The 72,089-nt window shown below is 45.5% G+C and overlaps 3 protein-coding genes across 4 annotated transcripts; 2 read left to right on the top strand and 1 right to left on the bottom strand.

Annotated features, from left to right (window-relative positions):
* Positions 1-14,637: 14,637 nt before the first annotated feature.
* Positions 14,638-26,426, top strand: LOC123408720. Its single transcript, XM_045101771.1, has 8 exons — positions 14,638-14,991; positions 15,604-15,680; positions 16,237-16,394; positions 17,181-17,364; positions 17,726-18,028; positions 18,119-18,196; positions 18,932-19,375; positions 25,837-26,426. Exons 1-8 carry the CDS (start codon positions 14,772-14,774, stop codon positions 26,290-26,292), a joined length of 1,920 nt encoding a protein of 639 aa, XP_044957706.1. The 5' UTR covers positions 14,638-14,771; the 3' UTR covers positions 26,293-26,426.
* Positions 26,427-31,078: 4,652 nt separating this feature from the next.
* Positions 31,079-34,507, top strand: LOC123408721 (glucan endo-1,3-beta-glucosidase 14). 2 transcript variants are annotated; one of them, XM_045101772.1, is made up of 3 exons: positions 31,079-31,901; positions 32,065-33,113; positions 34,311-34,507. In XM_045101772.1, exons 1-3 carry the CDS (start codon positions 31,817-31,819, stop codon positions 34,377-34,379), a joined length of 1,203 nt encoding a protein of 400 aa, XP_044957707.1. In that variant the 5' UTR covers positions 31,079-31,816; the 3' UTR covers positions 34,380-34,507. The 2 variants fall into 2 exon arrangements, with proteins under 2 accessions (XP_044957707.1, XP_044957708.1); XM_045101773.1 differs by having other exon boundaries at positions 32,068-33,113.
* Positions 34,508-37,326: 2,819 nt separating this feature from the next.
* Positions 37,327-41,950, bottom strand: LOC123407169. The gene is made up of 2 exons (XM_045100246.1): positions 41,604-41,950; positions 37,327-39,952 (listed from the first exon to the last, which is right to left on the bottom strand). The coding sequence occupies exon 2, from the start codon at positions 39,700-39,702 to the stop codon at positions 37,792-37,794; it is 1,911 nt and encodes a 636-aa protein (XP_044956181.1). The 5' UTR covers positions 39,703-39,952; positions 41,604-41,950; the 3' UTR covers positions 37,327-37,791.
* Positions 41,951-72,089: the final 30,139 nt, after the last annotated feature.

A 72,089-nucleotide genomic window follows, 5' to 3' on the forward strand; every position in this document is an offset into this window, starting at 1 on the left:
TCATTTGGGGGAGGTGGTCTAAGATGTGGCGGCACATCGAACACGACATACCAACCTTCTAGGTTCTCAACACTTTGACGACAGTATGGCAGATAGAAAACTTGGGTGGCCTGTTGAGCCACAATATAGACATCGGCACTGCTTAACTGCCTGTCTTGTCGAATTTCGACAATCCCAAGATGTTCATGAGTCCGTCTTGTCTTAGTAGGATCGAACCAATGACATTTGAACACAACAACATTCGGAGGATTTTCACCATAATAATGAAGTTCATAGACTTCTTCAAGTCTTCCATAATACTCGAGACCTCCCTCGCCTATAGCAGAGACACCGGAATTGTTTGTTTTTCGACCGGGCCTTGAAAGCTCTTTGCTAGCAGTACGAAAGCGATACCCGTTGATGTCGTACTTCCGAAATGTACGGACCTTAAAGTCAAAACCATTAGCTATTTGTCTCAATTCATCGTCGACTTGCTCATCTGAATTAGCCTGGAAGTTAAGAAAAGATAGAGTTTGGTGTGTTACTCATGAGTAATAGCAACAAAGGAAATCACTTATTATATATAAGGGAGGTACCTTTTTTTTAACCAAGAGATGAAACCGGGATAGCCGCCTCCTATCTTTTCAAGAAGTTCATACTCGAGAATGGATTATTTTTCGGTTGCAACACCATTCGAGAATTGTTCGACGTATCGACTATATCAATTAATAATAGTTGTTAGACACAAAACTTGTTAAAAGTTGCGAAATAATGTACAGAGCACTTACTCGATGTATGGCCGAACTTCTGTTAAATTGTTCAATATATACATCGTTAGTGTGCGCCACTCCTCGACGCACATCAACTTTGGTTTTCCCACACCAGAAGGTGCGAGCTTCCCTTTGAAAAGGCTGAGATTGGATTCACGTCGTTTGGGGTCGCCCAGATTGTACCGAGGCTTTGGATTATGCAAGCTGTGCATAGTGGCATCATAGTGTGCTGTTACGAAGTTTGCCGCCTCCTCGGTAATGAACGCCTCGGCCATCGATGCTTCAATTCTACGTTTATTTTTACATTTTCCTCGAAGTGTCTTCTGCATTCTTTCAGTTGCGTAGCACCAACGATTTTGCACAGGGCCACCCAATCTTGCCTCGGTTGGGAGATGCAAAATCATGTGTTGCATCGGATTAAAGAAGCCCGGTGGAAAAATCTTCTCTAACTTGCAGAGCAACTCAGGCGCCAACTCTTCCATGTCATCTATCAAGGCACGCGACAACTCTTTATCACAAAGAACATGGAAGAAATAGCTCAACTCGGCCAATACTAGCCATTCAGCCTCGGGGATATAGCCACGCAACATCACCGGCATTATCCGCTCAAGCCATATGTGCCAATCATGACTCTTGAGCCCAAATTTTTTCATTTTTTCAATGCTCGCTCCCCTCGCTAGATTCGCAGCATACCCATCGGGGAACAACAACTTTTTTTGCACCCACAAGAGGATTTCCCTTATTGCTCCCTTCTCAAGATTGTACCAGGCAGGTGGTTTGGACCAATTTTTTCTTCCTTTCGGTTCTCGCATGTTTAGTGATGGCCTATCACACAGAGTCTCCTGGTCAACTCTAGCCTTTGTATTATCTTTGCTCTTATCAGTGCCGAAAAATGTGCCAAGAAGGGCCTCGGCGATATTCTTTTCAGTGTGCATCATGTCAATGTTGTGTGGAAGTAAGAGGTCTTCGAAGTAGGGGAGATCCCATATGCATGGCTTGTGGGTCCAGGCGTGTTCCTCGTTATAACCCAAGAAATACCCTGGATGGTTTGGATCAGGCTCCATAGATTTTAACTATTCATTAATTTGTGCCCCCGTCAACGCAGGTGGTGCTGAGTGTTTGACAACTTTACCTTTCATGAAATTCTTCTTGTCTTTTCTGAATGGGTGGTCCATAGGCAAGAACTGTCTATGCAAGTCAAAGCAGGAATACTTCCCACCCGCCGGCAACCAATGAAACTTAAGAGCTGCCTTGCATTGTGGGCATGGGAACCTTCCATGCACACACCAGGCAACGAAAAGCGCAAATGCTGGCAGATCATGCAACGAGTATTGGTACCAAACATACATTTGAAAGTTCTCTTTCTTAGCTGCGTCGTATGTGTTGACCCCATTCACCCAAGCTTCTTTCAAGTCATCCATCAGCGGTTGCATGTACACACTCATATTCTTCCCCGGGTATTTTGGCCCTGGAACTATCAACGTCAGAAATATGTGCTTTCTTTGCATAATGGATGATGGTGGAAGATTGAGGGGAATGACAAATACAGGCCAGCAACTATATTGGGTAGCCGTCATACCAAAAGGATTGAACCCATCGAGGCTGATGGCGATTCGACAATTCCTTGGTTCTTTAGCTTTTTCCTTATGTAAACTATCGAATGCCTTCCATGCGTCACCATCTGAAGGGTGTACCGACATCGGAACTCCGTGTTCATCTGATTCTTTCCTAATTCCATGTTTGTGCCATGTCATCTGTTTTGCTGTTTCTTCGAGCATGTAAAGTCGTTGAAATCTTGGTAGGATCAGCAGATAACGTAGGACACTCACGGGGATTTTGCTCTGCTTCTTCTCACCTTCACCGTTTTCTACCTCAACATATCTGGAGGACTTGCAAAATGGACAATATGTTTCGTCCGCATACTCTTTCCTAAATAAGGCAGATCCCTTCTCACAAGCATGTATCTGCTCATACGACATCTTGAGTGCACTAAGGATTTTGTCTGACTCATATAGCTTTGAAGGCATAATATGACCTTCTGGTAGAAAGCGCCCAAATAGGGTCATCACTGAGTCAAACAGATCTCTTCCAATGTTGAACTGGGCTTTCAGAGCCATTACTTGTGCGATGGCATCTAGCTGAGAAATCTTAGTGTGCTCGTGAAGAGGGCGTTTTGAAGACTCCAACATGGCATAGAAGGCTTTCGCGGATTCCTCCATCTCTTCGTCCTTGTTTCGAGCATCATCAAAGTCATTCACCATGTCTTCAATCCCTGTACCATGATCATCGGTGCGCCGACGCAACACCTCGTCTCTGTTACGTTGGGCCGACTCACCATGAAATGTCCACAAGGTATAGCCGGGAGTAAAACCACGCATCTGCAGGTGTTTACCCATTACATCCTTTGTCTGTCGCGAATAATTCTTGCACTTAGTGCAGGGGCACCATGTTTTTGGCTGGCCTTTAGAAAACGTCGTTTCCACGAATTCATAGGTTTTGCTCAACCATTCATCGGTCATATCTCTCTGACTATGATGACCGGTGTACATCCATTCACGATCAGTCATTCTGGCAAGCTAGCTACATAGTATCCACATATAAAACAATATAAATTATCAATTCATCAAGTATGTTAAATTAATTATGGCCATTTTTTAATCATGGTTAATACATTGGGATGCACGGCATGCACACCTACCAGCTACTAGGTAAAGATGGGTCCTAATCCCACCCGAGTATGTGTAGATTGGGTCATTTCCCCATGCTCTGCTCCCGACCCAACGCAAAACGCCGGCAGCACCTCCCCGCTGTTCTCCTGATACACGTCTCGGCAACTAACCGAGAGGATGTGTACCCGGAGAACAACAAGGGGGAGCTGTCGAAACTCTGCATGGGATCCGGAGCAAAGCGTGGGAAACGACCCAATCTACACATACCCGGGTTGTCCATGGATAACGTTGGACAATTCGAAAGAATCACCGTTATAAATATGCAAATGCATGCATATTTATGACAGGAACCCTTTCGAACGGGAGACGCATATTGGTTACGCAACACCTTTGCATTTTAATACTATAAATACCTAGCTAGATAGTGTCATCAGAACGAAGGCCGGAACAGAGCAAAATAAAGGGGGTGGAGGAGGAGTTAACAAATGTGCTCACTTTCGAATGCAGGGAGATCGTCGAAAACCAATCCCTCGCGGAGAAGCTACTGCACATTTAAATGCACTCAATCAACACAAATACGCACTCGCGGTAATTAAGCTAACTAATACTAACATCTATTATTAATAATTTATTATTCAAGTTTTGTTACTCTTCTCTTCTTCTATTTCTTTTCTTCTTATTATTTTCTTTCTATTGCTAATAGCTAGCTAACTAATACTAACATCTAGCTGACTAATACTAACAGCTAGCTAACTAATACTTACATGTACTAACATGTATTGCTAACTAAATCTAACTAAAAATCTACCAGTAAGTAATTGCTAACTAAATTTAACTAAAAATCCACTACTAGCAGATCTAACTAAGGCCTCCTTTGATTTGAAGGAATTTTCATAGGAAAAACGCAGGAATGCAAATTCCATAGGATCTAACTAAGGCCTCCATTTCAAATGTTTCATAGTATTTTCCTAAGCAAATTCCATAGGATCTAACTAAGGCCTCCATTGCAAATTCCATAGGAAAAACGCAGGAATGCAAATTCCACACGAACAAAACATGTATTTTCCTAAGCATGCAACGACTGCCAAATCACTAGTTCCGATAGTTTTCCTACATTTTTCCTATTCCCATGTTTTTGCGATCCTGTAAATCTAAGAGGCCCTAACATAGAAAAAATAAACTAAAAAACAAAAAAGGGGAGGAGGAGCTCACCGGCGAGTCCACCGACGGCTGGCGCGGGGCGGCGGCGGGGCGGGGCGGCGCAGGGCGGGCGCGGGGCGGCGCAGGGCAGGGCGGGCGCGGGGCGGCGCAGGGCGGGGCAGGCGCGGGGGGGCGCCGGCGAGGAGGGGCGGCGCGGGGCGGGGCGGGAGAGCAGGGTGGGAGAGGTACGTGAGAGAGAGAAGAGGTCGTGGCATGGGGGGATAAGGCATGTGGCTTTGCCCTCAGCGAGCTGTCGGCAAAGACAGGTGTTAGTCTTTGCCCTCAGCCAGCTGTCGGCAAAGACAACCGTTAGTCTTTGCCCTCAGCTAGCTGTCGGCAAAGACAGCCTCCGTTAAGCACTGGTCGAGGCGGCGACCGGGTTAGCCCCTATGCCGTCATCCTTCCTATGCCGATAGCTTTTTTGTCCTTTGCCGTCAACTGGCTACCGGCTTAGATAAAGCGGACATCATAGATTTTCTTTGCCGTCAACCCCTCCTATGCCGTCAGCATTAATTTTGGCTGAGGGCAAAGTCTCTTTGCCGTCAGCCCCGTGAAATTGCTGACGGCAAAGCTTAAAGCTGTCGGCAAATTATGTTTTTCCAGTAGTGATTAAGGACATAAGCCTTCTATGTAGCAATGAGGACAATCCTTAGTTTACGGACCCAGTCCGCATAATTGCTACTATCAACTTACAACTAAAATTTCTCTAGGAACATATCAAAAACAGTAGAGCTACAACGCAAGCTACAACATAATTTGCAAATACCTTTTGACCATGTTCATGATAATTGAGTTTAGCTAATCATATTACTAATAAACTCCCACTCAAATTGACACCCCTCTAGTCATTCGAGTGTCGCATGATCCAAATTCACTAGCTCAAGTCCGATCATCACGTGAGTTGAGTATAGTTTTAATGGTGAACATCTCCATGTTGATCATATCAACTATATGATTCATGCTCGACCTTTCGGTCACTTGTGTTCCGAGGCCATGTCTATACATGCTAGGCTGGTCAAGTTAAAACTGAGTGTTCCGCGTGTGCAACTGTCTTGCACACATTGTATGTGAACATTGAGTCTATCACACCCGATCATCACATAGTGTCTCGAAATGAGGAACTGTCACAACGGTGCACACTCGGGGAGAACACAATTTTATCTTGAAATTTTAGTGAGAGATCACCTTATAATGCTACCGACGTTCTAAGCAAAATAAGGTGCATAAAAGTATTAACATCACATGCAAATCATAAATGACATGATATGGCCATGAACTTGTGTTTATTGATCTCCATCACCGAAGCACTAACATGTTCTACATCGTCACCGGCGCCACACCATGATCTCCATCATCACGATCTCCATCATTGTGCTGCCATCGAGGTTGTCGCGCTGACTATGATGTTACTACTAAAGCCACTACTAGCGATAAAGCAAAGCATCACCAAGCGCAAAATAATTAAAGACAACCCTACGGCTCATGCCGGTTGCCGTAGCATCCACGTGCAAGTCGATATTTAACTATTACAACATGATCATCTCATACATCCAATATATCATATCATGTCTTTGGCCATATCATATCACATGCATACCCTACAAAAAAGTTAGACGTCCTCTAATTTGTTGTTGCAAGTTCTACCTGGCTGATATGGGTATCTAGTATGGTCGCATCTTACTTACGCAAAGCCACAACGATGATATGCAAGTCGCTATTTAATCTTCTCCAAGGACCGCCTCGGTCAAATCCTATTCAACTAAAGCTGAAGAAATATACACCCGCCAGTCATCTTTATGCAACAAGTTGCATGTTAGTCGATGAAACCGGTCTCTCGTAAGCATACGAGTAATGTTGGTCCGGGTCGCTTCAATCCAACAATACCGCCGAATCAAAAAAGGACTAAGGAGGGCAGCAAATTGAACATCAACGCCCACAAATTCTTTTTTGTTCTACTCGAGATATCATCTATGCATGAACCTAGCTCATGATGCCACTGTTGGGGAACGTTGCATGGGAAACAAAAAAATTCCTACGCACACGCAATACCTATCCATGGTGATGATCATCTAAGATAGGGGAGAGTGAATCTACGTACCCTTGTAGATCGCTAAGCGGAAGTGTATATAATGCGGTTCATGTAGTGGAGCATCTTTGCGATCCAAATCGCAGCCCGCCCAGCGATCTCATCACGATCCGTCCCGCGATCCCATCATTACCCATCCCTATCTAGTGCCGAACGGACGACACCTCCGCGTTCAGCACACGTACAGCTTGATGACGATCTCCGTCTTCTTGATCCATCAAGAGGTGCGGAGAGGTAGATGAGTTCTCTAGCACGGCGGCGTGGTGGTGGTGATGGTGAACTAATCTAGCACGGCTTCGCCTAAGCACCAACGAACTAGACTAGAGGAAGAACTATGATATAGAGGAAGAGGGAGCACGTGGCTGATTTCTGTGTCTCCAAAACCCCTCAATATCTCTAGTATATATAGGAGGAGGGAGGGAGGAGGCTGCGCCCTAGGGCTGGCCCTTTGCTTTTGCCGCAAGGAGGAGAGGAGGAGCCCTCCTCCAATCCTAGTAGGATTAGGAATCCTCCTTCCCACTTGGAAACTCTTTCCACCTTTTGGCTTTTTGCCTTATTCCTCCACTACAGCCGCATGGGCCCTTAGGGGGATGCTTCGGCCATCCCACCAGGGGCTGATCTGCCTCCTCTCACAGCCCATGAAGCCCTTGGGTCGTCACACCCCACCCGGTGATCCCCCGACACCCTTCTCGCACTCCCCGTACACTACCGATGAGCTCGAAACTTTTCCGGAGACCAAAACAGGACTTCCTATATATCAATATTTACCTCCGTACCATTTTGGATCTCCTCATGATGTCCAGGATATCATATGGGACTCCAAACAACCTTCAGTCACCAAAACCTATAACTCAACTATATCAAAACGTCATCGAACCTTAAGTGCGCAGACCTTGCGGGTTCGAGAACTATGTAGACATGATCTGAGACATTCTACGGTCAATAACCAATAGCGGGACCTGGATGCCCATATTGGCTCCTACATATTCTACGAAGATCTTTATCGGTTGAACCCCTATGTCAAGGATTCAGTTAATCCCATATGATGTTCCCTTTGTCCTTCGGTATGTTACTTGCCCGAGATTCGATCGTCGGTATCTCCATACCTAGTTGAATCTTGTCACCTGAAAGTATATTTACTCATTCCATTTTATAAGATCCCGCGACTAACTCCTTAGTCACATTGCTTGCAAGGCTTATTATGATGTTGTATTACGAAGTGGGGCCCGAGATACCTCTCCGTCACATGGAGTGACAAATCCCAGTACTGATTCATGCCAACCCAACAGACACCTTCATAGATACATGTAGAGCACCTTTATAGTCACCCAGTTACGTTGCGACATTTGATACACACAAGTTATTCCTCCGTGTCCGGGAGTTGCATGATCTCATGGTCATAGGAACAGATACATTGACATGCAGAAAACAGTAGTAACAAACTCACACGATCATATACTACGTTCATAATTTGGGTCTTGTCCATCACATCGTTCCCTAATGATGTGACCCCGTTATCAACTGACAACACTTGTCTATGGCTAGGAAAACTTAATCATCTTTAATCAAAGAGCTAGTCAACTAGAGGCTCACTAGGGACATTGTTTTGTCTATATATCCACAAATGCATTTGTGTTTCCATTCAATACAATTATAGAATGGATAATAAACGATTATCATGAACAAGGAAATAGAATAATAACTAATTTATTATTGCCTCCAGGGCATATTTCCAACACTATGAACTCCGAACAGATGCAGTGCCTTGCCCCGCCGACGTAGGCCACCATGGCGAACTATAGCCGACGCTCGAGATCATATATGGACTGGGAGCGACGCACGATGCAAAGTTCATCCCTTTGTAGATCTTCTGGGGGAGCTCCCTCAAGGTGAGAGACGTAGAGGCAAGGCCAGGTTGATGTTGAGGCCATGTGCGGTGCCGTAGCAGGGGCGGCGAGGACGGAGGAGATGGTGGGGGCTGCGACGAAGGGCAGGGGCGCGCCATGCAACCTTGGCAATGGCCTCCCTCCTGAGATCGTCCTCCTACGAGGGGCTGTGGGGCACGTACAACTGCGTGACTCATGCCCACGCAGACCGCCCTCGAGACATCAGAAGCATTTGCCGTCCATATCCTACAACACCTCGCGACGCGTGTGAGGGAATGCGGGATTAAGGGGTCCTTAGGTAGTCTGCTTACGTGAAAAGGCCGGCCTTATGGACCGTACAAATTGGAGGCCGGGTTGTGCGGTCATCTCATACTCAAGTAGGAAAGCTCCGAAGACCGGCGTTGCGTCCAAGTAAAAGTAGACTAGGTCAGTTGTATGTAACCCTAGATCCCCAGGTGACTATATAAACCGGGGGTCCTCGTCCATGTAGACAGGTTGATTCATCTAGGGTTTAGTATATACAATCTCGAGGTTGACTCTATAACCATCATCCACATCAATATAATCAAGCATGACGTAGGGTTCTACCTCCTCAAGAGGGCCCGAACCTGGGTAATTAATGTCTCCCCCTGTTTCCTGCAACCCATCGATCCAAGGTCCACAGTTCGGGACCCCCTACCCGAGATCTGCCGGTTTTGACACCGATATTGGTGCTTTCATTGAGAGTTCCACTCATTGGAGCGCCGGAAGGATCGATGGCATGTCTAGTCATCACCGAAGAGATCATCAACATGGATGCCTTCATCCCCGGACAGATCTTCGCTTTTGGAAGCATCGTTCTGCACGCCAATCCGGACGACCACCTCGGCCTGGTTGGGAACTTCACCCCCGGTTAGGAAGCCAGATTGGGGAGCCTAGAGTTCACCACTAACCCTAGGGGAGATCTTGTATTAACAAGACTTTTAGCTCCTCTCGAGGAACCCGCGGGTCCCGATACTTCGGCATCGAAAACCGCGTATCTCGCCACTGGGACGGCCTTCGCCCCCATCCCAGCCCTAGAGCCCGACGTGGTAAACACGCGTGAGCTCGTCTCAGCCGAGAACACTTCGGAAGCGACCTTGAGCGCCACGAGGGCATCAATGAAATGGGTTAATCCCGAACTCATAGGCGGCGCGAGCTCCGCCGAAACCCCGGTACTACACGAACTACTCGACCAGATACAAGTCATGGGCAAGACGAACAATCAGGCTACGGTCTACGATCAGATCGGGCTTAGACCCGACGACAGGAAAATTTACGTCCCGCCCATCACCGACAGCGTACTTGGAGCAGCGGGCGACTACGGTGGCGGGGCGTGATCTCCCACGCGATGGCCTCCACAGCTCCCTCCGGGAAGTCCTCGGGTTTTCCCAGCGCGGTGCTGACAGGCCGTCAAGGGGCTCGTCCGCCTGCATCGGACCCAGTGCATGTGACTCCTGTGAGCCCTCGGAGAGGCCTAGGCCGGAGACCACCGGGCGCTTGTCGCTGCGTCGAAAGGAGGATGTGATAGATGTGGGGCTACCCGCCATGAGGAGGAGGAAGCGACGAGGTGGGGGAAGAGCTCGGTGCGGGGTCGCGACTAGGGAGGGGTGGATGCCGACACCGGAGTGGTGCACCGCGGCTAGGCTCGGCTATATCTGGCCATCTCCGGCCCGGCCCGGACGGCCCGACCCGGCCCGGCCCGAGAAAACGGGGCCTGGGAGGGCCTGGCCTGATCATTGGGCCGGGCCTGGGCCTGAAAATTAGGCCCTAGCAGTTATTGGGGCCGGGCCTGGGCTTCAAGAATAGAGCAAAAATTGGCCCGGCCGGCCCTCTCGCAGCAAACAATCAACAGCCCAAGTGCTACATGGCCCGAAGAAAACCCTAGACTCCACGAGACAACGACTCCACCAGGCTCCAGCGGTCTAGCGACTCCATCTCCATCCCTTCTATCCTTTCTCCCGTGCTACATGGCGGCGGCGGCCGCGGCCGATCCATCTCCAAGCTAGCCTGCATCGCCGGCCGTCCAACTACAGCGCCGACGGCCGTCTGTCTCTCCAGCGGTCCAGCCCCTCGCCTCTTTCTCGTCGGTCGTCGATCGCCACATCTTGAGGCTCCAGCCACCGCGCCTGTCGCCGGTCGCCACATCTCGAGGCTCCAGCCACCGCGCCCGTCGTCGGTCTGCGCGCCGGTCGTCACATCTCGAGGCTCCAGCCACCGCGCCCGTCGCCGGTCTGCCCGCCGGTCGCCACATCTCCTCCACCAAGCCGGTCTCCTCCACCAAGCCGGTCTCCTCCACCAAGGTGATATAGATGATTTTGCTGCTGTACATAGAACAATGGTAGATGATTTTGCTGTTGTACTAGTTTATTGCTGGTATAGATGAATATAAGTGTGATATAGATGATTTAGCTGTTGTACATAGAACAATAGTACGTGATTTTGCTGTTGTACTAGTTTATTGCTGTTGTAGATGAATATAAGTGTGATATAGATGATTTAGCTGCTGTACACATAGAACAATAGTAGGTGATTTTGTTGCTGTACTAGTTTATTGTTGGTATAGATGAATATAAGTGTGATATAGATGATTTAGCTGCTGTACATAGAACAATAGTAGGTGATTTTGCTGTTGTACATGAAGGTAGTTTCTTGCTAGTGTACATGAATAGTTATAGTTGCTGCTGTTGATATAGATTTCTTGATGTTGATATAGATTTTTATTGTTGTTGATATAGATTTGACATGGATCCGCATGAACTAGAAGGCCTAGAGGGTGATGAACCAGATTATCATCCTGAAGAATTAGAAGGTCATGAGGGTGAGATGGAGCTGTTTATTATACCTCCAAATCCTCCTCGCGTACGGCAGAAAACTGTAAGTTCAAAGGGGAAGAAGCCAACATCTAGTGGACGTTCAAAAAATGGACAATCTGCAGGACAACAATAACCTACAGCTGAAGCACAACAGCAACCTACAACCAAAGCACGGCCGCAGCGCACTGCCTCCTCTAGCAATTGCAGACGGAAGTCAAATGTATGGTTGGACTTCACCAAGATATCCAAAGATGGTGATGCCATTACTATAGCTAAGTGCAACCATTGCACCGCTGAGTTGTCAGCTAAGTCTGGACATGGTACGTCTCATCTCCTTAGGCACACTAAAGCGCAACATAAGACTGATCAATCAACAATGAATAATTTTTTCTTGAAATCTGAAACAAATGATGATGGAACAAATGCATTGAAAAATGTTAGATATGATGCTCAAGTAGCTAGACATGCAATCTCTATATATCTTGTGTCCGGTTCTCATCCATTTACAACAGTTGAAGAAGATGGTTTTAGAACAATGATGGCTGCTTGTTGTCCAGCATTCAAGAGTATTGGTCGACACACAATAAAAAGAGAGATAATGGCAATGTTTCTTGCCCAGAAAAAAGAATTTCTTGAAATTATTGTTGCTTCCCCTGGTAGAGTAAGTTTCACATCTGATAATTGGAAATCTGAAGTCACCAAGCATAGCTATATTTGTATTACATGTCATTACATAGATGCTGATTGGAAACTAAACAAAAGAATTGTTTGGTTCAAAAAAATTAATCCACCATATGATGGAGCATCTATTGCCGATGAGGTCCATCTAGCTTTTCGTGAATGGAGGATTGAGAAGAAAGTGATGTGCATCACTCTTGATAATGCAGCCTATAATGATAGAATGATTGTTTGCTTGCGAATCCACTTGTGTCAAGGTGCTTTACCTTTGTCTGGCATATTCTTTCAAATCCGTTGTTGTGCACACATACTGAATTTGGTAGTTCAATCTGGTTTGACATTGATTGATCATGTTGTGGCCAAACTTAGAGATGGTATAATGTACCTAAAGGCTTCAGGTAATAGGCTGCACAAGTTTTATAATACTGCTACAACTATTTTCAACCTAGAAGAATCAAGGAAGTTGAAACCTGACATGCCCATTCGTTGGAATTCAACGTATACTATGCTTGGCTGCTGTTTGTACTTTAAAGAAGCGTTGCAGTGGTATTCTGAGAGGGATAGCATCTTCAAGGTGAATTTTTGGCCATCAGAGGAAGAATGGGCCAAGGTATCTCATATGTATCAGTTCTTGGAGGTTTTCTTCAAGGTAACTACTGTTTTCTCAAGAATAAAATATCAAACAGCCAACTTGTACTTCATGAATGTTTATCTGGTTCATACTGCTATTATTGAGGCAACTGATGGTATAAATAGCTACATGGGTCCAATGTTGTTCGTTATGAGAGCAAAGTTCATGAAATATTGGTCTGACTATAGCGTATTTCTATCTTGTGCTGCTGTTCTTGATCCCCGTATTAAGTTCAAGTTCTTAGCTTATTCCTACTCCAAGTTGTATGAAGAGGATGATGCCAACCGTCGCATTGCTGATGTTAGAAGTACCTTGACTTCTTTATTTAATGAGTATGGAAGTGTTTTACCCGTTCATGACAACTTAGCCAAAACTAGTATGCCAAGCACTTGTGGACTTGGTGCCTTTTCTGACTATGATCAGTATGTGGAAAACACGAGCTCACATGAAGAGAAATCTGAATTGGAATTGTACTTGGCTGAACCTGTGAAGAGGTTGAATGAGAACATTGATATCTTGGATTACTGGAGCAAGTCTGCAGCTAGGTATCCGCAGCTAGCAAGATTGGCGCGTGATATCCTTGTTGTTCCCGTGTCAAGTGTTGCATCAGAATCTGCTTTCAGCTTGAGTAAGAAGGTTATAACCCCGAGTCGCGCCTCACTTAAACCAAAGACGGTTGAGGCCTTGATGTGTTTGCAAGATTGGTATCGCTGCAAATTGAATAAAAAACATGGTATATAGTTTAACTTACTTTGTTCTCTTTCTTCATTCTATGTTTACTTGCAAAAGATTATTAACTCAATCTGTTGTTGTAATTGTAGATAATAAGAGAAAGGCAGAAATGGTTGAGCTAGATGATGATGAAAATTCTTCTTCCGATGAAGAAGAATGTAACATCCCTATTCTTTATTCATGTCAACTTCTCAAGTTCAACACGTACTTTAGAGCTTGTAGCTAACCTGCCGTTTATTGCATTTTGTAGAGTTCTTGCTAGGGCAATGAGATGAGTAGAAGAAGCAGAAGAGAAGGCATGTCGAGATGTAACCATCCAGGATCCAACATTTTTTAGAGTTCTATGAATTGCCCATCTGGCCTGTAACAATACATTTATGCACTTATGTTTCTACAAACTAAAAACTGGAATGTTTTGATACTATTTGATGCGAAGACAATGCACTTTACTCCTGTTTTGGCGTACATTTATGCACTTATGTTTCTACAAACTAAAAACTGGAATGTTTTGATACTATTTGATGCGAAGACAATGCACTTTACTCCTGTTTTGGCGTACATTTATGCACTTATGTTTCTACAAACTCAAAACTGGAATATTTTGATACTATTTGATGCGAAGACAATGCACTTTACTGCTGTTTTGGCGTACATTTATGCACTTATGTTTCTACAAACTCAAAACTGGAATGTTTTGATACTATTTGATGCGAAGACAATGCATTTTACTGCTGTTTTGATGCTGCTGTGCTGCTATCTTATTATGTTCATTTTTCTGGACATGTACTTTCATTACAATGTCAAGGGCCTTTGGGAGGGCTTAGGGCTTTCGGGCTTTCTGCGTTGGGAGGGCCTGGGCCTGAGAAACGTAGAATTTTCGTGAGCCTCGGCCTTATCTCCATGCCTTGGGCTTGTTGGGGCCTGGGCCGAGGCCCGGCTCGGCCCATGGCCAGATAGAGGCTCGGCTCTCCCCCTCTCCGCTCTTCTTCTCGTTTCCAAACCTAACTAAAATACGGAGCAGAAGGAAAAAACTCACACTGCCATTCTTTTGGAACGGAAAACCTACCATCTTTTTTTTTTGTTTGAATGTTGGAAAACCTACCATCTTTGAAAAGCCCTAGCACGACCTTTCTATTTCAGCTCCATCCCATCCCATCCCGAGAAAGCAAAACAAAACAAATACTTTCTCGGAGAGCAACAAGAGTCCACTAGTCCTACTCCGGTCCGGCCCTCCCCGCAGCCGCCGCGCACAGGCCCAGCCCCCAAACCAGAGCGAGCGGTCGGCGGCGCGTGGGAAGGGGGAACGATGGATGCGCGGCGGTGGCAGTCCCCGGCGGCGGCGGCCGCGGCGGCCGAGGCAGCGGCGGAGGACGCGTCCGGCCGCGGGGCCGGGCCCTCGAGGCGGCCGCCGCGCCGCGGCCTGCACCGCGCGTCGCCCTACGGGCTGAGTCCCCGGCCGTGGCTCCCGAAGCCCCCGGTGGCCTCCAGTGCCTTCTCCGCCGCGTCCCGTGACCACGCCGCCGCAGGTATATCCTCTCCCCCACCATTGTTATGTTCGGCGATTGGCACCAATCTAGGGTTGTATAAGCACCGAAAAAGCCCTCCGATCTGGTCCATTTTAGCTGATTATTTCAGGCCTGGGAACCTCATTTGGTTTTAGCTATTTGATGTGGTTTGGTACCGCACCATTTTCCTCCTGGAACGTGTACAGTATGGTTTGTTGCGGAGTCAACATGGGGTCAAGCTTGTGAGTTGAATCCTTGCCGTGGGTACAAGTTTGTGCACCTGCGGTAGCGTCCAACCAGCATTATAGATTTGTAGTAGAATTTCTGCAGTAAGCAGGGCAGTTTCCACGAGTTCAGTTCACTATTGGATGCTAATTCATCCTGTGTTTTGTCTTCATCAGTGAAGGGATTCCTTACTTATTTGATCTGGGTGTTGGATAAGCTACTCCTCTTTGTACCATTTATTATTATTTTAATGTAATCTATGATGTGATCTGAAATTCGATTGTATCATTTGCTTGTTGCCCCATTGGTTAATATAGAGTTATTGAAATTAGTGCAAAAGTAGTTCCTTCTTTTTCTTGCAAAGTATGTCCAACTTTTGATTCCTTTTTGCTGCTTCTAATGTTGCAGACGATAATCGGATGGGTCAGTATGAATCAATGGATGTAGCGCATGAAGCCAGCAGAGTAACACATGAATTAAGCAGGGTACATTTTAATTAGTGCATTGAATTCATTAGCTCGTCTTCCTATGATTTGTATAACTTAATGGATCTGCTATATATAGAGCTTCCTTGCATACTTCTTTACATTGTCTCAAATGCCATGCTGTGCCACGGTTACAATAAACTGTAGGTCATGCAAGTATTGTGCAGAGTGATCTGTTCAATTAGTGGCACATGGATGTTTCACTGTAAAGAAATTAATACAACAATGCATCCCGTAGAAGTTCTGTTCCGTTCATAGTAAAAGAATCCAATTTTTTGTATCTGCTGTCCAGAGAATAGTCCATTTTACATTTCCCTCATCAGGTTAATGCCCGAATCGGTTAATCTTTTTATAAGCGCATGTACTGGTTGAACTGAAAGATGATGACCATATATGTAATTCTGAGCTGATATATTGCTTGAGAGCTGCAAGGTCAATTGTTTACTTTGTGATTTTACTCTGTTAGCATGGTTGGCCAGTAGTATTAGATTCGACCTCCAGTTATGATGTATCTGCTGGTGATTTTCTGTAACCTCTGATCTACCTTAAACTGCAGAATAAGTCTATGGAACCAAACACCATTGCTATAACCAATGTGGCCCCAACGTTTGGAAACGATGTCAACCTGCTGCCAGAAGGTGATTACATAAATCGAAGCGATGGCAGTCGACTTGCTGAAATCGAGAAGATCATCAAACAGAAGCAGTTTTCTAGGTAGGTTTCATGGTGTGTACTTTTAGACTTTCTGCAGTCTGCTTTAATTTCAATCTTTAATTATAGTTTGCTGGATCCTTCTGTAAGTGTATGTGGGAAACCAAAATTATATTTCCATTTTGTACAGAAATAATACCCCTTATATAACTATAAGACGGGAAAACAATAGAAATACGAATTAGAAGTTCAGAGCCATTCTTTGCAATGGTTATTTACATGTGTCAATAGAGTTGAGAAAAATAAGAATAGGAGCTAGTCATTACTCATTAGTAACTCTACTTTTACAACTAATCTGATAGATGAAATGCTTTGGTAATTGATTCTGGGTCATAAAGGTCTAATTTTACAACTAATCTAATAGATTACATCTTTGGGTAATTGGTTGTGGCCTTTAAGATGTACTCGTCATTTTTTCCCATTTTCAGATTAGTATAATTCTGGTCTTCCTTACAGGAAGTCTTTTCACCGCCGTAGTGGCCTAGTCTTCTGAATTCAATTGTGCCTATAAGAGAGTTTACCGGAGTGTTTTGTCCCATTATTATTTTAGTCTTGCCAGGGGTTTCTTAACTGGAGTAAACACACATCATTCTGAACTACACAAATATGTCTCTTACCCCTTTAGCTTTCCACAAACTCTGCAACACATACCAGTTGGTTATCTAGTGTCTGCCTTGATTCTTATTGACTGAAAGCACTCAAGTTTTACTTTTGACCAAAAGCACTCAGCTTTTGTTTTGTTCATTGAAATTTGAAATCTCAGCTAAGTGGACTTTTTTTGCCTTACAGGGATGAAACAGAACATTTGATAGAGATCATGCGTTCGAGGACTCCTGATCTTCATGATGACGATCAGATAGCTGCACAGTCTTTTGCGAAACAAACTGAAATTACACCATTTTCCAACAAACTGGTGATACCTGCAAAGCCAGATGAACGAAATTGGGGGACTGATATGTTTGCACAGTCAAATGTAAGATCATCGTATCTCTACAATTTCATCTCCTAATCATTTCAGTGCAAATGGCCCTTAAACATATACCGAGGCTATTATCCCTGTTATTTCTTATCTGTATGGATTACGATTTCCAGGTTCCGTCTGTTTGTTTGTGAAATTCAAATTTGTAACCTGTATAACAGTTTCCTGACTATGCTGTATGAAAATCAATATAGTTTTCTTCACCTATAATATTTTTGTTGATTTATTCTTGTCTACTAGTAGATTTCTACGCAAAGCAAAATTTATGCAAATTATTTAAAAATATCATACCATACCTGCCTTTCCTGCCTAATTTCTTGTTCGTCGGATCTCATGATTATCGTTGGCTTTGTAGGTGCATGATGTTACTTCACCCATTGAACTTGCTAGAGCTTATATGGAAGCACAGACCTCAGCAAGTGTACATGAATCTCAAAAGAGAAAATTCATAGCTTTGAGTCATGGGGTTGAAATCGAGAATTCAGCATCAAAAGTATTCCCTAAAGTAGCCGTGGACTCTCCTGTGCGCTGGCCAGGTTCAGTTGTCCGAGACCATACAAATAACTACCTTACACCACAAAGTAATAAACGAAGAGCTCTTCCTTCTGTATCCTCTCGCTTACCATATACTGGCTCAGTTTTCCGAAGATCTGTCAAGGTCTGTCCGCTTATGATTTTTCTGTGATTCCTGCCATATGTGACATTTCTGGGGCTGTAATTGTGTCTTTTTACTGGTATGTGATTACAGAGAACAGGACATTTTGGTACCTACAGTAACTCATCTGGGCGGCCACAACTTTCAACACCTTTTTCCGTTGGAAGTAAGGTATTACTTAATTACTCATGGTTTTTTGTTCTCACCATGATATATCATCTTTTCTTTTGCTTCATTAGTTCGTTGATATTTAGATTTCAGTAATAAGCTCATTTAGGATGGATACGTCCATCATGAGATCATCCATCATTTTACGGCATGGCTTAGCATTTACTTTATCTTCTGTTGTAACTTTAGCCATGAAATAGGCATTGACAGACCAACTGACGCCTCATACCAAACAAGAAGGCTATGTCGGAGTTAGGATCATACACTCGTAGAACAATCCACTCCTCAAACCAATCACTCCCAATCGTAGTTCCCAGATTGCTATATTCATTGATGGGAATACTGTGACCCAGTTGATCATTTAAGATTGGAACTATTGTGAAAACTACTGAAGCTAAGATGTCTACATTTAATTATTATGTAATTTTGTGGCGCCATCCTTCATATTGAAACCTGAGTAGATTTGCATTCCTGTAGTCCATTCAGCATATCCTCAAAAGCTTTGGATTGCAATTCCCAACTGAAAGTGGGCTACAGCATTGTCGCTATCTTTAAAACCTTTAGTGCTGGCTGCTGAGGTCCTATCTTTAAAACTTCTAGTGCTGACTGCTGAGGTCATATCTTTAAAACTTTAGTGCTGACTGCTGAGGTCTGAAGGCATGAACTGTTTGGATCATCTTACAATTCATAATTTGCATACATAATTCATCTGTTCTGACCCCTTTTCTGAAAATGTAGGCAATGATAGAGGATAAAATGCCATCAACTGATGGCGTTTTTGGAGTGCAACCATCTACCTCTTCCGAAAGAGTACATGCAGATGCTGTTGGAACTGATACTCCACTTACAGTCAGTCTAGAAAGACCTCATGGTAAAGGCACCATAGAATCTGGCTCGACTACCGGACGTATACCAGTGGCAGACAATATTTCCAAGTGTGCTGCTGTTTCTGTTCACCCCAAGTCAAGCCAGACAGCTTGGAAAATACTCCAGCATCTTGAGAGGACAATTCCATCCCCTACAGTAAAGCCAGAGCTAAGGCGACCTCCAAAGAGAATTATTCCCCCTGTTGTCATCAGCAGCCCGTATAAAATGCCTGATCCCGTCACTAGCTATGGCCCCAGACAGAACAGCCTCAGTGAGCGTGGCAGTGCTTATCAGGCAATTTCAAATGTGAAGAAGGTATATATCTCCCATATATTTTCCACCGCAACAATCTTCTTAGTTACTACCACCTCCATTCCAGAATAGAAGGTGTATCGGTTTTCGTGCAAGTCAAACTTGTGTATGTTTGACCAAGACTATAGAATAAAGTATTGACATCTACAATACAAAATTAATAAAATATGAAAATATTTTTCTTGATGGATCTAATGGTACAGATTTGGTACTGTAGATACAACAACACCATGAAGCCTTCAGTCCCAAACAAGTTGGAGTAGGCTAGAGCTGAAACCCATAAGAACTCGCAACCAACTCATGGTTCTGGCACATGGATAGCAAATTTGGTACTGTACTGTAGATATTGCTATATTTTTTTCTAAAAGCCTGGTCAAACATGCACATGTTTGACTTTTGAGAAAACTAATACACCTTATATTTTGGGACGGAGGGAATATTTGTGAAATGCATCTACTGAAGTTTACAATTCAGGATTCATATTTATCACCAGCAACATTGGCTAATGTTTGTATAGTCAATGGCTATTTAAGCTAGGCTGAAACACCTGATGAATTATGTTAGTGCAATGTAGTTGAACAGTACCTAGGTCAAGCTGCTGTCTCGTAGCACTCACGAGGAGACTCTCGTGTGGCAGCTGGGACTGGGAACGTGAGGGCTGGATGCCTGCTTCTAGGTCACTCCCTCCACATGGGCTTGGGCCCTAAGAGATAAGAGGATGGGCTTGGGCCCATACCGGTTCAACACTCCCCCTCAAGATGGGTGGTAGATATCTATCATTTCCATCTTGTCACACGCCAAGTTACAATCCTTTGTTCCCAGTCCCTTTGTCAAGCAATCTGCAAATTGTTGCCCAGAATTGACATGAGTAAGGCTGATACCACGGACGACACCTCTAGCGACCAATCAATTCCATAGGTTTGACTATATCCTCTAGCGACCAATCTGGCCTTATACCGTTCCACCTTCCCCTCAGGATTCTGCTTCACTTTATAGATCCATTTACAACTCATTGCTTTCTTTTCTGCCGGCAATGTGGTTAGCACCCACGTCTTGTTTTTCCTCAGTGCCTCCAACTCTTCTATCATCGCTTCACGCCACTTTGGATCTTGCTTTACAACCTTCCAATCCTTTGGAATTGGCACAGTTTGTAGGGAGGCAACAAACGCCTTATATGAAGGTGACAAAGCCTTATAAGACACGAAATTGCCAATATCAAGATCATCACAAGCATCATCCTTTGGTAGAGCCTTCCTTGCTACTTCTCCCTTTCTTGCCGCTTCACGTGTAGCCTTTCGCAACGCAATGGGCAGATCCATTGTGTCAGATGAGCTTGCCTCACTGCCTTGTTGCTCCCCCTGCACTCTTGCCTCACTGCCTTGTTGCTCCCCCTGCACTCTTGCCTCACTGCCTTGTTGCTCCCCCTGCACTCTTGCCTCACTGCTTTGTTGCTCCCCCTGCACGTGTGGTTGCCGTCGAGAGTACACCAAGGTATTCGTCTGCCATCGATCCCGAACAGGAACAGGAATTGTACCCACAATTGTTTGGACCTGAACTTGCACATCATTAATGTTCACAGAATCACCCTGAGCATGGGACACATCCTTCTGCCCCTCTTGCACACGGTGTAGGTGGTCTAGCTCTGCAAACAACAGACTGAGATCAGTAGGCTCACCATAGAATGGCTCAAACTCCCTGAAGGTAACATCCATACTCACAAATCTATGTTTTTCAGAGGGACACCAACATTTATACCCCTGCTGACTAGAAGAGTATCCAGAAATACACACTTCCCTGCTCAAGGATCAAGCTTTCCAACAGATGGTAGGTGATCACGAACAAAGCAAGTACTGCCAAACAGCTTTGGGGAAACAACAAACTTATTATCTCCAATGAGCAACTCAGAAGGGGATTTCATACCTAGTATCTTGGAAGGTGTCCGGTTGATCAGGTATGTGGCTGTCATAAGTGCTTCATCCCATAAGAACTTAGGCACATTCATGGTAAACATCAAGGACCGAGCAACCTCAAGAATATGATGATTCTTCCTTTCGGCCACTCCATTCTGAGGTGGGGTGTCTGGACATGAAGTTTGATGAAGAATCCCTTGGTCAGCCATGAAAGCCCCAAAAATATTATTCACATACTCTGTGCCATTATTACTCCTGAGCACCTTGACCTGCACCTGAAGCTAGTTCTTTACAAGAGCATGGACGTTCTGAAAACAGCTAAACACCTCATCCTTGTGACGCATCAAGTAAACCCAAGTCATACGAGAATAACAGTCAATAAAGGTAGCAAAATACTTCTTTCCATTCATTGACACTACTGGGCTAGTCCATACATCCGAATGAATAAGCATAAAAGGAGATATGCTCCTAAGCCCCTTACTCACATATGAGGTTCGTGTGTGTTTTGCATATTTCGCAAGCATCACGTGTCAACTTGCCTTTGCCTACTCCATACATTACATCCGGATATATTCTACTCATCTTATCAAAAGATATATGACCCATCCTTCAGTGAAGGATCATCGCCTGCTTCTCCTTGTCCTCCATGGTGGCAGCACACACCAAGTCTGGCTGCACCTCCTGGTTCATGTACCAAAGCCCCCTACGCCTGGTGCCAGTCCCAACCGTCTGGCCCGTCTGTCGCTCCTGAATCAAGCAACCAAACTTGTCAAGGATCACACGACAGTCTATTTGATCAATGAGAGCACTGAAAGAGACCGAATTGATAGGAAAAGCTGGCACATGTAAAACTGACGATAAGGAGATGGTTGAAGTGCACTTGACTGTACCAACCCCTATGACAGGCTGCTTTGTACCATCGAGTTTGTATAGTGCCCTTGTGAGTAGGAGCATTTTTATGGTAAGACTCAAACACACAGGAATTACCCGCAACATGCTTAGATGCTCCAGAGTCTAGGACCCACTCTGAAGTACTCTCATTAGGAGTAAAAGATGCCTTTGTCGAATTACCTTCATCGGTGGAGGCCCAATGAGCAAAGTCTCCATAGGCAGCCTCATCAACTTCCTCGCCTGTGACGTCCCCGTGTCTCCTCCAACGGCCATGTGAGCCCTCTGACCCCCTAAGGCCTCGTTTGGTTAAGGGGGATTGGGGAGGTTTTGAGAGGAAAATCCCCGGGGGGCCAGAAACCCCACAGATCCTCGGGCGTCCATTTGGTAGGAGGGGTTTGCTTACCCCAATCCCCTCCGTTCCCCTTCAATCCCTTCCTATCCATGTGTTTCAAAACCCTCCTCGGGGGACTAGTGGAAGCAAAACCCCGGGGATTTGAGAGGATTGGGTGGAACAAAGGGATTCACCCAATCCCCTGAAATCCCTCCCTCTCAAAACCTCCCCAATCCCCCTTAACCAAACGAGGCCTAAGTGTCCTGAGTAGCCACCTCTGCCCCTAGAAGCCTGACTCCCTGAGGTCTGTGAAAATGTGAAAATCCACCTCTGCCTGTAGCACTCCTGCCTCTGCCAGTTCCCCCTCTGTTGTATCCCGCCTCTGCCACGAGTTGGACATTCCCTCTTCCAGTGTCCGACCTCCCAACAGATGTGACATTTGTTGGGATCTCCCCACTCCATGCGCTCAGTGACTGCAAATGCGGAAGCTGGCACATGCTTCATGTATGCATGCTCAAGAGAGAAGCGCACCTCCTCTTGAGTCATCGCTGCAATAGCCTCGGCAATGGTAGGCAGACTAGGTTGGTGCAGCAGGGTTGCCTTCCTACCATCAAAGCAACCTTTGAGGCCAGCCAAAAGTTTCAGCACACGCTTGCGTGCCATCCACTTGTGCCCTGACTCGATTGAAGCTGCATCATAGAGTTCCAGAGGATCACAATTATCCTGGTCTGCCCACAGAGCCTGCAGTTCTGCCATGTATGCCATCACTGACATGCCATCCTCTTGGCGCAACAACCTAATCTTGTCTTCAGTCTGAGCAATGAGCATGGCCTTGCCCTTGCCAGAGTACTGGGTGGACAGAACCTTCCATATCTCAGTAGGTGTGGATAACCTCTCCACAGAGTGTCCAATGGAGTGCACGACGGAGTTTAACAACCACACCATCAATACATAGTTGATGACCTTCCACCTCTTTCCCTCTGCACTAATCTTGTCTCTGGGTTTTGCAATGGTGCCCAACAAATATCCATCAACCTCCTTCTGCTCAACAGCCCACAAAGCCCTCCTCGGCCAGCTCAAATAATTTGTTGCCCCCTCTAGCTTCATGTCCAGGGGCGACATTTCGAGCTTGTGAGCCCCTTCCTGTCGAGGAATGATGGCCCCAGAGTTGGAGTTGGACTCTGCAAAGATCTTGGCGAGCTTCTCGTAAGCCTCGGCAAGAGCTTTTGGTTCAGCCATCTTTGGTTGGGAGTGGCCGCCGCAACTCCCAGCAGCAGCAGAAACTCCTCAAACAGTAGTCACAGCCAAGCACCAGCAAGCAGGAATCTCAGCAGCAAAAGCAGCAGAACAACACCAGCAGTTCCTTCTTACACCCCCTCAGCTCACAGCCGCCAAGCACTAGCAGCAGGACTCAGCTAGCCTTCTTTCTTCAGCAGCAACAGCTTCTCCTCTAGCGGCAGCTCCTGGCCTCCAACAGCAGCCGACCCATTCTCCTCTTGTCCCCCCGCAGCACAGCAGCTCTCCTCCTCCTACCTCTCAGCTGATGAGCCGCACCTCCCAGCTCCGCCGCCGTCTCCTCAGGCCCCGCCGGCCCTGGCCGCGCAGCTCCCGTGCCGCCCCGCGGCGTCACAGCGCCACCGCCTCGCGCGTGCGCACAGCCTAGCACTCACGAGGAGACTCTCGTGGTGGCAGCTGGGACTGGGAACGTGAGGGCTGGATGCCTGCTTCTAGGTCACTCCCTCCACATGGGCTTGGGCCCAAGAGATAAGAGGATGGGCTTGGGCCCAATACTGTTTCAACACAATTCATCTGTTCTGACCCTTTTTCTGAAAATGTAGGCAATGCTAGAGGATAAAATGCCATCAACTGATGGCGTTTTTGGAGTGCAACCATCTACCTCTTCCGAAAGAGTACATGCAGATGCGGTTGGAACTGATACTCCCCTTACAGTCAGCCTAGAAAGACCTCATGGTAAAGGCACCATAGAAAGTGGCTTGACTACCGGACGTATACCAGTGGCAGACAATATTTCTAAGTGTGCTGCTGTTTCTGTTCACCCCAAGTCAAGCCAGACAGCTAGGGAAATACTCCAGCATCTTGAGAGGACAATTCCATCCCCTACAGTAAAGCCAGAGCTAAGGCGACCTCCAAAGAGAACTATTCCCCCTGTTGTCATCAGCAGCCCGTATAAAATGCCTGATCCCGTCACTAGCTATGGTCCCAGACAGAACAGCCTCAGTGAGCATGGCAGTGCTTATCAGGCAATTTCAAATGTGCAGAAGGTATATATCTCCCATATATTTTCCACCGCAACAATCTTCTTAGTTACTACTACATCCATTCCAGAATAGAAGGTGTATCGATTTTTGTGTAAGTCAAACTTGTATATGTTTGACAAAGACTGTAGAATAAAGTATTGACATCTACAATAATAAATAAATAAAATAAATAAAATATGAAAATATTTTTCTTGATATATCTAATGGTACAGATTTGGTACTGTAGATTCAACAACAACATGAAGCCTTCAGTCCCAAACAAGTTGGAGTAGGCTAGAGCTGAAACTATACCCGGCCAGCCCAAAAATCCAGGGCCTAGGCCCGACGGGCTTGCCTGTGGGCTGGGCTTGCGCCTGAGTTTTTAGCCTGCCAACAGGGCTGGGCTTGGCATATTGAGATTTTAAGGAAAAGGCCCCCTCGCTCTTTTCAACAGATGGGACGGGCTTGGGCTTGAAAAGTAGTCCCGCTGGTAGGGCCAGTGCCGGGCCTGGGCCTCAGTTTTTGACCATGGGCTTTTTTAGGCCTGGCCCAGGCCTGTCCCGACCCGGCCCATGGCCAGATATAGCTGAAACCAATAAGAACTTGCAACCAACTCATGGTTCTGGCACATGGATAGCAAATTTGGTACTGTACTGTAGTTATTGATTTTTTTTCTTTTTCTAAAAACTTGGTCAAACATGCACATGTTTGACTTTTGAGAAAACTAATATACCTTATATTTTGGAACGGAGGGAATATTTGTGAAATGCATCTACTGAAGTTTACAATTCAGGATTCATATTTATCACCAGGAACATTGGCTAATGTTTGTATAGTCAATGGCTATTTAAACTAGGCTGAAACACTTGAAGAATTATGTTAGTGCAATGTAGTTGAACAGTGTTTCCTTGCAACGTTTTCTCTTCTGACCACAGGCTACTTGTTTAAGTTTTATGTATTGCTACTGTTTGTTAGTCATTTAGCACTGGTTGATTCAGTTTATATAGCCGATGCTTGGCAGAACCATACTATGAACAGTTTTATTTACTCAGATAGCTGTGCACTTCTGTTCAGGTTCAGGAACCCCCAAGCAGCTCCAATTGTGAGGAGGAGCCAGCTCCAAAAGTCCAGAGCCCAGTGGCCACCCCAGAAGTTGCTGAGATGACCAGCTCACAGCATCCTTCAAAACCCGACGTGGCAACTGCACCAGCTGCACCAGTTTCCAACAAAAGCACAACCAATGGTTTCATGTTCTCATTCCCTGTCACCAAAACCTCAGTCTCGCTTCCAGAACCGCCACCCACGCCTACTTTCTTCTCGCCGCCAAAAAAGAGCCTGCCAGCCGGCATCCAAGATATCCCCAAGTTCACCTTCGGCTCATCAAGTTCTACGGATAACCTCGTTTTCTCCGTCGATTCGGTGAGCGGTTCTGCTGGGGCGGATGAAGTGGCTCCAACCTTCAAGTTCGGGTCTGACAAGAAGCGAGAGCTGTCCTTCAATTTGGCTGGCAAAGATGCAGTTGTCTCTTAGAGACGGACAACAGGCTCTGCCATTTGAACCCGCTTGCTCTTGTTATTTGCTGGGACGACGGCACCATTTGTAACTGACAATACGGGACTTGTGCAAGAAAACATGGGCCTCGCTTACCCAGTATTTTGTGCGTATATTTTTGTGGATGCTCCTGTCCTGAGTTATGCATCATTTGCAGGATCTCCCCCCTGTGGTTCTCAACCAAGCCACGCCTGGAGTCAGTTGGGCATCGGCCAATTTGTCCTCCAGACGGCTTTCGTATGCCTGAATAGAAGTTGATAAAGCAATACCTTTTCGGTCCAAGGTATGCCTCTGATTATATATGTAATGTAATCTGTTGCAAAGACCCTTGTTTTCTCCGTGGAACCGCGTCGGATCGCTCTCGTTTTGACGCATCACCCCACTCAAAAAATATAAATGAAAAGAGACAAGCAGGACGATCTGGTTCCCAAAGACAGGAGTCGAGTCCGAGTCATGAGGGTGACCGGCTGATGCAGAAAGGCATTGACTGATTGCATCTTGCGCGCTGGACTGATGCTGCCTTTGAACTAAGCATGTCCAAAATACACGGCCTCGCGCACACTAGGGGTGTTGTTAATGTTGATGGTCTATCTCATGCATGCATGGTGATGATGGCGTAAAAGTAAAATTTGACGCGTTGGGACGAGCTGATTGGGGTAGGGTAGGCGGTGGGCGTCGCCGTCGTGACAGCGTTTCTTTGCCTGGAGAAAGGGGAATCTTGTCACATCCCCGTCACCGCAGGTGTGATTGGGGCGGTAGATGAACCCATTATTATGTAGCCGATGATGTTCAAGTCCCAACGGCCGATTGTCCCTAAGCAATGTATACAGATCTAAGATAACAAAGCCGGTGAAGTTTCCTCAAAAGAAAAAAAGAACAGGTGTAGTTGCGGTCCACGCGGAAAATTCCAAGTGGGGCTCCGAAGCTTCAAGAAGCTGAAAAGCACTGCCGCACAAGGTTCTACAGAATGCGCATCTGTAGAAACTATTACTACTTGGACAGTGAGTGAAACCCACTCGCCGCATGAACCCCAAAAGAAATTCGAGATACAATCACGATCTTGTGATGATTTCCTTCTTTTCTTCATCAGATCATATACGAATCTTGTAAGAATTTTTTCTGTAGCCACGGAGAGGATGCAGAACCCCTTGATATATATGTTCATGATCACGCTGTGATGGTTTCCCTACTCTACGTACCTTTCTCCATGACCGCGGAGGAGGACCCACCCAGCATCCCTTTCTCCGGCGCGGGCCCGGGTCTTTGGCACAAAGGGCCACTGCTGATTCCAACGTGATCGTGTCAACGTCACGTCTGGGCCCTCCCTCCGTGACCGTGTGGCGAAAGGTTTTTCATCGCGGTACGGTGCAAAAGGCAACTGCAAAGGGGCAGAATATGGTCGCTGTCAAGGCATCAAACAAACAGCCGGCCGGTCGACTAGGGTTTCTACGACTGCTTACGCACCGGTCGGCATGCAGGATGAGCGAGCGGAGGACCAAACGCGTGGTGCTTCTCCTCTTTTTCTCTTCTGCATCCCTTAGCTCTCCCGATATTCTGTTCGCATTTTCGCGCAAAGTTAGGGAGATGTCGTTCAGCTTTGTTTCCAAACATGATGAAAAATATATTGTCGTTTTTGTTAACAAAGTTAATTGCCGGGCAGATATAAAATAAAACAGGACACAATCACAATTTCTTACCATGGCAAATCGAATGTTTATCAGGGAAATTATAGTTCTCGCGAGGATGGCAAATTTCTTTAGCAATCATGACAAGTCCTTGCCATACCCAATTTTTTTGTCTGGATTGGCCATGTCTGCTAAAGTAAGTTGTCATTATTTGCGATAACAATAATAGCCTTGAAAAACGTTTGAATTGACATGGTTAAAAATACAAAGTCAAAGTTTTAATATCATCGAATTGAAAAAAAAAACATCCTATTAATAAGAATAAAAAATATCCCTAGTCGCAACATCGTCTTTTAATTGCCAAAAGATTGTAAGAAAACCGAGTTAAAAGTAAAAAAAGGCACACTCTTGTTGTTCAACAGACACATGAGTAAGCACATATAGGCAATCGCTTGTGGTGCCCTGCCTTGGTGAATGGGAAAAGGACGGGAATATTCAGATGTTTTTTCCCATTTGTATCCTTTTCATATTTCAAGCCAATCAGCGAGTCTTTGGCTGCAAAGCCACTCCTTGTGATGCAACTTTAGGCGTGTGATGACCACAGCCCACAGCTTAAAAGCACGGGATGGCAACTACCAAAGAAAAAATGAAATGCCTTGCTAAAAAGTGAGCATATGACACAAAGTGCAAGCACCAAAGAAACAAAGAAAGTGATACCAGTCACACGATCACTAACCTTTAGTTAGTTGATCAACACGTCATTGAGTTTAGCACACCAAATGGAAAAGCCACCCAGGTTACCCAAGTCCTTTTTTTGATGGAAACGTTACCAAAAGAGCGGCTGTTTCTCTCGGAAGTGTAAGCACTAGCTGCTTCCGCACTACAACCTTGGTGCCACATTGCAACCTTATTTTTAATGTTATAATGTTGTTAGATAGAAATTATAGTGAAACATCAACTAGCTTCCGAGTGTCGCACGGATGGTGTCCATTCGGGAAGGTGCTCGTTGGACAAATAACTTTCCAAGCAGATTATGTATAGCACAGTGCTCTGCGCCGGCGTTCGCGCGCGGCCGGCCCGATCCGCCAGCTGTATGCGGGCTGCATCGTTAGATCTTCATGCAGCAAAAAATTTTGATGCAATAAATTCCGTTCACGATGTAACAATTTCCGTCAACGGTCGCAACAAAAATATAGTTGTAGCAAAAAATATTATCAACGTGGCCGTAACAAAAAAACGAAGCTGATGATGCGTGGAAGGAAAACAAAATAAGGGTTGTAGCAAAAAACAATACGGTGAACTCAGATTACAACTCCGACGAACGTGTATGCAACTTTTTTAGTGAACGGTTGCAGCAAAAAATGATACTGGTTGTAGCAAAAATCAAACGATAGTGTAGAAAAAAAAAATCAACGAACTTGAGTTGCAATCAAACGTGGATGCAACTTTTTTAATCAATAAATTATAGCAAAATAAGAAACGCTTGTAGCAAATTTAGACGTAGTTGTAGCAAATCTGAGCGAAATAATGTTGCATGCCTGGTCAGGCAGCCACGCGGGCCGGCGAGCGACCAGCCAAACATTCGGCCGGCGCTCCGGCTGCAAGCGTTTCCCTTATGTATATGCCTTGCACCTTTTTTTCTGGTAGAAAGACAACATTATAAATTATGGTGATATTCCTCGTGGAAATACACATTTACTTTCAATAAAAATATGAACTCACATCATCTCTCACAGGTCACGCAGACGACTGTAATTTTTATTTTCTTAAGCACTAGTAGCATTTTTTTTGTTGCACAAGTGTGTAACTAGACATCCATGCTTTGGAATAGGCACATATGGCTACGCATTAAAAGGGCATGCCTTTTCAAGCACAACTTGAAGCACTTGCATCGACTCGCACATATATTTCACACGATAAATCATAGTATTCCCTCCGTGAAGAAATAGAAGTACATTTAAATCATCGTATTTAGTGTGATTCAAACGTTCTTATATTATAGAGGGTTTTTGCAAAAAATGTAAATATATACATATCTTTAGAGGGGAGTATTACCAAAATTCAGCTAGCACAAGTCACCAACTCACCATAGGATATTAAGGGCTAGTTCTTTTCAAGCTTATTTCAGCTTATTATCAACATAAGCCAGAAGCCTCAAGAAACTCGATTTGTATAAGCTAGCTTAACTTATTTTTACCGGAGTCCCCTTTGCAATGGGACAAGCTGGGGGGTGAGCAACTTCGTGCAGAAGCTCACTTAGAAGTGAAGGGGTTAGCCCATTCCCCCTGTTTTTCGCATTTACTACAATGAGTTTGCCACCGAGCCCAACCCCTCGTTCCGTCGCTGAAAATCGAATCGAGCCGCTCCCGGTCGCCGCTCCCGATTCCCTCCGTCGTCGTTGCTCCCGATTCCCTCCGTCGTTGCTGCTCCCGGTCCTTTCCTCCTCCGCCGCCACTCCCGGTCCTTCCCTCCCGCCAATGGGTAGGCCTCCCGTCACTGCTCCTCTCCTCCCTCGGGCACAACCCCGCCCTCCCTCTGGTGCGATTCCACTCTTCTCCGCGACCTAGCAACAACAGCGCCACTCTGGCGGACTCCCGGGGCTCCACTCCGGCGGACGACGTCCAACTGCGGCTGACGACCCACTCCAGGGAAGGACCCCCGTCCCCTGCCCTACTCTGGTCGACGATTCACTCCAGCTCCACTTCAAGGGTATTATAGACTTTTCGCTACTCATACCATATATAAGCTGGAAAAACAAGCAGTGAAAAGAACCGGCTAGCTTATTATCTGAAGCTTATTTTCACCGGAGCTTATTTTCACACAAGAGCTCAAAAAAACCGGTCCTAAACTGGTGGACTATACTTGTTTTGGAATGCAGAAAAGTCCAATAGTTTTACCTGAAGCACATCGATTTTCACAGAAATTCGAGGCGACCACAAAAGCGAAATGCAACGAGCGGCACGCTCGAAGGTGCAATCTGCAAAAGAACCGCTGAAGGACCAGTAGACGTGTCCGCCGTCCACCACCGCGCACGACAGACACGCACGCACACGCGCAGAGCACCACCACACCACCGCCGCCGCCGGCCCCGGTTAACCCCCCCTCCCCCTTCCGTTTCAAAAATCAAACCACCCCAGACGGAAACCCTCTCCCTTTCCCCCCCCCCCCCTCCTGGCCGTTGCGGTGGCGAATCCGGGCTGCAACGCGGGGCCGCCGGCGTGACCTTCCCTCCGTCCCCTCCTCCGCCGCGTCCCCTTCGTCCCCACCCCGCCTCCCTCCCTCGCCCAACTTTTCCCGATCTCCTCGTCGCTAAGCAAACAAACCCCTTATTAACCCCGCACTGAATCAACCGGAGGTTAGCCGAGAGAAAAAGGCCCCACCTTGCACCAGCCAGTACCGTCCTCCGCTGCCCGGTGCCAGTAGAGTAGAGTGGAGCAGAGTCGGAGGCCGGAGGGGAGCGCCTGGTGGGGGCTGAGTGCTAGGAGGCCAGCACCAAGCGGGAACCGAGAGATTCCTTCTCGTCCCCGGGCTGGGCTCAGGCCACCTCTTGGCCGGATTGGTTTCTTGTTTGCGGTGTTCTTGCCGATTCTTTCTCCTGCTCCAGTGCGCGCGGCGGCGGTGTCGTGTGGTGTGTCCCGGTGAGGAGGAAGGCCGCCAAGATTGCTCGGGGGCGAGCGGGGAGCAGCCGCCCGTGCCCGGCCTCGGAACGGCCGCCCCAGCCCGTCTATGGAAGTTGCCGCCCCGGCTCCACGCCACGGCCTGGAACCAAATTGCCGAACACGGCGCGGCTCGCCTGCCCTTCCGACGCTGCCGCTCGCTCCGGTGCCCGTCTTCTGCTTGCTTCTTGCTCCGGATCGACGGGTTGCGGCCGGCCTGCTATGACGGCGGTGATGGGTCGGCGCCGGTGCGCTCGCTGGATGCTGCTGCTCCTCTGTTGCCTCCTCCTCACGTCCCCCTCACATGGTACGCACTCAGTTCTTTATCCAGTTTAATTTAGTGTTGTTTTGTCTAGATCATGGAATTCACACATCAAGTTTACTATCATAGCTGGGTAGGCCTTTGCAACGAAATAACCACTGGCTTTGGCGTCACGAACTGAGATTTGACTCTTGTGCTTGCTGTTTAGCAGGTCGTCGCCGCCCTCGACCCGCTGACTCGTTTGTCGGGGCATATGGGATAAACTATGGAAGAATAGCGAACAACCTCCCGTCTCCGGACAAGGTAGTCGAGCTCCTCAGGAGGTCCAAGATAAGGAATGTCAAGATATATGATGAAGAACCCACTGTGCTCGAGGCATTCAAAGGCACAGGGCTCAACCTGGTCATTGCTGTCAACAATGGGCTGCTGAATTCTTTTGCTGCAAATGACAGCGTTGCGATTGACTGGCTGAATAAATACGTGCAGCCTTACATTTCTCAGACACGCATTGTTGGAATCACTGTGGGGAATGAGGTGCTGGGAGGCGATCCGAACCTTGCCGCTCCGCTCGTTGGAGCTGTTAAGAACATGTACAATGGTCTCAAGAAACTGCATCTGGATGACAAAATTGAGCTTTTCACGCCTCACTCTGAAGCTGTTTTTGCTACTTCCTATCCGCCCTCTGCATGTGTTTTCAAGGAAGAAATCATGGTGTATATGAAACCGCTGCTGGACTTGTTTTCACGGATTGGCTCACCTTTCTATGTCAATGCATATCCCTTTTTGGCTTACTTAAGTGATTCAGGGCGGATTGACATTAATTATGCGCTCTTTCAGCCCAACCCTGGAATACTTGATCCGAACACTAGTCTGCACTATGACAACATGTTTGATGCTCAGATAGATGCAGCTTATGCTGCTCTGCAGGCTGCTGGTTATAATAACATGGAAGTTCGGGTGGCAGAGACTGGCTGGGCTTCTAGTGGAGATCAAAGTGAAGCAGGAGCATCAGTTGAGAATGCAAGGACTTACAATTACAACCTCCGTAAGAGGCTCTTTTTGAGGAAGGGAACTCCTCTCAAGCCAAATATACCGGTCAAAGCATACATCTTTGCCCTGTTTAATGAGAACTTAAAGAATGGAGATCCTACTGAGAAGCACTATGGGCTCTTCAATCCAGATGGAAGGATTTCATACGATATCGGCTACTCAGGTCTATTACCTTCATCAGCACCCGCATCCCTGTTGTCAGTTAAGGTAAGCATTTACTTTTCGCACATCTACTTGTTTGCCCCTTAGTCTTCGTTTTCATTGTATTTTTCTGGTTTGATGGTTATTGGATTATACTCCCTCCGTCCCAAAATAAGTGTCTCAACTTTATACTAGCTCTAGTACAAATTTGTACTAAGCTTGAGACAGTTATTTTGGGAGTATTATAGTAAGGGTTTTGCTTCAGTAATCCACTTTCTCAACATTTATGCACAAAGAGGATTAGAGGTGGATATCAAAAGTTCCAAAGTCATCAATTGCCACTCAAAAGGATACAGTAGTCAATCAGACATAGCTTTCTAGTTCAAACCTTATGACATCTTTAACAAAAGCGGCCCTATCAATTTATTTTCTCCCGTGCATCATGGATCATGGTATTTTCAGCTGCCCAGCATCTGTATCACAGTATCGATATTACAATTTGATACTTAGCTAAGAAAATCAATTAAAAAACACCATACTTGTCTCGGCGTAAGGATTCAAGGTTGTGACAGCGCGAGGTCTGTCAGGGTTCGCACATGATGATGAATGTGGTGGTCAAGAATTGGGGCAGTCAATTGTTTGCCGTCCCTATCCAAGTTGTGAATATTGGAATATATGTTTATTAACAATCGAAGCCTGTTAGTGTTGTGGATGAACGTGTTCATTGGAAAACTCTGTCAGTGTTGTGGATGAATGTGTTCTTCGGCAAACTAGATTGGTACTAATGTTGTCCAGTGAAGAACTTCCATTGTAGAGTACTAAATGGAGACAACACAGGCTGAGCAGTAAATACTGAGATCCTCCATAAAGTAGACACTAGACAATGACAAGAAATTAACTTTCATGCTTTCAAAACAATTTAAATGCCAATAGGTTTCTCTTCCGTTTATATTATCATGGAACCTCTCTACCTAGTTGAGCTAAGCCAATTTCATTGCACTAATAAATGCCTAGCAAAAAAATTGGATGACCGTAATCAATCCTTTTCTTCGAAGGTAGTCTGTTGTTATGAGTGCAGTGCATAATTGCATGAGGTATTGATCTGCATGTTCATGTTCTGAATTCTCTAGCACTTTCTCTGCAAATAATTTATGGGATCTTGTAACAAAACTTCATGGAATAATTGTCTATTTCTTGCTTACCTTTGGTGTATGATGATACCACATCATTAACCTGATTCGACGCTGTGATTTCTGTTTGCAGGAAATGCGAGCTTGGGGTTGGATTGCGCGCTGTTCGGCTGCGGTTATCCTATCTATTTTCTTGTTTTAGGCTTAGCGACTCAGATTATAGAATAGCACATCTGTTAAGGGCACAATCATGATCAGGAGTTAGAATGCGTGCCTGCTTGTACTGGGAAACTCGGAATGGACATTCGAATAATAGTTCCCTGCTCACCAGTTCCGTTTGTGTTCCCTTCACTCATTTTATACCTGTGAAAAAGAACATATGGTCCTGAATTTTTACTGGACATATATTTATTCTAGCATTAGAATGCCAGTCTATTTTTACTGTTAATCCTGTCAGCTAATAATCCTCTGCAACCTATCAAATTCTTTACCATGCAAAGTTCCAGGAATAAATGGACTTGGACACGTAAGATGCATCTTTTCTGTTCTTTTTCAGTCGACCTGGTGGTTCTCCATTGAACTGCCAGCCAGGCTGGCACGGTTAACAAATCGTTGGTTGTTTCTTCACCAGTAAGTAAGTGTATCTCAGACATGATTACGTGCTGCACTCAAGGCACCTGCTTTTACTTACTAGACTTTCAATGTCTTTCATACTGAGCTAAGGTGGTTGTATATTCTGAATTAGTGAATTGTGATAGCATGGATATGAAATCAGTCTGTTGTTAAAATCATGGAATCCACAGAACTATGCTCTGAATAATAATGTGACTTTGAATGTCTTTCATGCTGTTGAGCTGGCCTGTACTACCACTTGGCTGAACTAGGGGAGAACTGCAAAATGTACTGTTGGACCAGCATGGCCGGCTGATTTTACTTCCAATAATTGTTGCACTTGTGTCCTTTTGGATCCACGTGCTAGTAAGCATGATGAGTCGTGGTTCCAAAATAAAATAAAATCGTGATGAGTCTAGTCGTTGCTGAAGCAATCGAATCTTAAACAATCCTTCTTCACATCATCATCATCTCTGTAATAAATAAAATAAAAAGCAGGCCTGCCTGCTTCAGTAGTGGGCAGTCCTTTATTCTCTCGCCGTCCTTTTTTTTTCATGGCCACTTTTGATCCTTTTTGTAAAGAGTATTATAAGTATTAATGTATTATTATCAGGGAAAAAAGGAGAAGTACCAGTAGGGCTTTTTAGGATGTGCCAACTCTTTTGAATTATGTTCTCTTTTTTTTTTCTCTCGGAGGGGATGCCAGTGGGTGTGGCAGTGGTGACTGTGAGCATTGGATCCCACTGCATTATCATGTGATGATGGTGTGAGATTTACACTAGTACTACTATATATTATTGTTATTGCAGGACTGTGCCACTGGGCTTTTGGCATGATAGATACGCACGGACGTGCAGTGTCATTGTGCCTCTATCCCGAGTGATTAACAATGCATGCCTGCGGTTCTTAAGCGAGTACTCGCTTCGTTTCTTATTCACTCTGCAAATAAGACTTCTCATAAATCAAACTTGGTGAAGTTTGCTCAACTTTATATGGAAAACATATCAGCATTTACAATATGAAATCAATATCACTAGATGCAGCGTGAAATTAACCTTTATATTTGTAGTATATCTTTAGTACTCCCTCTGTTCACTTTTGTAAGACGTTTTAGGCCGTTCAGACGGCGCCCAAAACAGTTCAAGGTCAACAGTCTAAAACAGTTTTACAGAAAAGAACGAAGGGGGTATTGTAAAGGGAAATGATTACAATCTGCCGGCCGATCATGGCACGCGTAGCCCTTAGATGCAGTTGATCGAACAACGCAGAACCTCTAATCAGCCGGTCAGGACGTTCAATAATTTGATCTTTTAGAAAGATCCGCCGACCGACCCACAACAATGCCCTGTTGTAAATGTTGATAACTTTTAACATAAATTTATTCAAACCTTTAGAGGAAGGGAGGAAGTAAAAGAAGTACGGTGGTGTTTAAAAAAGAGTGCGGCGACATGGTTACCAATACTGCTCCACAATCTAAACAATTACTTCATCTGTCCTAAAATAATTGTACTACCTCTGTCACGGTTTAGAAGGCACGCACGTGTACCTAGGTCGTCAATTTAATTTATATAAAATTTATTGTTTAATTAAAAAATATATTATTAAAAAATAGAGCATCTAAATTTTTTAAAGATATATTGTTTGTAATATATGCTTATCATTAAGTTGATCAAATTGATGATCTAGGTACACGTATCGGACTTATAAACTAAGAAGGAGGGAGTAATTAGAAAAAAAATAGACTAGTTCTCTTCAACTATAATTATTAAGGTGGAGAGAAAGTAACATCTAGTATTTTTTATTTTTCGTAAGTGGGCATTTTGAGGCAACATAGGTTTTGGGTAGGGCATAATTTTCTTATTTTCGAAACGAAGGCAATTTTTTGCTTCATCGGTTAATTAAGAAGTAGAGAATTACCGAGTTAATTTATCAAAAAAGGCCTGGAAGTCGATACAGACTACTCACAAAGTACACGGTCCTCCAAAGGCACAGCAACCAAAAACCCTCGATAACAGTAAAAATTGGGCAAACTCCATCATGAAACCGTGGACACTTTCCGGATGACGTCACCTTTTTGTTTTGTTTTGTTGCTCTTTGATTTCTTCATGCTTGGCTTCTCTTTCATGAGGCGGCCAGTTGTCTTGCCGAGACTGATCAGACATCCGTTTATTAGGGGATTCGTAGTAGTCATCGATTTTTTTGTGTGTATTTGTCATCAACCAAGGAGTGAGACTCCTGGGAACACACACCAAGACACCCGTCGCATCATCGACATCCTCAACCAGAGAAGCCATTGGCACGACATCATTGAACACATGAACCACTGACACGATGGACTCATGCACCTCGAGCTGCTCACATGGCAGAGGCGAAACATGTCCCTTGCACGAGGTTGCCGATTAGTCCACCTCCAAATGCTCTACATACAAAGAGAGGTTGTCTCAGACATAGCTCGGCGAAAACATTCAGCCTCTGCCTTGAGAGATACGTAATCACTAGCCCTGACAAGGGAAACCATAAACACGGAGGATGAGAGATGCAACAACCATCACAACCATAACCATATTATTATTCAGATGGACAGAACCAGCTTCACTCACACAATATATATGTTTGTATACAACATCAACAACATCAATATTTACTAGTACAACCGAGGTTCCATAGACGAACCAATTGACGGGAGGAACCTCACACAGGGCCAATTCTTCATTCATGCATGACTGTAGACCACTGCACTACACACACGCCTTCTTAAACACAAGACCTAATATTAATTAACACTTCATTTCCCCTTTTATTTATATCTATCTTACAAAGGGGTAGTTAATACATACAAATCCATAAGTAAGACAACAAGCACTTCACACAATCATATACCGCGGCCTTCTTCACACAATCATATACCGCTGCCTTCTTCACACCAGAGCACAGGAGCAGGAGATACTTGCCAGACGAAACGAACCGTGTCGAAATGGAGGGCGCGCAGAAAGTCTTTGGTGCTACAGCCAGCTGGAGCGACCGGAGGCGCTGAATTCCTTGGCAGGTTTGGGGCTGCGAGGTGCCGAGGTGCTGGCCTCACTGCTGTTGGCGGAGTTCTCCCCGAAGCTCAGACCGTTGGCAAACATTGACACGATGTTACCGCCGTGCACCCGCCCCTCGGGAAGAGGCGCACGACTGGGAGCCTCCACTGGAAGCATGGAGATGCTGCGCCTGCTGGTTCCAGAGTTTGCAGGGTGGCTCCGACTGTCAAGGGAAGCAGCGCTGCTCGTGATACTGAAAGCGGCCAGTGTTCGACCACCGTGGATACGGTCATCGTCCAGCAGCGGGTTGTGATGGACACACATGCCTTTCTTGCCTCTTGCAAGGCGGTCACAGGGAGGGCCGCCGGCTCCAAGGTCGGAGCCTGGGTGACCCCACAGGCAGCGTTTGCCTCCTCCGTGTGCCTTGCAGAAGTCGGTGCTCCCCTGTGCGCTCTTATCACACCCGGCAGATACGCATCTCTTTCCCCCGCCATGACCAACGCAGCGATCCGTACGACCTCTGGCGCTCTTGGTGCATCCTTCTACCACGCACCTCTTGCCACCTCCATGTGCAACGCAGAACTGTGTACCACCGTGCACACATTTTGTGCAGCCTTGAGCCGAACAACGCTTGCCTCCTCCATGCCCTTTGCAGAATGGCGTGCTTCCCTCGGCACCCTTTGTACAGTCGGGGTGGGTGCATCTTCTGCCACCACCATGCGATTTGCAGAAATCAGTACTTCCCTGAGCACCCTTCGTGCAACCAGCGTGCTGACAGCGAGGTCCGCCTCCATGGGCTATGCATAAGCCTGAACGTCCTTCTGCGCTCTTTGTGCAGTTCTCCTGTTGACACCTTTTTCCACCACCATGTTTGATGCAGCGGCCAGATTTCCCTCTTGCTGCTCTTCTGCAGCCGTCATGGATACAACGCCGACCACCGCCATGGCCTATGCAGAACTCAGTACGGCCTTCAGCGCTCTTGGTGCACCCAAGGTGCCCACAGCGCCGTCCCCCTCCATGTGCTTTACAGAAGATGGTCTTGCCCTCGGCACCTTTGTTGCATCCCTCTTTGCGGCACCTTCTGCCCCCACCATGTGCAATGCAGCGCCCTGACGAACCTCTGGCTCCTTTTCTACATCCCGGATATGAACAAACTTTTGCGCTGCTGATGCGATGTTGTGGACTAACAGACCCGGAAGTACAGGTTGCTGGACTTTCCTGTAGTTGGAGCAATGTTGGCAGTGAAGCTGGACCTTGAGTCTGGTTAGAGCTGCCTAACATAACTTGCCTCGGAGAAAACCCAGTGATCATTGCAGTCTTAAGGAACGAAATGAACTGGCCACCAGATGGTCGGCGAAGAGATGTAGAACCTTCATCAACTCTTGGGACTAAGTCCATAATGCATGGGTGCAGAAATGTGTTGTTCTGTTTGGTTGCTGCAGTTATGTCTTGGCCAGTAATAGCAGATTGACATGGTCCAACAGACAAAGATAATTCCAGATCCAATCCAGCCTTCGCCGAAGTTCTCCTAAAATCACTAGCCTTCTTATCCAGCCTGGAAGTACCTTCACTGCCCAGCGTAAGATAATTTAAGCCCAAATCAACAGAAGAACCTTCATCACTACCCTTAGGAGAAGATATGACACAGCCAGTCCGCATACTTTGCTTGCTGGAATCTGAGTTTGATGAGTTGCCCAGACCAAGCGACAAGCCATCAAACTTTCTCTTGGTTCCTCTTGGTTGGTTGTACGAATTGCCGTGAGCAAACACATCAAGTTGACTACTGTCAGTGGGGTGACTGGCTATGGGGACGACAGGGAACTTGCTCACAACGGCCTTTGAATTCGAGAAATTTATAGTAAATGCTGACTGCCCAGGCCTGGGGTCCATTGTTCTCAGTGCCCAAGCTTGCCTCACTTCCGGGTTAAATAATGGTCAACAAAACTATCGAGTTAGAAAACCTAGGGCATTTAGCAGTACATGTTATCTTTGCAACCACCGCTGACAAACCCTGAAGTATCTCTACGATCCATTTTCCAGTGCTCTACGCAGAGATGAAGTTATTCCTTCTCAAAGCAGCAACAATGCTAAACTTCAGAGGAATCACACCAGGGTTTTATCTGACCAACTAAATCACGGTCTGCAGAGAAGGGAAGGACAATGGTCAATCAATGTTCATGAGTCGACAAAATGCACAAACTCAATTGATATACAGCTGAAAGAAAAATACTAAATTAGTGTTGGAGGTATTGTAGGTTCAATCATGTAACACTACCACCTGAGAGATAATGCTAACTTTTGCTACAAGATAGGGACAACAACAATTTGAATTGCATGCCATTTCCAAAAAAAAACCCTCAAATTGCAGGTCTATGAAATCTGGTCTAAACTTAAGTAATCAAAAGTATCACCCCTCTTACTGAATCGAAAGTATATTAAGTATCTCATGATCATATCATGATCTATTTTTATTCGTCTCAATCTTTTTTATTCTAAAAAAGATTTGAGGGGAGAGCTTGCTTGAGTAGAAGATAACCCGCCAGAAGGATGTTTTGTAGCGCTTTCTCATACAAAAGGAAAAGGCGTCACAACCGAAGATAAGATAAGATCCAGCTTTGCATTGCTCTGTCGGGGCGTAGACCTCTAAAAAGGTAACGGAGGCGTGCAAAGGTTTCCTCAGGCCAGACGGACATTGGTTCTCGAGTGCAAAGGCAGAAGGGAGCTTGACTGCAAGATTCAACCGTCGAGCAGAGACTAAAGTCGGTCTTAGTGACCGACGGGGACGAGTGGAAGGGCCATCGCTCAACGGATAAAAGTCAGAGAAACATTCCAACTGTTCCATTAAAGAGAATAGAATTCAAAAAATGATTTTCATCGACCAAAGTGAAATGGTACTAACCGTACTATATGAAACCGTTAAACGATACAGATCTAATAGCAGAAAAAGAAAACACAAATCAATCTGCTCAGTATGGGGAGTAGTCTATTGCTGGCATTTACTTAACAACAGGAAGAAGAATATCAGCACCATATCTTGATGACTGGAAAAAGGCGAGAAAAGAATCAGCATATATCTGCAAGAGATGGCTTGATGCAACTGCACCATTGTAGTAGTACTAGATAGGGACACTTTACACCTAAGGCACCTGCAAAATGTCTAGGACGGGAATATTCTACTTTCTTCTCACCCCAACAAGCAAAATGGAATCTGGTTTCAGCCACTAGTCAAACTGAAGAAATTCTGCACAGTAAATCACTAAACAGAGATACTCAATGACCTAAACACTTCAGATTGGAAGCTCAAATTGAGGATCATTTGAAGATTCGCCCCATAAAAACGGTCCGAGGGATGTTAATTACTTTCAACTCGAAACAGAAAAGACAGTGCAGAACAGGACATGCCCAAATGTTTACGCTCTTCTACGAATGTGCAAAGGCTTGCTTTTTAATTTCTTTACACAGATGTTCCTATTCCAAGAATATCGTTCACAAAGGATGGTATACCACCAGCAAAGCATTGCATAGATATTCCCCAACACAGACAAAAACTAGGAATCCAGAACGAGAATTTCACTTGTACGCAAAATTATGCAGGTTCCGCAAAGGTGATCAGTGAACAGGAGCCCGCTAAAATAACAAGCCCAAACAACTACGTACACGGCATACCAAACCGCGTACACGGCAAGGACGAATTCACGGCCATGTCCAGCCCAGGGCCGGATCTAGGCGGTGCGCATACGGCGTACCCAAAAATTGCAGAGGTCATCACTGGATGGCGAAAAAGCTCATACCTCGATGAGGAATGTCCGAGATTTGCTGACGAGGGGGCGGCGGCCAAGAACGGGAGCGGCGGAGGTGTCGGGACACGTGTGATGGGAGGAAACGGACGCGTTGGCGGCGACGCTGGGCTGCGGCGCCGCGGCAGCGGGGAGGGAGGCAGAGGCGGCGGCCAGGAGAGGGAGGAGGAAGAGGAAAGGAAGGGGATGGTGGTGGAGGGGGGCCGCTTATGTAAGGTCGAGTGCTGCCCAGATTGGCGTTGTGGACGACGCCGCAGGCGCACCAGAGCAAATCAAAATCCCTTCTTTTTCTGCCTCTGTTTTCTTCGGAAATGGAGCGTGTGATGGATGGGGAAGGAGAAGCCAGAGATGGGGAGATTGGGGAGTGGCACAATATTCTTTTCGAGGCGTTGTCATGTATGTAGGTCCTTGTGGTTGTTTGTAATTGCTGAGGGTGTCTTTTGGATTGTCAGAATTTCAAAGATTTTTTTGTTATTGCAATATAAGGTTTTTTTCTTTATATAAAGTCCTTTAAATCTAAAAAGTGTTTTTTTTTACGGGGATAGCCATGGTCTCTGTATAAATCTAAAGAATGGTGATGCCTAAATTTCCGTGGATTGGTTTTTTCCATGCTCCACTCTAGTGGGGGAGCTTCATGGGGTTAACCTGGGCTATGGCGCCGAGCTCATATGAAAATATGCATATACTCCGTATATCTTAGTGTTAGGTCTAATTATTAGTAAAAACTATCAAAAGCAAATATATTTGCCCCCCCCCTTCAGCCCATGCCTCTCCATGATTTCGTCTCAAGCTCTCCATAGAAGTTCTCACTTGAACCTCTTTTAAGTTATCATTCGGCATGAGTGGTGAGCTATCTCAAAAAAAAACAATGAACCTCTTTTAAGTTATGAAATCGTTTGTTTAGGGAGTACAATCACACGTACCCCCACCCCCATTATTGCAGTTTTTCTTGTGTTTTGTTGTCTATTACTTTGCACCTACGATCCTTTACAATATTGTTTATTCCCCTATTTCATGCCTCTCGTTCCTACAAGCCAAAGAACTAGAAGGACTAGATGTTGGGGAACGTTGCATGAGAAACAAAAAAAATCTACGCACACGCAAGACCTACCCATGGTGATGATTATGTACGAGAAGGGAGATCGGATCCACATACCCTTGTAGATCGCTAAGCGGGAAGCGTTAAGAAACGCGGTTGATGTAGTCCAACGTCTTCGCGATCCGAATCACAAGCATCCCACGAACTCCGTCCCGATCTAGCGACGAACGAATGACACCTCCGCGTTCAGCACACGTGCAGCTTGATGACGATCTCCGCCTTCTTGATCCAGCAAGAGAGACGAAGAGGTAGCTGAATTCTCCGACAGGATGACGACGTGGTGGTGATGATGGTGGAGCTACTCCGGCAGGGCTTCGCCATACCGTACCGAACTAGCTACGGGGTGTCATGAAGTGGTGTAGGGAGAGAGGGCTACGCCTTGGCTTCACGTGCCAAAAGCCTCTCTCACCTCCACTATATATAGGAGGGAGGGGAGGGGTGGCGCCCCAGGGACAAGCCCTAGGGTTCGGCAGGCGCAAGAGAGGAGGAGGAGTCCTCCTCCAATACAACTTGGCTCCTCCCCAATTCGGTTTGGCCCCACCCTCCTTTCCTTTCTCCCTTCCGTCGAATAGGCCTCTTTGGGCTGGCCACCGGCCCACCAGGGGCTGGTGCGCCACCCTTGGGCCTCTTTGGTTCTCTCCCGGGTGGGTGGCCCCTCCCGGTGGAACTCCGGAACCCATTCGTCACTCCCGGTACTTTATCGGTAATGCCCGAAAACCTTCTGGAAGCCAAATGAATACTTCCTATATATCAATCTTCATATCCGGACCATTACGGAAACCCTCATGACGTCCAGGATCTCATTCAGGACTCGGAACAACATTCGGTTACCAACATCAGTAACTCAACTATACCGAAAACGTCACCGAACCTTAAGTGTGCAGACCACGCGGGTTCAAGAACTATGTAGACATGACCGAGACACTCTTCGGTCAATATCCAATAGCGGGACCTGGATGTCCATATTGGATCCTACATATTCTAAGAAGATCTTTATCGGTTGAACCTCTATGTCAAGGATCCAGTTAATCCCATATAACATTCCTTGTGTCCTTCGGTATGTTACTTGCCCGAGATTCGATCGTCGGTATCTCTATACCTATTTCAATCTCGTTACCGGCAAGTCTATTTACTCGTTCCGTAATACAAAATCCCATGGCTAACTCTTTAGTCACATTGCTTGCATGGCTTGTTTGTGATGTTGTATTACCGAGTGGGCCCCGAGATACCTCTCCGTCATACGGAGTGACAAATTCCAGTCTTGATCCATGCTAACTCAACGGACACCTTTGGAGATACCTGTAGAGCACCTTTATAGTCACCGAGTTACGTTGCGACGTTTGATACACACAAGGTATTCCTCCGGTGTGAGTGAGTTACATGATCTCATGGTCATAGGAATGTATACTTGACATGCAGAAAACAGTAGCAATGAAATAACACAATCACATGCTATGTTTATAGTTTGGGTCTTGTCCATCACATCATTCTCCCAATGATGTGATCCCGTTATCAAGTGACAACACTTGTCTATGGCTAGGAAACCTTGACCATCTTTGATCAACGAGCTAGTCAACTAGAGGCTTACTAGGGACAGTGTTTTGTCTATGTATCCACACATGTATTTGTGTTTCCATTCAATACAATTATAACACGGATAATAAACGATTATCTTGAAATAGGAAATATAATAATAACTATTTTATTATTGCCTCTAGGGCATATTTCCAACACTAGAATGCTTATTTTGGCATGTTATCTTTATTTATCGTGCTTCTATTTTTTTTGAAGAGTCCACTTCTTCAGTCGTTATCCAAACCATTATTATACATTACATTTTTATAAAATAAATGAAAGTTTTGGAAATTTCAAATCTTTTTTTTGAAGAACCTCATGCGAGGGCAGGGAATTCTTGCGGTTCATTAAGAAGAATAGAGATGGTCCATTTTATAAGGTAAACCATACCCAGAACCTAACATCCCCGGTTAATTCAGGAGCAACAAACCCGCATGACCTGAAGGAACATCGTACGAGTCAGACATAAGAACGCCAAGGCCCAAACGATTAGGCATGGCTCAAGTGCAACAAAACTAACCACCACGACCTCAAAAGATCACATCCATATCGAGCCTCGCCATCACGTCTATACCGAATCATCATAGATTAACATTATCGTGTGGGAAACTTCCTACAAGGGACACCTTTAACTTCTTGCTGATACTCGCCAAAGTGCTCAAGGCCAAAATTACTTTGCGATTAAAAGTGTTTTTATACACGTCAATGTAGCCTTGCATCTTTTGCTTGGTGCCCTCTACTTTGCTCTCCTCGAGTAACTATTCAAAAACCTCCAAAAACCTATACTCTTCACGCTTAACCGTCGGGATGTTAGATCCATTTTTCTTCTCCTCTAGACGTCCGCTTCATCCCTTAGAGCGAGATGCACCATATTTCTCCGTGTGCATCGGTGTTGGCGCCCCAAGCAAAGAACACCCATTTTCAAAGTTTTTTGTATAATTTAAAATCATTATTTTTTTGTAAATGTTCTTTTGGCACACTAATTTTATTTAATATCATGCTAAGGCAAAAGATATTTCGTATCTAGGTAAAAAATGTGGAACCATCATCTTATTTCCTCCTCTTTTTTGAAGAGCTCACTTCTTCTCTTCAACCGTAATCCAAACCATAGTAGAACTGGACCTCAAAAGGCACCACTCCATTCGACATATCAGCTCCCCAATGCTAACCAACTGATGTGATATCTGATATGCTTTTAGTTGAAATTTGATGTCTATTTGAGGATACTTGAGTGTCATTAGACAAATCCTTATTATAGAGGATGACCGTGGGAACATTCTCCGTTGAGACCTCATTTCCTCGGGAAAATGTAATTCAAAGGGCACTTGTAAGCTTTTGCTTGCATGAAATTTAAACCGCACCAAATCAATCACCCCAGACAAATATCTTCTTTAGTAAAAAAGAAACAAAACTTCTCAAGCAGGTATGGACACATAAATAGATGGCACCAAGAGTTATTTTCCCCCACGAGTCTCCTTCTAAAATTACCACCCACATGTATAACAGTCTAAGAGGAGGTAGATTGTCTATCCATCTAAACAAAGAATGTTGCATGTGTAATCAATGGGAAGAGAATTGTGTCTTTTTTTATTGTCATTTGGTAGAGTTGCATGGTTCAACTACGCATGGTATATTAGATCTGATCTTCTTATCGAAAGCCATGACTCCTTGCAAATCATCATATAGGGTGTACTATCCATAAATCACCCACATGCCATCATTGAAATAAAAACAATCTTCTTATGACACCTTTGGAAATCTAAAACTGATTGCATTTTTGCTAGGAAAATGGGTCTTCCTAACCAGGTACACCAAACCAAGATGGTCATTTCATCATGGGTAGCTCTTATAGATGTACATGATCATGGGGATGCCTCAGCTCAAGTGCAACATTGTATTCTATCACACGGGCATTCAATTTCCTCCAATCATCTTATTGAGGTACAAAAACCTTCTCGAATGTTGAATTAAATACCACTAGGATTCCATATTTGCCAGTGCTACGAGTATAAGAATCCATATTTTGGTTATGTCAATGCATGGCTCGGAGTCCTGCAAGATCAAGATTCATGCTTCTTCTGTTGCCGCTCTTTATCCCCTCTAGACCTAAGCATTAACTCTACCTTTTAGAACCAAGATTGCAAACCTTCTTTCCCTGCAGTAGACCACTTTCTTGTATGTTCCTTCAAACTAACCAAGGCGACTACACACATGAATACTACTCTTGGAAAATATAAGGTTGGAGATTATGGCATTACTGGCATAATTCATCTAGGTTGCACATGCAAACCCCTCGATTTACCATGTATCTCAGAATTGAATGGGGATGCCCACAACTATGCTTAGGAGATTCAACTCTCCAAATGAGCCTATTCTTGTTGTACAAATTCAATCCATAAAGGGCATTGTCAAGTTGTTGAAGCTATATAGAATGTAAACATCAACGACTATATGCAATTAATGTTGTAATATGTTGTTTAAATGAATAAAAGTTTTGTGCCTATACATGTTCCAAAAAAGGAAGTGTTTCCCCCTCAAAACAATAAGATCTGGGCCTATTTTGGACTGTAATAAAAAATACAGGTGTAGAAAAAACCATGAAAATGGAATTTCACATAGTATCAAAATTACATAATATATCAAAACACATGTATTTTAAACATGATGCATATAGATGATACAAAAAGAGGTGTGTGTGGCTTTTGGGGAGGAGGGATCTAGTGACCGGGACGAATGAAGAAGAGACAAATGGGGGCCAAAAAGCATTAAAGTTCATCATGATGATGGTTGATTTCCGTGGATGGGAAAATTTTAGGTCATATACATGGTACATCGAAATTCCTCGAAAAATTTGCTGGCCTAGTTTGCACGGAAATTTCCTTCCAAAATTGGGTTCATTTTGTAGGAAGTTGTGTCTGTCACTCAATTAGGAAATTTGCCAACTTGTACTTTCTAGAGGAACAACAACACCTGCAAACGTTTGGATGCAATCGTTTTTCTCGGCTAGATCAATGAGCACATGTTGCAATATGATTTTTCCTTTCTCCAAAAATTAATATTTTTCGTTTCTTGCGTATGTAGACCATGGCAGAGTAGCTCTGTTGGCTGGTTGTTTCCTTCCTAAAAGGAGACAGTGACCGGTTGAGCCGTGAAAATTTTTCTCCATCATCCGTGGAAACAAAGCGACGTCACCTTGTTCTTATTACGAGGAACAATGAAAATAACCATGATCATTGGCTAGATCCAACAACAAACAAAATAATGCTTAGTAGGAATATGAATGCAAACAACAAACTGCTCGATTTACCATCCATGTAGGAACTTAAACGGGGATGCCCACAACTATGCTCATCAAACTCTCAACTCTTGAAATGAGCCCGTTTCTTGATCTACAAATTCAATTCATAAAAATGACCATTGTCACATTGTCCAAGCTATCTAGAATGCCAACATTAATGGCTACATAATTAACGTTGTAGTTCGTTCTTGAAATGAATGAAAGTTTGACGTCTATCCATGTTGAAAATAAGTAAATTGTTTTCTCTCTCTCTCAAAACAACAAGGTTTAGGTCTCTTTGGATTGTACTAGAAAAAATAAGGGTATATGAATTACATCAGAATGAAAATTCACATAGTATAAAATATCCATAGTATATCAAAACATACGTATTTTAAATACGATGCACTTGGATGCTACAGATAGAGAGGATGTGTGCGTGGGTGTGGGTGTGGAGGGGGGAAGGAAGGAGGTAACATGTGCCCAGAACGAATGAAGGAGAGACAAATAGGGGCCAAAAAACATTAAGGTGGGATCCATGTGATGGTTGCTTGATGACCCACAAGTATAGGGGATCAATCGTAGTCCTTTCGATAAGTAAGAGTGTCGAACCCAACGAGGAGCAGAAGGATCTGACAAGTGGTTTTCAGCAAGGTAAAATCTGCAGGCACTGAAATTGTTGGTAACAAGTGATTGTGTGGTGAGATGATTCGTAGCAAGCAACAAGTAACAAAAGTAGCAACGGTGCAGCAAAGTGGCCCAATCCCTTTTGTAGCAAGGGACAAGCCTGAACAAAGTCTTATAGGAGGAAAAACGCTCCCGAGGACACACGGGAATTTCTATTATGCTAGTTTCATCATGTTCATATGATTCGCGTTCGTTACTTTGATAGTTTGATATGTGGGTGGACCGGCACTTGGGTACTACCCTTACTTGGACAAGCATCCCACTTATGATTAACCCCTTTCACAAGCATCCGCAACTACGAAAGAAGAATTAAGACAAAGGCTAACCATAGCATTAAACTAGTGGATCCAAATCAGCCCCTTACGAAGCAACGGATAAACTAGGGTTTAAGCTTCTGTCACTCTAGCAACCCATCATCTACTTACTACTTCCCAATGCCTTCCTCTAGGCACAAATAATGGTGAAGTGTTATGTAGTCGACGTTCACATAACACCACTAGAGGAAAAAGAACATACAACATATCAAATTACTGAACGAATACCAAATTCACATGACTACTATTAGCATGACTTATCCCATGTCCTCAGGAACAAAAGTAACTACTCACAAAGCATAATCATATTCATAATCAGAGAGGTAATGAGTAGCATCAAGGATCTGAACATAAACTCTTCCACCAAGCAATCCAACTAGCATCAATTACAAAGAGTAATCAACACTACTAGCAACCTTACAAGTACCAATCGGAGTCGCGAGACGGAGATTGGTTACAAGTGATGAACTAGGGTTTGGAGATGAGATGGTGTTGATGAAGATGTTGATGGTGACAAGTCCCCTCCGATGAGAGGAGTGTTGGTGATGACGATGGCGACGATTTCCACCTCCAGGAGGGAAGTTTCCCCGGCAGGATCGTCCTGTCGGAGCTCTAGATTGGTTCTGCTCAAGTTCCGCCTCGTGGCGGCGGCGAATCCACGAAAAAAGCCCCTCCTTGATTTTTTTTCCAGACGAAACCCTTCATATAGCAGAAGAGGGGGGCCAGTGGGCCAACAGGCTGCCCACAAGCCCTCATGGCGCGGCCTGGGGGGGGGGGGTGGCCGCGCTGTGCAGGCTTGTGGCCACCTGCACGCGCCCCTCTGGCACTTCTTCAACCCAGTATTTTTTATAAATCCGGAAAAAAATCCTCGTTGATTTTTACGGTGTTTGGAGTTGCGCAGAATAGGTATCTCAAACTTGCTCCACTTTCAGGCCAGAATTCTAGCTGCCGGCATTCTCCCTCTGTTAGGGCATAGTTTATGCCTAAGTAATTTTGGTGATTGATGACAGTACCGCAAAGGACTAACCGTGTGTGTTAAGATTTCAGATCACACACGTCAACGGCACAAGACGACTCGCCCCCTCTTTCATGGAACATAAGCACGGTGTTCTCTACGATTCTCTTTATTTGAGTCATAGGAAAGCCTTACTATTAAGAGGGGAACCGTAGTGGAAAGGTTTGGGTGGAATCAATCTTGCACGCGCACACTACACTTCTTTTCCCCCTTGCCGACAACTTTGGAGTGGTTCCCGCCTTTGTGTTTCTCCTTCTTTGCAAATGGTCCCTCAGCGGTAGTACCGCTGGGCCTAGCGGTAGTACCGCTAGCCCTAGCGGTAGTACCGCTCGAGTGATAGCGATAGTACCGCTGCAGCCAGCGGTAGTACCGCTAGCTGGCGGTAGTACCGCCCCTGGTCAGCGGTAGTACCGCTCGAGGTGCTTAGTACCGCCTTCCTAGCGGTTGTACTTGGACGGACCTTTTTGCGAAGACTTTCTTGGCGGTGGTAGTGCTTATGCACTACCATGGGCCCAGCGGTAGTACCGCTGGAGTGCCAGCGGTAGTACCGCTAGGCACGGACTGTGAGTGGGAAAACGGTTGGATTCCCCCCCGCCACTATATAAAGGGTTCTTCTAGCTGTGGAACCTTATCTCTTACCCTCCCAAGCTCCATTGTTACTCCCTAAGCTCAAAAGTGCCCGATCTCTCTCCCTAGCCAATCAAACTTGTTGATTCTTTAGGGATTGGTTGAGAAGGCCTAGATCTACACTTCCACCAAGAGAAAAGTTGATTCCCCCACCAATCCCTTGCGGATCTTGTTACTCTTGGGTGTTTGAGCATCCTAGACGGTTGAGGTCACCTCGAAGCCACATTCAATTGTGGTGAAGCTTCGTGGTCTTGTTGGGAGCCTCCAAGCTTTGTGTGGAGTTTGCCCCAACCTCGTTTGTAAAGGTTCGGTCGCCGCCTTCAAGGGCACCTATAGTGGAATCACGGTACCTTGCATCGTGCGAGGGCATGAGGAGAATACGGTGGCCTTACTGGCTTATTGGGGAGCATTGTGCCTCCACACCGCTCCAACGGAGACGTACTTCCTGTCAAAGGGAAGGAACTTCGGTAACACATCCTCGTCTTCATTGGTTCCACTTGTGGTTTTCTCTAACCTTTACTTTGTGAATGCTTATGTTGTTGTCTATCTCTTACTTGTCTTAGTAGCTCTCGTTGTTAGCCTCATTACAGTTCACCCAATTGTTGTTATATTTGTGAACCCATATGTTGTTTACCCTAACTTGCTAAGATTAATTAAAAAGTGGTCGTTGCCTATTCACCCCCCTCTAGTCAACCATATCGATCCTTTCAATTGGTATGAGAGCCACGTCTCTTTATTAAGGGTTTCACCACCCGAAGAGTATGGAAGGCGAAGAGGGAATTACCCATGGGCAACCCGAGGCCATGGACTTGACTTCGGTCACAAGGGACGACTTGAATACGGCTATGGCCGCCCTCAAGACGTCCTTGACGAGCGAAGTCAAGACCATGCTTAAAGAGTTAATTGAGGGATTTAAAAGTCCACCCGAACCGACGTTAGTGGTTAAACCCACCATCACCGATTCGGAGGCCAATTCCTCTAAGGAAGCGGCTAAAGGTATGCGACCTTCCTCATCTCACGAAAAGGATGGGACTGGAACCTATGCCTCAGTTCCACCCCCCATGGTCTATGGAGGATCCGTTCCCACACCGCGTCTTAATCCTGTTGGTCCTCCTCCTAAGCTTGTGAAAGGTGACTTTGCTAACTGGGTATTTTCTATTAAGTCTCATTTGAATCACAGCTCAACAAATTTGTGGAGAATCATCGAGCAAGGATATTATCCCCATGATCCAAGCAACCTCACTCCAAGAGAAGATGCAGACAATCAATACAATCACTCCACTTTGTTTATTCTCCAGTCCGCAGTGCCACCTGAAGATCTTCCTCACTTGCGTCCCTTCACTTTGGCCAAGGATTGTTGGGAGCATATTATGGTGTTGTAAAAGGGAAGCTCAAGCATTCAACGATCCAACTATGAAGTGATACTTGATAAGACCGATGAGTTTGTGATGAAGGAAGACGAGGACCCTCGTGATCTCTATCGGAGGGTGACTGCTATTGCTGTGGCACTCAAGGATCATGGGAGAAAGGATGTGGATGATACATGGGTCAAGCGCAAGTTTCTCAAAGCCATCATGCCTTTCAACAAAGCCATGTCATCTGTCATTCGTCAGCGACCAGACTTCCACTCCTTGTCTTCCAGTGAGGTGTTGGATGAATTTATTGCAATGTCAATCATGAACGAAACAGCTGACAATGCACTTGCTCGTGTTCGCTCAAAGACAACTTCACCCAACCTTGCGTTAAAAGCAAAAGCAATGTTTGAAGAAGAAGAAGAGGATGAGGAAGAGGAGAGCTGCCCTGAAGACACAAAGTATGCCTATCATGAGCACATGGCTCTTGCGTCAAGGCAATTTTGGGGCAACAAGAGGAACTCAAGACCCACCTTCACCAAGAACAACTCGAGTGGATTCAAACCCAAGCAACGAGTGAGGACATGTTATAACTGTGGTAACGTGAGCCACTTCGTGGCCGAATGTTCCTATGAGAAAAGGGAAGACAACGGGGGCAAGCTCATTCGCAAATACAAAACCAAATCATTTCCAATCAAGAACAACTTTGTGAAGAAACCCCACCCAAAAGGGATGGTGGCCCTTGAGGAGTACCCTTCTGATGATGATGATGATGATACAGTGGCAACGGCAACTGTTGCTATTGCCACTACCTCTCCTCAGAAGGTGTCTCTCTTCAACGCCCCCAACGAGAACCACATCACCAAGTGCCTCATGGCAAAAAGGTATCAATCAGGTAACCCCCATCATTAAGACCAACATCGCTACTGCTCCTTCATTGTTAAATTGTGTTGATGATAGTGATGTTGGGGAACTTAATGAGCATGATCTTGACAAGTTTCTGTGCACTATCAAGGGAGAATCCAAGAAGCACTTTGTTGCTCTCTTGGAACAACTGGGTGAGGCCAATGACCTCATTGAGTCTCATGAGGAGACCATCTCCGAGCTTCAGGGACACAGTCGTGACTATGTCGATGAAATTGCTGAATTATCTATTGCTCTAGAAAAGGAGCGCACTCTTCGTTTGGCTCTTGAGGAGTCATATAACGATGACTGCGCTAAAATGCAAAAGAAACTAGATCATGATATTGTTCTTACTCGTATTCTTAAGTCTGAGAAGTATGCTCTTGGGGTTGGCCATGACAGACTCAAAGTGGAGTTTGACACACTTGACAAGGCCCACAAGGTCTTGAAAGGTGCTCATTTCTCTCGGAAAGAGTCTCATGATCAACTCCAAGCAAAGCTTACCAAGGAGATCTCTACTTGTCGTCCCTTTGTGTTAATTGATAATGCTTGTGCAACCAATCCCTGTTGTGAGCATGTACATCTTATGGAGGAAAATGCCAAGTTAAAGGAGAAACTTGAGAAGGGCCTTGTGACATGCATACAAGGTGAGAAGAGCCCGAACGACCTCTTGAGCACTCAAAAGGGTGTTGTAGGAAAGGAGGGACTTGGACTTACCTCCAAGTCAAAAGGTAAAAGGAGGAACAGGAACAAACGATCTCCTACCCTCATGGACATCTTTGTCAAAGAGGGTGAGGGGACCCACGAGGTGAACAGGAACAAGGTGGACGATGGAAACGTCAAGAAGGGCAATACCATTCCTACTAACACAGCCGACAAACTCAATTCTTGTTATGTCTTATGTCGTGCTAGTGATGGGCATGTTTATGCCAGATTTGTTGGTTCCTACTATGAGTACATTGAATGGGCTATCTGGGTTCCTAAGACCCTTGTCTCTAACATGAAAGGACCCATTAAAAATGGGTACCTAAAACCAAGCCTTGATCTATTGCAGGAGTTTGCTTCCGGTGGGGTGTCATGGTTGCTCGATAGTGGAGCCACAAATCATATGACCGGAAGCAAGGAATTAGTGGTGGATGTGCATCCTTCTCCATCTATGCCCACCCATGTCCAATTCGCTGATGCATCCTCATCAAAGGTATTGGGATTTGGTAAGGTGGTCGTCGAGTTATCTATTGAGAAGGTCATGCTTGTTGAGTCACTTGCCTACAATTTACTTTCAGTTCGTCAACTTCCAATTATGGGTTTTTCCACATTCTTTAATCTTGATACTGTGGTCCTCCTGTGGAGCAAGACTCTTAAAGTATCCTATGTTGGATATGTCGAAGATGGTCTTTATGTGGTGAACTTCTCAAAGCGACCCACTAAGACCGCGACGTGTTTAATGGCTAAAGTTGATGTGGGCTGGCTTTGGCATCGCCGATTAGCTCATGTCAATATGAGATCTTTGCAAAGTCTTCTAACAGGGGACCATATTCGTGGACTAACAAATGTGAGTTTTGCTAAAGATCGTGCTTGCAGTGCCTGCATTGAAGGAAAGATTCATGAAACTGCTCATCGTCCAACGACTCTCATCTACACTAAGAGGCCATTGGAGCTCCTCCATATGGATCTTTTCGGCCCTCCATCATTTGATAGTCTTGGAGGCAAGAAGTACTGCTTGGTGATTGTTGACGACTACTCAAGATATACCTGGGTATATTTCTTCAAAAGGAATAGTGAAACTCAACAAACTGTCATCAACTTTGCTAATGAAGCTCAACGTCAACATGAAGCAAAGATCTTGATGATTAGAAGTGACAACGGCACCGAGTTCAAGAATTACACCTTGGATGAGTTTCTAGGTGATGAGGGAATAAAACATAAATATTCAGCACCATATACCCCTCAACAAAACGGCGTGGCAGAAAGGAAGAACCGGACCTTGATAGACGCTGCAAAAAACAATGATGGCGGAATTCGAATCTCCATATAACTTTTGGGCAGAGGCCATCAACACAGCATGTCATGCGTCCAATCGGCTCTATATCCGCAAAGGCTTGAACAAGACACTATATGAGATTCTAACTGGAAACAAACCCAATCTCAAGTACTTCCGGGTATTCGGTTGTAAGTGTTTCATTCTCAAGAAAGGTGCACGTTTAGCCAAATTTGATTCTAGAGCACATGAGGGCATCTTTGTTGGTTATGCTACAAACTCTCATGCTTACCGTGTCCTCAACAAGTCCACCGGACTCATTGAGGAGACGTGTAACGTGGAGTTTGATGAAAATAATGGCTCCCAAGTGGAGCAAAGTGGTCTTTGTGATGTAGGTGATGAAATTCCTCCCCAAGCCATAAGAAGAATGGGGATTGGTCAAATACTCCCCATTGAGGAACCCCTTGTGGCCGAAGGAGAAGGACAATGCTCTACTCAAATGGAGCCATCACCCCCACAAGCCCCACACGCTTCCGATGAACAAAGAGAAGACTCTCAACAAAATGAACAAGCTCAAGGTCAAGATAAATTTCCCAACAATGATGATGTGTCCCATGATATTCAAGCACTCACCCAAGGCTTCGAACCTGCTCATGATCAAGATCAAGTGAAACCACGAGATCCAGACCAAGGAGAAGCACAAGATCAAGATCAAGAGCAACCACAAGTACAAGGACAAACAAGTGAACCTGCTCAAGTCGAAAGTCAAGATGATCAGGATACTGTCTCACAATTCCCTTCTGCAGCACCAATAGCCGGTGCCGAGGGAGGCTCAAGACGCAAGGGCAAGCAAAGTAAACAAGTCGATGCTCCCCAGTTATCCAATGAAGAAATCTTGGAGCGTCGAGCAGCCAAGATTGCGAACAAGCTGAGAGTCAAGTCACATCTTATGAAGAATGTACTTGGCAGTTTAAAAAGGGGAGCATCCACCCGTCAACAGATTTGGAATTATTGTGAGCATCACGCGTTTGTTTCATATTGTGAACCTCAACAGGTACAGGAAGCGCTCGATGATGAGGATTGGCTTATGGCCATGCATGAAGAACTTAACAACTTCGAGCGTAACCAAGTTTGGGATTTAGTGCCAAGGCCAACGGAGGAATATAATGTCACCGAGACCAAATGGATATTCAAGAACAAGCAAGATGCCAATGGGATTGTGATTCGAAACAAGGCAAGATTGGTGGCTCAAGGCTACTCCCAAGTCGAGGGTATCGACTACGGTGAAACCTTTGCCCCTGTTGCTCGTCTAGAATCTATTCGCATGTTGCTTGCATTTGCTTCTCATCATAACTTCAAATTACAACAAATGGATGTGAAAAGTGCCTTTCTTAATGGTCCTTTAAATGAGTTGGTCTATGTCAAACAACCCCCGGGATTCGAACATCCCAAGCTCCCCAATCATGTGTACAAACTTAATAAGGCACTCTATGGCCTTAAACAAGCCCCACGTGCGTGGTATGAGTATCTTACTGAGTTGTTACAAGATCGTGGGTTTGAAATTGGGAAGATAGATCCCACTCTTTTTACTAAGAGGGTTAAAGGGGATTTGTTCATATGCCAACTATATGTTGATGATATTATCTTTGGCTCTCCTAACATTTCCTTCGATGAAGAATTTGCTGCACTAATGACTGAGAAATTTGAGATGTCCATGATGGGAGAGTTGAAGTTCTTCCTCGGGTTCGAGATTAAACAAGGCCTAGAAGGGACCTTCATCAAACAAGCCAAGTACACTCAAGACATGCTCAAACGGTTCGAGCTTGAAGATGTCAAACCGGTCAAGTTCCCCATGCCAACAAGATGCAAGCTTGACAGTGATCCCAATGGTAAAGCAGTGGATCAAAAGGTATATCGCTCCATGATTGGATCCCTCCTTTACCTTTGTGCATCTAGACCAGATATTATGTTGAGTGTAGGGATATGTGCACGGTTTCAATCCGCACCAAAAGAAAGTCATTATATGGCTGTTAAGCGAATCTTTCGATATTTGGCTCATACCCCAAACTTTGGCCTATGGTATCCCAAAGGAGCAAACTTCAACCTAGTAGGCTATTCTGACTCAGATTGGGCGGGAGATTGTGTGGAGAGGAAGTCAACTTCTGGAGGATGCCAATTCCTTGGTCGCTCACTGGTAAGTTGGTCTTCAAAGAAGCAGAATTGTGTCTCTCTATCATCCAACGAAGCTGAGTATGTGGCAGCTGCAAGTTGTTGTGCACAATTGCTATGGATGAGGCAAACTTTAAAGGTTTTCGGTGTCACTTGTGACAAAGTGCCTCTTCTATGTGACACTCAAAGTGCTATCAAGATTTCCCTCAACCCAGTGCAACATAGCAAAACCAAGCATATTGATATTCGCCATCACTTCATTCGTGAACACATCAAGCTAGGTGATATTGAGGTTCACTTCATCCACACTGAAGAGCAACTTGCAGATATTTTCACTAAGCCCCTAGATGAAGCAAGGTTCCGGGAGTTAAGGCATGAGCTAAATATCATTGATTCAAGTAATGTGGATTGAAGCTAGGCACGTTGCACCTTACTATGCATTCTATCTTGTTCTAGATGTAGGCATGGACATAGAGTAAGTGTTGTTCTCTCAATGAACTCTTCCTCCCCCCCATAAATCGATCTAGTCTTTCACTTTAGCCATTGCCAAATGACACTTGTGCTTCAAAGACGAGCGTTGGTCATGAACCCAAGGATAATTCTTCGCGGTGTCATACCTTTGTCTCAAACATAGGTGGCCTCGGCCACCGCCCCCACCTTTCTCTCATATGGAAGAAAGGATACAAAATGACAAGTCAGTATATCTTGCTGGTGCTATCTTCTTATTTTCACTAACTTGTCATTTGTCCACGTTCTTCTCATCTCCTAGGCCCCGTTGTGACATTTGCAGCGGTACTACCGCCAGGGGTAGCGGTACTACCGCCAGGGGTAGCAGTACTACCGCCAGGACCCCAGCGGTACTACCGCTAGGGATAGCGGTACTACCGCCAGGACCCCAATCTACCACGACCTAACTAGGACATTTTTAGGGCTGTCTCAAGGGGGAGAGGTACTACCGCCAGGGGGAGCGGTACTACCGCCAGGACCCCAGCGGTACTACCGCTGCAACCAGCGGTACTACCGCCAGGACCACAGCGCCGCTGGCCCGTACCCCTTGGGCTATATAAAGGAGGGGGAGCCCATTTTCCCTACCTCTTTCTTCTTCCTCGTGGCTCCTCCCTCCCCAACCCCAAACTCCCCCTATTTGGATCTCTATCCGTGGAGCCTCTTCTCTCCGTTGAGTTGGAGGGTTTGCTCCACTTCTCCTTCCTCCTCCAAGTGCCATGTACCCCGGTAAAGCTCCTCCCTTTCTTCTCTTGGTTGATGTTTTCGTGTTCTAGGGTTAGGAGCATTGGTGGTTTGGATCCATGTCTTTGATATTGTGCTTTGTTCTTGGTTGGCATGAAGGAGATATTCTAGGGGAGTATAGGTCCTATGAATCTTTGCTTTTATATTGCCATGCCCTAGGATTTTCATGTTTTAGATCAAGCACTTCTTCTATTTTTGGATTAGATCTAAAACTTGCATTCTCTTGACTAGGCATGTCCTTATTTAGATGGTACTTGTGATCCTCATGTGGTTAGGGCTGTGGTGGAGTTCTTAGTGATTATACACAGCCCATGGCCCTCGTAAACTCCATGTAGCCATCTCTATCGGTTCTTTTCAATATTCAGATCTAAAAATCAAACCCCAACGGTACTACCGCCAGGGGTAGTGGTACTACCACTAGGGCCCCAACGGTACTACCACTAGGGCCCCAACGGTACTACCGCCAGGACCCCAGCGGTACTACGCCAAAGGTAGCGGTACTACTGCTCGGACCCCAGCGGTACTACCGCCAGGGGTAGCGGTACTACCGCCAGGAGGATTCTCTGTTTCTTCTTTTCATTTGCTTGGCAATGAGTGTTTACTTTTATGCCTCTTCTTGTTCATTGCCTTGACTCCTTCTGTCGCTCTTTTTCGGTGTGTGTTTTGTGTCACAGGTGGTGCTCGCCGCTCGAACCCCCCTCGGGACACACAGTCAAAGCATTATCGCAATCCAGAGGCTCCAGAGGGCTCCGCCACTTCAGGTCTGCAACCCAAAAAGAAGGCCTTCAAGAAGGCCGCTCACAAGGACAAGGGGGTCAACGTTTGCACTATGCCTCCTAAGGATTTTCTGCGGTTCCGCAACCAAAATCACTATCTCCAAGAGAGGGCTGTGATCAGGAATGTCGAACATGTTTGGGCAACGGATCACTGCAGGATCTATCGTGACATCATCAAGCATTTCAAGAAGAGTTTTGTTCCCGTTCAGTGGATTGACTTGGCTCACCTTCAACGGAACCTGGATTACTTTGGTGACGCTCTCTCTCTGATTGACAAGCTGGGCATTAAGGAGATCATCTACTTCAAGAAAGACTTTGATCCAGATGTTGTTGCCCAGTTCTATGTCACGGTTCACTTCTCGCCTGATGACGACCGCTCCCTGGTTTGGATGACTGGGACTCAGAAGATGACAGGTTCCTGGCGTGAATTCATGGCATTTCTCAAGATTGATTTTCAGGGAGCTGACACTCCACTTGGGTCGCGTCCTTATGCTGCAGCTCCCACTGATAGGGCCCCCGCCAAGGACAGGTTGCAGCAACTCTATGTGAAGAAAGGTGTGCTCCCCACGCATCTGGATATCATGCATAGGATCTTCCGCAACACCCTCTTTCCTCGCATTGGCAACTTCGACGAGGTACACGGCTCTCTAGCTGAGATGCTTCTGCTTTGTGGGGAGGCTATGACTAAGGAGTCTGTCCCTCTTGATATTTCTGATGTGATGTTCACTGAGCTCTCGAACTGCATCATTATGCGCAAGGTTCCCATCTACGAGCCCTACTTGTTTGCCTATATTCGTCTGAAGTGGCAAGACACCTATCCGCTTGAGGAGTTCCACCTTCTGGTTGATTACTTTGTGCACGATCCTATCAAGCTCCGCATCAAGGATAAATGGGCCAACCCATCAACTTCATCTCAGCACATGGACACTGACACAGAGACTGCTGCTGACAGAGGAACCGCTTCTCAGTCCCGCTCTTCTGCCATGCCATCTTGGGCCGTCAAACTGCAGGATAAGATGAAGACTCTCTTCTGTATGCAGGCTAAGGGACAGTATCAGACGCACGTGGTTCAGAAGGAGAACCGTCAGCGGCACAAGCGTGTCCTAAGGACACTTGATGTTGACATCTCCAGCGGATCAGAGGACGACATCATTCCAGAGTCTGCTTGGATGCGGGCTCAAGGTTACCAGTGGTCTGACGCAGAGGAGGAGGAGGACAATGAAGAGGAGCAGGACGATCTGGATGCTATGGACGAGTCTGGGGATGATGAGGATGAGGAGTGACCACCTGTGGCGTTAGGTGTGCCCCTTTTTGGTGTCTTGTGCCAAAGGGGGAGAGAGTCTAGGAGCTGGATTTGATTTGAGAGTTGAACTTTGCTTAGCTTTGCTTATCTTTCGTGTTTGCTTCAAACTTGGTTTGCTTCTATTTTGCTATCTTTGCTTTGTGTGACGTGAGACATGAACTAGTGTGAGATTTATTTCCATCATATGCTGTGAGTCATATGCTCCTTATTTTCATATATTTCTATCTTTTTGTTCACATGTTATTCACTGTGCAAATCCGGTATTGTCATCAATCCACCAAAAAGGGGGAGATTGTTAGGGCATAGTTTATGCCTAAGTAATTTTGGTGATTGATGACAGTAACGCAAAGGACTAACCGCGTGTGTTAAGATTTCAAATAACACACGTCAACGACACAAGACGACTCGCCCCCTCTTTCATGGAACAGAAGCACGGTGTTCTCTACGATTCTCTTTATTTGAGTCATAGGAAATCCGTACTATTAAGAGGGGAACCGTAGTGGAAAGGTTTGAGTGGAATCAATCTTGCACGCGCACACTACACTTCTTTTCCCCATTGCCGACAACTTTGGAGTGGCTCCCGCCTTTGCGTTTCTCTCTTCTTTGCAAATGGTCCCTCAGCGGTAGTACCACTGGGCCTAGCGGTAGTACCGCTAGCCCGAGCGGTAGTACCGCTCGAGTGATAGCGGTAGTACCGCTGCAGCCAGCGGTAGTATCGCTAGCTGGCGGTAGTACCGCCCCTGGTCAGCGGTAGTACCGCTCCAGGTGCTTAGTACCGCCTTCCTAGCGGTTGTACTTGGACGGACCTTTTTGCGAAGACTTTCTTGGCGGTGGTAGTGCTTATGCACTACCATGGGCTCAGCGGTAGTACCGCTGCAGCCAGCGGTAGTACCGCTGGAGTGCCAACGGTAGTATCGCTGCACCGAGCGGTAGTACCGCTAGGCACGGGCCGTGAGTGGGAAAACGGTTGGATTCCCCCCTCCACTATATAAAGGGTTCTTCTAGCTGTGGAACCTTATCTCTTACCCTCCCAAGCTCCATTGTTGCTCCCTAAGCTCAAAAGTGCCCGATCTCTCTCCCTAGCCAATCAAACTTGTTGATTCTTTAGGGATTGGTTGAGAAGGCCTAGATCTACACTTCCACCAAGAGAAAAGTTGATTCCCCCACCAATCCCTTGCGGATCTTGTTACTCTTGGGTGTTTGAGCATCCTAGACGGTTGAGGTCACCTCGAAGCCACATTCCATTGTGGTGAAGCTTAGTGGTCTTGTTGGGAGCCTCCAAGCTTTGTGTGGAGTTTGCCCCAACCTCGTTTGTAAAGGTTCGGTCGCCGCATTCAAGGGCACCTATAGTGGAATCACGGTACCTTGCATCGTGCGAGGGCGTGAGGAGAATACGGGGCCTTAGTGGCTTATTGGGGAGCATTGTGCCTCCACACCGCTCCAACGGAGACGTACTTCCTGTCAAAGGGAAGGAACTTCGGTAACACATCCTCGTCTTCATTGGTTCCACTTGTGGTTATCTCTAACCTTTACTTTGTGAATGCTTATGTTGTTGTCTATCTCTTACTTGTCTTATTAGCTCTCGTTGTTAGCCTCATTACGGTTCACCCAATTGTTGTTATATTTGTGAACCCATATGTTGTTTACCCTAACTTGCTAAGATTAATTAAAAAGTGGTCGTTGCCTATTCACCCCCCCTGTAGTCAACCATATCAATCCTTTCACCCTCTTCATGTAAACCTTGCAAAATAAGAGAGAAAAGACATAAGAATTGTACCGTGAAGTGAAATAACAACCCAAGAAACGATAAATATCAACATGAAAACATGATGCAAAATGGACGTATCATTGCTTCCCTTGGATGAAGAAATTTTACAAGTTTCATAGGAACTCCTTCTGTGTGAGTGGGCCCATTTCGCAGAAATTGCGTTGGACATTCCATTAGGAATTTTGTCGGCTTGTACTTTTCGAAGAAAAACAAAAGCTACAAACGTTAGCATGTGATTGTTTTTCTCGGCCTAGATCAAAGGGCATGTCTTGCAATATGGTTTTCTTCTTCTTCCAAAAAGTAACATTTTTCTTTTCTTGTGTTGCATACGTAGAGCATCGTAAAGCAGCTCTGTTGGCTGGTTGTTTCATTGTTGCTAAAAGGAGATGGTGATCGGTTGAGCCGTGACAAAATTTCTCCATCATCCGTGGAAACAAAGCGGCTTCACCTTCTTCTTAGGAACACTAAACTTAACCATGATCATCGACTAGGTCCAATAACAAACAAAATGATTCTTAGTAGGAATATGAATGGGGATTTTGAATGCAAACAACAAACCCCATAATTTACCATATTTGTAGGAATCTGAATGGGGATGCCCACAACTAAGCTCACGACATTCTCAACTCTTCAAATGAGCCTGTTTCTTGTTGTACAAATTCAGTTCATAAAGATGGCCATTGTCAAGTTTTCCAAGCTATCTAGAATGCCAATATCAATGGCTATGTAATTAACATTGTAGTATGCTCTTGAAATGAATGGAAGTTTGATGCCTATCCATGTTGAAAAAAGAAGGTAAAGTGTTTGTGTCTCAAAATAACAAGATTCAGGTCTCTTTGGACTGCAATAATAAAAATACGGGTATATGAAGAACGTTAGAATGAAAATTCATGTATGCATTTGACAGTATATATCAAAATATATGCATTTTTAATATGAAGCATTTGCATGTAGCAGATAGAGTGTGTGTTTGGGGGGGCGGGGCAGGGGCAAGGTAACTGATGACCGTAACGAATGAAGAAGAGACAAATAGGGGCCATTTCTTTAGGAGAGCCAAAAAGAATTAAGGTTGATCCATGTGATGGCTCCTTCCTTTGGATGGGAGAAAGTTTAATTTCTATGAGAGAAATTCCTTCGAAGTTTTAGTGGTCTACAATTTTCATAGGAAATCCTTCTGTGTGAGTGGGTCCATTTGACACGAATTTGCGTTGGACATTCCATTAAAAACTTTTCCAACTTGTACTTTCCGGGGGAAAAACAACACCCACAAACGTCGGCATGCGATCGTTTTTCTCGGCCTAGATCAATGGGCACGTGTTACAATATGATTTTCTTCCTTTTTTCTAAAAAATAATGTTTTTCTTCTCTTGTGTTTGCGTACGCAGAGCATAGCAAAGCGGCTCTGCTGGCCGGTTGTTTCCTTGTTGCTAAAAGGAGACGGTGACCGGTTGAGACGTGACAAAGTTTCTCCATCATCTGTGGAAACAAAGCGGCGTCACCGAGGATCGATGAACCTAACCACGATCATTGACCAGATCCAGCGGCGAACAAGAAAAAAAGTTTGCACCGAGCTGATTTCCCTTTTTCTTTTGAGGGAAAAGCTGAATCTTATACTCCTACAGTACTGTATGCAATATACTACGCGGTCGTTGTGGCTGGCCTCGTAGGATTCGATTACTTGTTCAACTTCGCGGCGTCTTTTCTATACTGTAAAACCCTAGGCAAAACCATGTTGCGCACCCATTGTTAATTAGCGGCGTGAGCGACTGGCCAGCTAGCTTTGGCGCCAAGTTAGCAATTTTTAATCCAGGGCTCCAAGCCGCGGGGTGGCCCTTTGCGGGGTAGGTAATTGGGGAGCTTAAGTTGGACATTTGCGACAGTGAAGTGCAAATGCGCATGGCGTCAGTTCCATCGACGGGTCGCAGACAAAGGTGGTGGCGCTGTTTTTCCTTGTCGCCGGGGAAGTTGCGTGGTGGCTGCCAGCCTCTCGATTAGTAAAAATGTCAAGTTGAGTTCAGGAGGAGGATCGAACAATGCCTGCACCATTGGAGGGATGGTGATTGGCTCAGGGAAAAGAAAAGGCGCCAAAATAAATACTGTACAAGAGAACGATGGACGTGCAAATCAGGAAGCAGCAGTGATGCTTTGATTTTGGATTTTGGAGTTTGGAGTACAGTTATCTTGCACGGGGTATCGCCGAGATCTCTTCAAGATACCGCGGATCTTGGAGATTCCGAAACTCACGCACGTCGTTTTCTTGCTCGACGTGGAATCTTTTTTTTCCCATCGAAACATGAGTTTATTCAAGATAATATGGTTCGGTTACGATTAGCCCTCAAGCTGCTGACTAGAAAATATGGGCAAAGAACGATCCAACTATCAGTACCCTCAAGCGTAAAGGCACGCCAAGCGCACATGTGAGCTGGAAGATTAATCTCCCTATCAATACGCTGAACCACAAAAAAAGCAAAACAAAGAGTAATATCCTTCACTTCGTTCAAGATAGGTGATGCAATCGAACGAGAATTGCGGCACGAATTTCATAGGTTGACAAGCTTCAAGCAGTCAACTTCCATTACCACATGAGAGTAACCACGCTCAGCTGTGCGAAGATTGCCCCTTCCCGAAAGACAAGTAGCTCAATGATGAATGATGAAAGCAATATGGGACCGAGCTCCACCACCGGCTCCCCTAGTCGGAGAGTCAGAGACAACTGAACCATCGGTGTTGATGGTGATCCAACCCGGCTCAGGCGGCCGCCATCCGTGAGCGCCCGACACCAAGCGCTTCTTCGGGATCTCTAGAATGGCGAGAGTCTCATGCACCCATTTGATGGCCTACGCCGGTTCCTAGCCATCCCGATCGTGCGTCCATCTGTTTCGTGAAGACCAGATTGCATGCATTATAGAAATAATCATGCATCTAGTGTCATCTGTGAACATAGGGGCCAGCAAGATATCTCGCGCCCAAGTTAGTGGATGCAGGTTTGGAAGGTGAAGATCAAACCTCTCCTTAGTTGCCATCCAAAATGCCTCTGCATGAACGCACTCGACCAATGCGTGCATCAAGCTTTCCTGTGTAGTGCGGCATACTTTGCAGATGCCAAGTGGTTTGATATTTCGGTGCTGTAGGGTCTTTGAGTCCGGGAGAATCCCCCTTATAACTCTCCACCAAAAAACTCTCACCTTGGGCACCACATGAAGTTTCCAGAGAGGAGTCCACAACTGTTTGTTTGTCGATAATGATTCTGTAATCGTCCCTTCCCCTAGAGTACGGAGCTCGTTGCAGGTCACGAGAGACCGATACGCCGATTTAACAGCGTAGATGTCTGATTTTTCAAGAGCCCAAGCTAGGCTATCCTCCCCACCAGATTGGCTCGGCGGGATGTTGAGAATGGCTTCGGCCTCATGGTGTAAGAAAGTCTGACGAACCAGCTCAATATCCCAGGAGCCGGTGTACGGGTCTATCAGCTCTGATACAAGCGCAAGTGGTGCAGTTCCCAACCTACCTGTTAGCTTCAGAGTTGTAGTATTGGGGATCCATGGATCATGCCAGATTGAGGTGCTAGTGTCGTCTCCAATCGTGTGAACCAATCCCGACTCCAATGCTTCTCGCCCAACCACAATTGCTCTCCACGTCGCAGAAGCTCTTGTCCGGATCGTAGCCTGAAGAAAATCGGTGTTAGGGAAATATTTCCCCTTCATAACTCTGGCGCAGAGGGATGTCGTGTGAGGAGCCTCCAACCTTGTTTACCCAGCATAGCGAGATTGAACAGGGGAAGATCCTTGAATCCCATTCCTCCTTTGATTTTAGGAGTCGCCAGTTTGTCCCAAGAGAGCCAGTGCAGCAAGCGTTTATCAATCGAACTCGCCCACCAGTATTTGGCCATACACGAGGTTATTCCCGTGCACACCTGCTTAGTCAGTTGAAAACAACTCATGCCGAAGGTCAGAATCGATTGGACAATTTTTTCAGGAGTACCTCATGACCAGCACAAGCTAGGTTCCGTTCCAACCAGCCTCGGACTTTGCTTGGAATACGCTCATTAATGTGCATGAACGTTCCACTCGTAATTCTTCCAATCGCCGTAGGCAGACTAAGATATCGCTCAGAGAAGGCTTCCATTGAAATCCCTTTATTTACCGCTTGTCCAGAACATTCAGCGTAAACGCGGAGAATCTCGTTGAGCCTGGTAGCACTCTGGGTCTTTGCACTTATGAAAATAATACTATCATCAGCTAACAACAAATGGTTTACCCAGGATACATGAGTACTCACCCGAACGCCTCGATTAATCTGTGCTCCATCATAATGGTTCAACGGGGATATCAGCCCTTGAGCATAAATGAGAAATAGGTATGGTGAGACTAGGCATCCTTGACGCAGCCCCCTAGTTGGGCTGAAAAACGGAAGAAGCTCTCCATTAACCTTAATCGTGAACCTCACCGAGGTCACACACTTCATTATCAATCTGATAAAACGATCACGGAAGCCTAGCTTGAAGAGTATTGCCTCGAGAAAGTTCCATTCTACTCTGTCATAATCTTTAAGCATGTCAAGCTTAATGGCACAACAAGCATTGTTGCCTCGCTTCCTTCTCTTGATTGCATGGATGGTCTCATAGGCTACAAGAATATTGTCCATGATCAGATGACCCGAGACAAAAGCACTTTGTTCTTCTCGAATAACTTCATCAAGTGTCACGCGAGCTCTATTTGCTATAGCTTTGACTGCAATCTTATGGAGCACCGAACATAGGGAGATCGACCTATACTGGGAGATTTTCTGTGGATTAGGTACCTTGGGAATCAACGTGATCAATGTGTCATTCAGTCCAAGAGGTAGCTCGCTGCCATTAAGAAAACCCAGTACTGCCGCAGTCACATCCTCACCAACAACATTCCACTCTCGTTGATAGAAGCCTGCTTTGAAACCATCCACACCCAGAGCCTTGGACGATGCCATCTCAAAGAGGGCTTTTCTCACTTCGTCCGCCACGAAGTCCTTCTCAACAAACATGTTCATTGCCGCGGTAACGCCAGGTTGAACGCAGTTCAACAGGTCGTCCATCGGGGTGTACCCCTGCGATTGATACAACTCCTAGTAGAAGTTCGTAATCTCGTGTTTTATCTCTATAGGATCACTGCAAACCTGCCCATCAGCTCGCTGCAACGACATGATGCGGTTGATGCGCTTGCGATGGGCTGCCTGGGCTTGGAAATAGCTCGTATTCCCGTCGCCCTCCTTCAGCCAAGCGACGCGAGATTGCTACTTAAGCCATATTTCCTCTTGACGAAGAGATTTTTGGAGCTGTGTTGCTACAACTTTCTCCTCCTCCGTTGATCCACGGCCCAACGAGGCATGATGAGGTCTTTTGAGACGTTCTTGAAGCTTCCATACTTTCTTTGCCAGGTTGTCGAACTCCCGATGTCCCCAAGAGCCCAGCTCATTCTGAATTGTTGACAGAGCGTCAACGAGTCCCCCTAGGCCATGCTGGCCGGAACCTGTTCGCCATATCCGCCTGACCATGTCATCATAGTCCGGGTGCTATTGCCACACGTTTTCATAGCGTAACATTCATGGTGCTCGTGACCATCCAGACAACAACGTGTCTTGCAGTTCAGCTAGTACAAAGCAGTGGTTAGATTCCACACTACTGATATGTTTAACCTTGGAGAACTCGAATAGATCAAGAAGTTGTTGGTTGATGAGGGCACGATCCAGCCTCGCCTTGACGTTCCTGGTTCCCTGTTGTTTATTATCCCATGTGAATGGGACACCTTGCCACCCCACCTCCTGTAGTGTGCAATCAACAACCACATCCCTAAAGGCACGCATTTGCACTTCAGATCGTGGGTTGACTCCAAACTGCTCGCCCCCTGCAAAATTTCATTGAAATCGCCAATGCAGATCCATGCTTCATGAGGGACAGCAAATAAAGTGCGCATGAAGCGCCAACTGTGGTGTCCATTCTCCACCCGAGGTTCGCCATAGAAGCCCGTGAAATGCCAAATTTTATTTCCTTGTCTCACACTGACATCAATATGGGAAGCACTATAATTTTGTAGAGTTACAGAAACCTCTTTTGACCAGAATAGGCCAATGCCAACACTAAGCCCGTCACTGTCGACGGCAAAAGAGCCTGAAAACCCCAAGATGGTCTATTAGAGCATATATATCCATATGTGGTTTTGGTAACTGATGACAATTCCTATGGACTAATGGTTGCCTTAAGTTATATTTATAGGATTTGTCCATAGGCACTTCTTGAAGTCCATCTGTTGGGTTCAAGGAGTTTATATGATGACCAAGATGGTATTCAAGGTATTATCCAAAGAATGGTCATAGAGACACAAGGTTGATCAAGATCTCAGACAAAGAGTAAATCAAGATGATCAACACACAAATCGTACAAGATGTACCGAGAGGGATCAAGTGATCCCATGGCATGGTAAGCATTGTCCATTACGTGTTTGTGTACTAACCCATGGTCTTTGTGAGAGTTCTATGTGGGGTTAGGTGTGCTTCCATGGGCTTGCGTCAAAAGGAAGATCTCATACAACCCATGAAGGATGACGTCAGGTGGTGATCGTCATGAAGATTGCGGTGTGCAAGTTCAAGTTGATCAACACAAATATATCATGCTTGATGCTTGCCGTCCATTGTGGTGGCAATGGACTTGTGAAGATATGCTGAAGAGCGGCTCACCCATAGTGTGTATGGGGGAGCAATCAACTAGTCTTCATCAAGCCAACGCAATCAAGAAAGGTGGTCCATCTTGAGGAAGCCAAGATCATCGTCATCTAGCTCAATAGGACGAGGTGCAAGGTATAAGTTTGCCCTTGATAGGTTTTCTGTTTTAGGATAGATTGTCGTACTGTCAAGGGGGGCTCTCAAGTGAGTAGCTTGATCGTATCGTTCGTTGAGAGCTCAAACCATTTGCATCCTTGCATCATACTTCTTGGTTCTTTTTTGGTGTTTCTCTTTGTGAGTTTTAGAGCTTATATTCATCTTCATGACAAGATCGAGTTCATCAAAAACGGAGTTCATATGCATCTTCTATGATGTTTTCGATGTTGGGAGTTTTTACCGGTCTTATTCGAAAAAGGGTTCTCACCATTTTATTAGGGAACTTTTCTCACTTGCTTCTTATTGATATTTCTATCAAGATTGTGTTAGCCCATGTCTTTATCTTTCCAACAAACTTGGCATCGTTGAATTTGGAGTCCGTATGCGAAAGTTACAGCAGTTTCAGTATCCAGCGGTAGTACCGCTCCTGGTGCGAGCGGTAGTACCGCTCTTGTAGCGGCAGTACCGCCCCCGGAGCGGTAGTAATTTTTTACTATCGCTCCCTAGCGGTAGTACCGCTCCAGGAGCGGTAGTACAGCTCCGTCGGACCGCTTTTTGCATACTTTTTGGCCTCAGCATGGTTGGTGAACCTACCGAGCGGTAGTACCCCTCTGTGCGGGCTGTGAGGCTTAACGGTTGGATTTTTTCCCACCTATAAAGGGGGTCTTCTTCCCCATTGAACCTTATCTCTTTAGCTCGTGTTCTTCCCCCATTGTTGACTGATACGTCCATTTTGCATCATGCTTTCATGTTGATATTTATTGCTTTTTGGGCTGTTATATTACTTGTGGTACCATATTTATGCCTTTTCTCTCTTATTTTGCAAGGTTTATTTGAAGAGGGAGAATTGAGGCAGTGATACGTCTCAAACGTATCTATAATTTTTGATGGTTTCACGCTGTTATCTTGTCTTATTTGGTTGTTTTATGTACCTTTTATATCTTTTTTGGGACTAACTTATTAATTCAGTGCCAAGTGCCAGGTCCTTTTTTTTCGTGTTTTTGACTCTTTTCAGATCTGGTTTTAGAACGGAGTCCAAACGGAAGAAAAACCCCGAAATGATTTTTTCCCGAACAGAAGAAGATCAGGGGGCCTTTGGGCCAAGCCAGGTGGGCTCCAGGGAGCCCACAAGCCCCCACTCGGCCACCGGGGGGAGGCGGCGGAGGGCAGGCTTGTGGCCTCCGTGGCCGCCCCCTCACCTAGATCTTTGGCCTATAAATTTCCAAATATTCCACAAAAAATCTGGGGAGCCTCGAAAATACTTTTCCGCCGTCGCAAGCATCCGTTTCCACGAGATCTCATGTGGAGACCCTTCCCGACACCCTGCCGGAGGGGACTTTGGAGTTGGAGGGCTTCTTCATCATCATCATCGTCCCTCCAATGACTCGTGAGTAGTTCACTTCAGACCTACGGGTCCGTAGTTAGTAGCTAGATGGCTTCTTCTCTCTCTTGGATCTTCAATACAAAGTTCTCCATGATCTTCATGGAGATCTATCCGATGTAATCTTCTTTGGCGGTGTGTTTGTCAAGATCCGATGAATTGTGGATTTGTGATCAGATTATCTATGATATATATTTGAGTCTTTGCTGATTTCTTATATGCATGCTTTGATATCCTTGTAAGTCTCTCCGAGTCTTGGGTTTTGTTTGGCCAACTAGATCTATGATTCTTGTAATAGGAGAAGTGCTTGGTTTTGGGTTCTGCCATGTGGCGACCTTTCCGAGTGACAGTAGGGGCAGCAAGGCACACATCAAGTAGTTGCCATCAAGGGTAAAAAGATGGGGTTTTTATCATTGGTTTGAGATTATCCCTCTACATTATGTCATCTTGCTTAAGGCGTTACTCTGTTCTTATGGACTTAATACACTAGATGCATGCTGGATAGCGGTCGACGTGTGGAGTAATAGTAGTAGATGCAGACAGTATCGGTCTACTTGTTTTGGACGTGATGACTATAGAAATAATCATTGCATAGATATCGTCACGACTTTGCACGGTTCTATCAATTGCTCGACGGTAATTTGTTCACCCACCGTCTACTTGCTTTCATGAGAGAAGCCACTAGTAAACACTACGGCCCCCGGGTCTATTCACATCCATCGTTTACACCTCTGCTTTTACTTTGCTTTGTTACTTTGTTGCTTTCAGTTCTCACTTGGCAAACAATCTATAAGGGATTGACAACCCCTTCATAGCGTTGGGAGCAAGTTTTTGTTTTGTGCAGGATCTTGAGATACTCCTCCACTGGATTGATACCTTGGTTCTCAAACTGAGGGAAATACTTACCACCGCTACGCTACATCACCCTTTCCGCTTCGAGGGAACACCAACGCAAGGCTCCAAGGCCACGGGGGAAATTCTTTGCACACTTGCCTAGGAAGTTCCTTAAGGCGTAGCCGCAGCATAAAGATCGCGCAAAAACTTGGTTTTCTTCTTTGCCTAAAAATAGTATCGATTCTTGGGATAAGTGCAAAGATGCTTACATATCCAAGTATTTTCCGCCGGCTAAGATCATCTACTTACGTAACGATATCATGAATTTCAAGCAACTTGATCATGAACACGTTGCACAATCTTGGGAGAGGATGAAGCTTATGAATAGAAATTGTCCCGCTCATGGCTTGAGTTTGTGGATGATTATACAAATCTTTTACGCTGGCTTGAATTTCACTTCTCGCAGTATCTTGGACTCCGCCTCAGGTGGAACGTTCATGGAAATCACGTTAGGAGACGCTACAAAACTCCTAGACAATATCATGACCAACTACTCTCAGTGGCACACTGAAAGGTCGCCTGCTAGCAAAAGGTGCACGCTATAGAAGAGATTAACTCGCTTAGTGCTAAGATGGATGAGTTGATGAATTTGGTTGCCAGTAGAAACGCTCCCGTAGATCCTAATGACATGCCACTATCTTCTTGGATTGAGAGTAGCAACGCTAGTTTGGACGTGAATTTTGTTGGTAGGAACAATTTTGGAAACAATAATGCTTTTAGAGGAAACTATGTTCCTAGGCCTTTTCCTAGTAACTCCTCTAACAATTATGGCAATTCGTACAACAACACTTATGGAAATCACAACAAATTACCCTCTGATCTAGAGAGTAATATCAAAGAGTTCATCAACTCTCAAAAGATTTTCAATGCGTCCATAAAGGAAAAACTACTCAAAATAGACGATTTGGCTAAGAGTGTTGATATGATGTGTTGTGATATTGATTCTTTGAAAGTTAGATGCGTGATACGTCCATTTTGCATCATGCTTTTATGTTGATATTTATTGCTTTTTGGGCTGTTATATTACTTGTGGTACCATATTTATGCCTTTTCTCTCTTATTTTGCAAGGATTATTTGAAGAGAGAGAATTCAGGCAGCTGGAATTCTGGACTGAAAAAGGAGCAAATCCTAGTCCACTATTCTGCACATCTCCAAATGCCCTGAAAATTTACGTGGATTTTTTTCTGGAATATATTAAAAATACTGGGCGAAAGAACTACCGGAGGGGGGCCACCAGGGCCCCACAAGCCCCCACTCCGCCACC

This window comes from Hordeum vulgare, chromosome 7H, assembly GCF_904849725.1.
Source record: "Hordeum vulgare subsp. vulgare chromosome 7H, MorexV3_pseudomolecules_assembly, whole genome shotgun sequence".
NCBI classification, from domain to species: Eukaryota; Viridiplantae; Streptophyta; class Magnoliopsida; order Poales; family Poaceae; genus Hordeum; species Hordeum vulgare.

Bases quoted from the DNA above. Each gene is read 5' to 3' on its own strand.
- LOC123408720 (XM_045101771.1), top strand. From the start codon at position 14,772: ATGGATGCGCGGCGGTGGCAGTCCCCGGCGGCGGCGGCCGCGGCGGCC. The intron at 18,197-18,931 runs GTATTACTTAAT...CTGAAAATGTAG, and splicing joins CTTTTTCCGTTGGAAGTAAG to GCAATGATAGAGGATAAAAT. The intron at 19,376-25,836 runs GTATATATCTCC...ACTTCTGTTCAG, and splicing joins CAATTTCAAATGTGAAGAAG to GTTCAGGAACCCCCAAGCAG.
- LOC123408721 (XM_045101772.1), top strand. From the start codon at position 31,817: ATGACGGCGGTGATGGGTCGGCGCCGGTGCGCTCGCTGGATGCTGCTG. The intron at 31,902-32,064 runs GTACGCACTCAG...CTTGCTGTTTAG, and splicing joins CCTCACGTCCCCCTCACATG to CAGGTCGTCGCCGCCCTCGA. The intron at 33,114-34,310 runs GTAAGCATTTAC...TTCTGTTTGCAG, and splicing joins CATCCCTGTTGTCAGTTAAG to GAAATGCGAGCTTGGGGTTG.
- LOC123407169 (XM_045100246.1), bottom strand. From the start codon at position 39,702: ATGGACCCCAGGCCTGGGCAGTCAGCATTTACTATAAATTTCTCGAAT.